A 72089-nucleotide genomic window follows, 5' to 3' on the forward strand; every position below is an offset into this window, starting at 1 on the left:
TTCCCTCTGCCAAATGAATGCTACTGCATTTAGTTCTGTGGTTTTTTCAAGGCACTGCTCTCCAGGCTTCTGTTGCCCAGGGTTGTCCCAACCCAGGTGCAGAATCTGGCACTTCCCCTTGTTGAACTTCATATGGTTGGTGATTGCCAAGTTCTCAAATTTGCCAAGGTCTCTCTGCAAGGTCACCCTGTCTTTGAGGGAGACAACAGCTCCTCCTTCCACTCTTGAGTTCAAGTAATTTATGAAGATGTTAAAGAACACAGGGCCAATGGAACCCTGTGGAGCCCCACTGGTGACAGGTCACCAGTTGGATGTCACCCCATTCACTATCACCCTTTATGCCTGACCTGTGAGTCAATTGTTCACCCACCCCATGATGTGTTTATCCAGCTGTGTGCTGCACATTTTTTCCAGAAAGATACTGGGAAAGACAGTATCCAAAAAGAGCGCATCCACTGGCTTCCCTTGATCAAGGGAACCCATAAGGTGGGTTACTTTGTCAAAAAAGGAAAGCAGTACTTCTCATTGGTCACAGAAGCTATGCTGGCTGTGAGTAATGACTGTATTGTCTTCTAGGTGTTTTCAATACTCCGAGATTAATCTTCTGTATAACCTTACCAGGCACTGAAGTGAGACTGACAGGCCTGTAGCTTCTGGGATCCTTCTTGCCGTCCTTGGAAATCAGGACAATGGTCACCAGCTTCCATCAGCTGGCACGTTTCTGGGTTCCCAAGACTGCTCTAAAATCATTGGGAGAGATTTTGTGATTACATCAGCTAAATCTTGGAGGATTTTTTGATGAGTCCCATGAGACCCTATAGATTAGTAGGCATCCAGGTGGAGCAGCAGATCCCACATTATATCAGTGTCTGCTGGGAGTTGATCATTCTTGCAGTCACTGTCCTCCAGCTCAGGGTACTGACACCTCCTTGGTTCATCAAGGTTGTGTTGAAGACAGAGGCAAAGAATGTATTATATGCCCCTGCCTTGTCCACATCCCTGTTTTCAGTTCTCAAACTACAGTTTAACGTTAAGGAAAAGATGTACATGACTGAAAAGACATACATGATTTGGTTTGGTAAAATTAATTTAAATATAAATTATTTTCTGTACAGCTACATATATTCATGTCAGCATAAAAAAGAAAATAAATTAGGGAAACATCAAAAAGGTGTTCAAATAAGAGTTTGAATGAGTTTGGTAGAGTTTGACAGTATAAGTTGTGCTCTGCATGAATATATTTCAGAAGTATTTACAGCTACATCTTTACTCTACATTACATCTTCCTAAACAGTGAATTGTTCTTGTGTACTATTTGAAGTCTTCAAGGCTTTTATACCATTAATAGTCACTTATTGATTCAAATTCTTCAGTACTGAAAGTGGAAACTCTTCATGTAACACAAGTACTCATTATTCTGCTTAGTGGCTAAGATAATGGTTAAATAATGTAGATTTTTCATGCATATTCAAGTATATCCTTTCCACAAAATTATTTACTATTCCAGCTAATCAATTCATCACCCCAAGCAGATATTTGAAGTCCTTACCAAAATTAGACTGGTGATTTTTTAAATCGACTGCCTTTGTGGCAAATTAATGACTATTTTCAATTTTTACTATAGTTCTATATGGAATGATAGCTCAGAATTTTTCTAGTATCTCCACAGGCATTTCCTTACCTCTTCTAACTGGAAGAGAGTGAAACACATGTAATAGATACTCATCTTTAATACCTTTTTCAGTACTACTAGCAGAAGGGCTCCGCAGGTAGCCAACTGAGAAAACAGCTCTCTCTGATCTCCTCTCAAGTTAAATGGCTTCTGGAAAATAACTTATAATAGCTCATGAGGCTTCTGCCATCATCTCCTAGGGCTGTCCAGTGACTGGTTTTCTTTCACAAGTTTGATTTTATTATAATTGTCTTTGTTATTATTATCATTATTTAGTGGAATAACAAGCTTGGGGAGGGAACAATAAATTTTGGTTTAGTCATTCTGAGCCATGTTTTCAGATTATTTCTAGCATTTTAGGTGCTTGAATGCGGTTTGCTTCTTGTATCATTTCACACCCTCCCACTTCCCAGACACATGCAAGTTTTATGCATTTTAATTGTGGGGTAAACTGACATTTCACAAGAAAATAGTAGGATAGGGAATTCTTTGAAGATAAAGCATTACAAGATTCCCTTCAGAGAGTCACCCTTAAATCTCACTGCTGTGTAATCTGTTCTATTTAGCCCATCTCTGATGAACAGTGTTATCATGAGAAGGCAGAAGAGTCAAATTAATGCTTGTCCTTCAAGTTTTATTCCATCTGAGCTGCTGTCAACATTTATAAGAACTACAGGATGTGGGCACTCTCCTTAAACCCCATATATAACTACATTACATTCTCTAATACAGTTGTCATTTATTCTGAACATTATTATCTCATTCCTGCTGGCAGCTCCACAAAATTGGCTGACATCTTTATTGTCATATAGATGGTTTAAAACCATGAACACCTCAAACCCCTAAGTAGAACATGCTGGGATCTGACATTGCATTTTTTTTTATTTGGGAACTAAAAATAGTTCATTTAATCAGAAAATTACTTGTGACTAATTCTGTGCATATGACTTTTCTCTTTCAAAACAACAGCATTATTTGCAGGAAGGAAGGAACTTGGAGAAGCCTCAGAATTTAGATTTACACTGGTTTTTAACATTGTTTTTGAAACCAGACAGGTAATGGAGAAACTGTCTCAAGACATCAGAAGCTAAAAGTTCCTGAGGAGGGAGGCAGTGATTTAACTCTTGCTAGGAGCAAAGCTGTAGTCACAGGAACTGAAATCTCAAAGCCGCAAGGTGTCTTGCAGTTTTCTATCTGTAACTGTGGTTTCTGATGGAGAGATCTGCAGAAAGATTTTAATATAATTGTCATCCTGTTTCAGTAAAGAAGTTTCCTATGATTCACCAGAGATGTTGAATACAGCTGGGACTCATCCGTATTAAGAAAATCTCATCAGAAAATCCACAAACTGGTTGCAATTAGTATAACCCCAAATAACAGGATAGAAATTTTAAAAATTGCATAGTATGCAGTCAAATTAAGCATGAGTCTTTCATTTTCGGAAAGCAAGAATGTTTGAATTGAAGGGGTTATTCTTGTTGGAGTTGGTGGGTTTTCTACCCTGCCAGTCCTTGTTTTTTCCATAGAGAAGTGTGTCAAAATGATGGAGCAGCTTTCACATCCCATGAGTTTTTCTTGATAGTTTTAATGGCAACACATTAGACCAAGAGGCAATCTTTCAAAGCGACATAGAGGGACTGCGTTATGCAACTCCCATTAAAATCACAGGCAACCTGGAGGCTAAACCTCTTCCTGGCTTTGAAAATATACCCTAAACTACCATAATTGTCATTTATCTCTGCTTGAATTAGCTGGATGATTAATCATATTTAATTTCTAAAGTGTTATGATTCCACTTCTGGTACCAATACAGTTGTGTTTCAATGGTATAACTGCATTGTAAAATCTCAAAGCAAGTTCTTTTTCATTTGTCATGTAGTAAGCTCACATATACAGCAATGTATAATTTTCATTCATTTTATCAACAAATTACCTTATTTCAAAATAAATAGAAGAGAAATTTTTGTGACAGAAGGGAGTATTGTTCATTTTTTATGCATGTTAATTTTTAAATATAATAGTCATAATGAGCTAATGTGAAACTTTGACAAATTAATTAAACTAATAGACATTATTTGTAATGTAATGTTATTATTAGTCATTCTGAAAGGTTAGTGCATATATATGTGCAAAAATCTCTCTACAATTAATTAAAAGGGGTATTGTAAGCAATATTAAAATTGAAAGATTAATGTGATGAGCTCAAAATTATAAACTGTGGGGCTGGTTAACTAATAATGGGCTGCAATATACCCCTTAAATGTATTACAAGTATGTCAGCCAATGTAGATATGAAGGCCTTGGAATATGAAGCTATTAGCAATCTATTTACTCACTTACAGATGTTTGACTTTTGATACCAGTGTATGACTCTCACTGATGGGTTACTTGAGCACAGTGTGAGAAAAGGCTGTTGCCTTTTCATATGTTTCTACATTCTCTAAACATACTACTTTAATAAATACAAGCCTTTGTAAAAGGCTTTCATGACTCTGAAATGTAAAGTGGAAACATACAATATAAGAGAAGGATTAGATTATTTGGATTTCATTATATGTACCCTATTGCTGCCTTACATGAACGATTCCTTAATAAGTATTAAAATAAGCTTTTGTTTAGCCTTACACTACATTCAGGAGGAAGACAGATGTCAAAAAGTTCAGTGAAACTAATTTGTAACTTCTGATCCAAGCAGAATTTAAAATCAAAGCCAGTGTTTTGACAGCCTTATAGTAACAGAAGTCTTGAATTCTAATCTGGGTACAAAATTTGTGACCTCTGATTTTGTTCGTTTTTTGTTTGTTTGATATATTTTCCAAAGTCTTTTATGATGTAATGATTAAAAATCACTATGTACTTTCCAAGAAACATACGTGTACAAAACAAAAATATTTTTATCAATGCATATTCAAAGGAATAGATTCACAAACAAGTAGAGCTATTTCTTATGTAGTCAGGGGTTTGTTTCTGATTATAACAATCCTTGAAAAATCTAAAACCCAACAATATGCTAAAAACTTTCTCAGAATCAAAGGGAGTGGAAGCCAGCAGTAAACCAGAAGCAGCATCTCAGTTTGTCACAGCTAGAGGCAAACATGAAGCGGGAAAAAAAAAAAAAGACAAAAAAAAGTGTCACAGCCAAATGCCAGAAAGGATAATTTTCAGGTTTCATTGCCTGACTTTTTGTAATTAACAAAAAAAAAGAAAGGGGAAAAAAGATAGCTGGTGCCAAAACTCACAGCAAATCCTGTAGTGCAGTCACATTTTATAAGGCCACAGAAACTAAGGGAATAAATCTGTGTCACATGCCTACAGTAAACATGATCTTAACTTAGACTGTAACACAAAGATTCAGCTGCAAATAATCACCCAGATCATGGAGATTATCTGAACATGAAACTTTTAGTTTCATGTAGTCCAACAGTAGTCCTACTTGTATGTTCTCTCTTCCAATTTCCTGCTCTCTGACCTTGTCCCACTGTAGTGCATTCTCAGTATAGTCAATAAAAAGGGAACATAGCCACAGCTCCATTCTCATTTTGACACCTGATAACATTATTTCATCTACATTACCTCCAAAAAACAGGGTAGTTTGCAGAGAAGATCACCTTTAGAATATGTTAAGAACTAATTTAAACAGAATCTGTGTACCTGACTACCTAAAAAAATCTATCCTTTCCTTCCCCATCTTCACAAGCCTGGAGAGTCACAAGCAATACAGTGCAGTGCCTGCTCCAGCACAGGTGTCCAGATTTGAAGATGCTGTTATCACAACAGGTCTCTCAGCAGCCTTGGTAGACTCCATAGCACAGCCACTGTACTAGGTTAAGGACTCTTCTTTAAGTGTGCTGTATATAGTGGAGACATCTGCTTACACAGATGACTACCAGAGTCATCCATCAGACCTTTTATTTCATGACCCTTGTGTCCACTATTTAGCCATTGCTCCCACACAGATATTTGTTAGGTGAGAGTCCATTACTCAAATGATATAATTATACTCTATGTATTAACTGCACTGCTGATTCAAGTTTATCTTGCTTGGGCAAGGTAAATTTAATTTAATTATTCACCTCAATTTTCTACTTGGAAGCCACTAAAAAACAGAAGTATGTTGATTTAAAATTAGTTCAATATTCTTCTCCAGGATACATTTTCCTTTACAAATCTATCTCTTTTCCCAGGTTTTATTTACCTAATGATGAATGGATTAAAAACACTTGTTGGTTGGTACCAGGTAGCTTGATGTTATCTGAAAATACTGTGTTCATACTATGAACTTCAAAAATGCAAGAGTTACATCTACAGCTTCTTTCCTTCACTCTGAAGACAAAAATGAGTAAAAATTGCTACTTTAAAACTTTATCTGCCCTCTAATAGGTTTCATTTTTACTCCTCTGATCACCACATGTAATGCTCCCTATTCTGGCTCCTTAGCCCATTTTTCCTACAGTGTGTAACCAGCCCTAGGTTGTGTTGTCAAAATCCTCCTCTCTTTTACATTATTTTTTTTTTATTTCTAATTCTTCTGACCTGTGTCCTCCATAGAATGAATGTTTGCTCATTCTAAAATAATTGCTTCTGTCTTAATTTCCTCCTACGTTCTCAACATTTTTCCATGCCAACTTCTTCCCTTCCATTGCCATTTCCTACCAGTCTAAACAAACCCCTGGTTGATGATATCATAAGTTCTTGCTCTTGTAATTTCCTTCTAAAAATCTATTCCAAACAGTGATGATTTTAATAAAACAGAATATATTAGTTATCACAGTGTAGCAAGTACTGGTTTTGTTCACAGTTGACAAAAGTGTGTGCTTGTAACTGAACAATGCAGTGGACTCAATGTATGCTTGAATCTTGACTATTTATAGCTGCCTATGTTCTTCCAAAAGAACACTTAATATCCTCAGGAAAAATTTATTTCCCCATCAGAAATTCATGTCACTACTGAGGAATGGATGGGATACTGCACAGCTAAAATTGTGTGAGCAAATGTTCCTCTGACATTAAAAAAAAAAAAACAAACTCAAAAACACCACCACCACTCCACCACTCCACCACAAACAAAACCAAATCAATCAAAGCTCCATCTGGCTCAATTCCAAATTATTTCAATTTATGGCCAGAGGTTTCATGCTAATCAGTTACAGTAATGACATTGAAATTAGAAAAATCTGTGTGTGTAACACCAGAATAACACAAGGCTGGTTTGGCAGATTCAAAAAGAGTTCTAAGTCAAAGTGTGTGATACAAAAAATCCTTGTCTGTAAACTGGAGAGACATTAATTTGACTGGTGGACCACTTAGTGGGTAAGGAATGGGCTGTATGGTCACACTCAAAGAAAGTGTGATCAATGGCTGGATGTCTGGGTGGAGACCACGGAAAAGCAGTGTCCCTCAGGGGTCAGTATTGGGTCTGATGCTGTTTAACATCTTTTTCAGAAATATGAACCATGGGACTGAGTGTATTCTCAACAAGTTTGATGGCAACACCAAGCTATGTGGTACAGTTGACATGTTGGAGGGAAAGGATGTCATTCAGAGGGACTTTGACAGTCTTGAGATGTGGGCTGATGCAAGTCTCATGGAGTTAAACAAATCCATGTGCAAGGTTCTGCACACGGGTCAGGGAAATTCCCCCAAAAATATTTCATGAGATTGAGATTTAATGGATTGAGAGTAGCCCTGGGGAGAAAGATGGGGGATGCTGGTAGACAAGAAGCGTCCACCATCTCCTGGAAATGTGCACTTACAGCACAGAAAACCTCAAAAGAAATGTGGGCAGCAAGTTGAGGAAGCTGATTCTCCACTGCTACTCGGTCTCCTGAGATCCCACCTGGAGTGCTGCATCCAGCTCTGGGGTTCTCAGCATGAGAAAACCTATTGGAGAGAGTCCAGAGGAGGCCATGGAAATAACCAGAGAGCTGGAGCATCTCATACAAAGACAGGATGAGTGAGGTCAGACTTCTCAGCCTGGAGATGAGAAGTCTCTGGGGAGTCCTTACAGCAGTTTTCTAGTACCTTCAAGGCGTTGGCCATGAGAGATTTAAGAGGGGTATATTCCAAGGACTTGTAGTGACAGACGAGATGCAACGTCTTCAAACTGAGAAAGAGTAGGTTTAGATTAGATATTGAGCAGAAATTATTTACTGTGAAGTTGGTGAGCACTGGCACAGGTTGTTCAGAGTTATTGTCCATGCTCCATCCCTGTAAGTGTTCAAGGCCATGTTGGATGGGGCTTTAAGCAGCCTGGTCCAGTGGAAAATTCCCCAGCCTATGGCAGGGGGCTGGAACTAGATAATCTCTAAGGTTGCTTCCACCACAAATCAGTCTGTGATTCCATGATTCCCAGATTTTGACTCTTATTTGTGTCTCAAACTGCTTTTTGTACACAAAAATTATGACTGAAAAGGTCAGAAAGTAGATTTCTAAAAGAGGTGATGGTTGTAGATTATGTAGTTCCTCTTACTGTAATTCACTCACATCCCTTTATGCAAGGCTTCCTCCACAGAATCATAATAAATGCAATTCAAAACAGCTTTTTTAACAATAGCATATACCTGATTTACCAAAATGGTATGATACTGTTGCCTTAGTAAGATGGAAACTTTTATCTTCCTCAGAGACGCGCTTACTGTAGTCATTTCAATGTAGATGAAACATCAAACTTCTCAGGAGTATCAGTTGTGATATATAGTAATTGCCATGGGAAGCTTTAAGGTAGTGAGTCAATACAGGAGACTGCACAGCTGACTAATGCAGATGCTTATGTATGGGGAGAAGAGAGAACACAGTCATAGCAGTTTCTGTGAGAAATAAAATAAAACAGTAGCTATTAAAAAGCTAAAATCCCTTCACATTTAATCAGAGAGCTAAGTCACACTCATTTGTATGAGATTGGTCCCGCCTGTAAATGTCTTATCAGTAGGTATGGATATGCTAGTCCTCATTCCTGCATACTTCTTTGACTAAGAGAACTCAGTTTTGTTATATATGACATGGACCAGCCTATTACACTTTCATAAAATGTGGTAAAAACAACATAAATTTAAAATTAAAATTACCCTAAAATAGTTAAACAAAAATAGTTTTGTGGAAATAAAATTTTTAACATGAATATTTAAAATGCAGAAGCTTGGCTGCAAGACGTAAATATATCAAAAATATTTTCCATACAGCGTGAAATAAGCTAAATCTTTATGTTAAATTTGGACTTATGCACTGCAAAACTATCCTATGTGTTATTAGATTGCTTTAACTTCTCCAATTTCGAGGCCTCATGCTAGACAACATGGTAGAAACCAATACAGTTTTTTTGTAAACTGCCCAGTTGATTAACTTTTCTTGACCCTGGACTAAAACGTCTGGCTTGGCTTTTTTCTTTTTCCTTTATAATGAATAGTCCTTAATACATGAGCACAACAAATGCTAGGATGCACATACAAAAGATCAATTGTTTCAAGATTCTCAGATCAGAAGAGCAATAAAGTGGCCTAAACTCTACGAAAAAGGGTTAATGACCTTTTTTTAACCTCTGACATGGTAGTGAAAAAATAAAATAAAAACAAAGCATACAGGGTTTTTTTTTGCATTCTAATTACATGGGAATTTTAACTGTGAGCACTAGACAGTGTTTCATCCTTCTGTTAGTATTTTGTTTGGAGCTTACTTCTCACTAAGAAACTTATGTAGATAAAATATAACTGTTACACTGATATAAACCTGTGAAATTAAGGGCTTCATAGTATAAAAGCTCCATATTCATATCTAATTTTATAATTTATGTTATGTATTTTTAGTGCTTGTAAACCAGTTCTAGACATGATCACAGCTAAGTTAAAATAATTTTCTTACATTCTTCAGCTTACTGCAATTACAGCTGAATTGGAAATCAGGTCTGAGGAGTACATTCTGAATATTATTCCAAATAAGCAATACAAGTTTATTATTAAAAGGAATTGCAAAAAACACATGTCTAAAGAGATTTTTTGAAAATTAATCTTTTTCAAATTCTCAGATTTGACACCCACAAAATACGACTTTACTAAACCTAATTATTTAATTCTGCAACACCTATTAAAGCCAAATCACACTATACCCCAGTTTTGCTTGCGGGTGCTGTGGAGGGAGGATCCTAGAGCTGTGTGAGGGTGGCTAGGTTGCTATTCTGTACCAAGCATTTCATCGCTGGGGGGCATGGCTTCGAGGGGAGTTAAAAAGTGAACACACCCTGGAAACAGCACCATCTTGTTCCATTTCTCTCTTGAGGAAGTCTGCAGGACCAACACTGTAGATTTTGTCTCTCTCCCTGCTGCCCATCCCTTCCTGTCCCTTGGGAAGAGCACAACTCCAGTGCCAAACTCAGCTGAACCCAGGGGAGTCCACTTGTGCCACGGTGTTGATACAGTGAGCAGCCGTGGGCACTGTGTGGTGGAGAAAGACCAAGCCCAGCTGAGCCTAAGTCAAGTGGAGAGGAGCCGAACCCAAGCTGAGTGGAGAAGAGCTGGAGTTCTGCTGGCCACAGCTGAGCCCAGTGATCTGAAAAGAGGATGATGTGATGTGGATAACTTCATCTTGTTTCTGTTGGCTCAGGCTCAGGGACAGCAAACACCGTCTGGAGAGAGCATCCGGCACCTTGTCCTTGTCTCGGTGGGCCATGTGGAACTGAGTTGAGGTATGAACACCTTTTGTGTGTAAAGCACATAGTTTTTTGCATATTTTTGTTATTAATATTACTGCTGTTACTGTGTATTTCTCTTTCCATTGCTGTTTATTTTCAGTAGATGGTTGTGTCAACCCATAATCTCTGTTTCTGTCCCTGTCTCACAGGGAGGGTGGAGGAAAGCAGAGATGCGTATTTACTTCTCAGCTGGCCACGCACTAACATGACAATCTTTTTCCATCCTCATTAATTTCCAATTTAGGATTTTGAAGAATTTTTGGAAACAGGAGGTATGAACATTCCTGCACTTTTATTAGTTTAGCTATATCAAATCTAAGTCCCGTTCACAGACAGCTTGGTAAAGTCCATAGAGTAAGATTTAGAAATATTTCAAACAATATTCTAAATTCAACTGCTGCAAATCAAATCAACCAGATCAGCTGAATCAATAATCAACTTATCTCTTGCATAGTACTGCTAAAGTAATTGTCAGCCAATCACAGTAAGGTTGCTATAGGTGTGCTTCAAACTGCAGTCATGAACTGAAGTTTCCTGAGGAAGACTATATGACAAAAATTTTCGTAAATTATTACTTGAGGGAAAAACCTGTTCCTCAAATATGCTTATTTAGTACCCAAATTATCTAACTGCATGGGGTGAAGTGAGTTTATTTGGGTTTTATTGTATTAAGAGTAGGTCTTCTATGCCATTTTCATGTTGGCAATGTCATTATTCTTCCATTAGTTCAGGGCTAAAAGTGGCCCAGTTCACAAGGACCTACTTCAAAATATTTGTGGAATGAGTCAAACCTCAGAAGTTTCTACTCAAAGTATTTTCCATAAGTTTATGCACATCTTGCTGCGCAACAGTGTAAACCAACAAATCAAAATATCAAAAGGCTTTATTGTGTATATTCTGAGGAGTGATGTCCAAATAGCTTTTTCTGTAAAAGGTAATATTTTTTACAATTTCCTTCTCTGAAACTTGCAAGTGGTACTCAGAGTCCAAGTATTTTTAGCTCAATTGCCAACATCTAATGACATTCAGAAACACCTGCAACACATTCAGAGTAAACATTTAAGTACTTGTTTACTTCATGATTGCTAATGTAGTCTCAACTAAAGCTCGGAAGTTAAAGAAAATGTTTTGTAAGGTTTTATTTACATGAGAATCATTCCATTATTTGTTTGGGAGATGGTCATGATCTTTTAAGAAGTCACTGCACTAGAAGGTCGAATGATTCACACATTGGAATATTTTTTCTTAAATTCTGATTACAGTATTACACAACAGACAGTATTACACAAGAGAATTGTTCCCTTACATGATAAAACCTTGGTCTTTAATTACCTGCAAAGTACGGTAGTCTGCTCTGAAAAAACAGGCTGCCCTAGCTCTACCCAGATCAATCACAGGACATAGCTTCTGGAAACCATAGTCAGCAATCAAAAACAGCTCTCTAGGTCACCTTTGGGACTGAGAAGAGTAGGGCACATGTTGCTGGATTCAGGGGGAAGTTCCTCCTGGGACCATACAAGGCTTCTTAGAGCTTCCCTGGCGGATACCGGGAGCTGGTGACTGCCATTGGACACATCCAAGTGTTTAAACCTCACTGCTGAAGGGCTCTGCACTGCACATCTATGCATAGACTTTTTTGTGAGAGGACCACTATCCCAGCAGCCCAGAGAGAGGAGCAGGATGATGCTGTTGTTGTTTGTGCTTGTGTGAGTGCACTGCATGTCTGTAATATGTATGCCTGGCCACATAGATACGTTCCTGTGGTGTCTTAGCCTTACTGCTGATTGTATGATGTGTCCTGGAGCAGTAGCATCCTTGTCTCTGGTGGGCTATCATGCTTAGGAGTCTTTAAAAAACACTAGATTTTGTTTAAATTCAGTTTAAATTGAAACTTTAAAGCCAGCTAATTTGAAATTTATCGAAAAGTTATGACACCTTTTTACAAAGAAGAGGTTTTACATTTCAATCAAAGAAATTAAGAGGGGAAAAAATCAGGGATTAAGCATAACTTTCATGTTATATATAACTTTCATATATATTATTATATAGAATTTGTTTTAGCATCCTCATGTGTTCTAACTCCTGGAATGGTGCTCTATTCTATCTTTCTTCCTTACATTTTCTGTATATTTTCTTTCCCTCCCACCTAAAAGAATAAAATGCCATTCATGAACTTTTTTCACTCACTAATTTTAGGGCAAAATTCAAGACTCTGATAACAAATATTAGTATATATTAAGACATATACAGCTTCAGTATGACTGAAGTCACCTTCCGAAGTGCCCTATAGCTCATGGGAGTTACAAGGAGTATAACGCCAATTTCCAGTACCTCTGCCCTTCCTAGAAGTGAATCTTTGTGGATGACTTTTTCCTCTAAGTGTACTTGTTTTAAAAGTGAAACATCATGCAACTATTTCTTCTTCTTTGTTTTGTGATGTTTCTTTAGTAAAACTTTGCTGTCATAATACTGCAGTTTACCAGAATTTGACCACTTATCTTCTTTTGGTGATAATTTGTGCTGCATCATACTAGTATCTTACCAGTGCCTTATAGGCTTCAGAGAGTTTGTACCTACCTTTTCAAACATGTGGTTCAGTAAGATGCAAACTCAGTTTTCTTAAGAAGCAGCTCATTATTCTAATTTCAAAATGTCTTCAAGGAGGTTATCTTAAGTATTTTTTGTTGGTGAATATGTCTGCTTCAAATGATAAAATAATAAAAAAACAATTTAGTAAATAGGATTAAAACAAGCCCATAGACAGAGATAGAGTAGTTTAGTTTCAATGGAGGTAATACAGATGGAAAATCCCCAATAAAAATATTTACTTAAACATTTATTGCATTTCAGTGCCTTAGATGTAAGAACTATGTTTAACATCCTGCAGTTAACTTCCAAAATGTAGTTTTGGAGGAAGCTAAAATCATTCCAAGGTCATATTAAAAGCAAAAAAGGAGAATATAAAGAGTCAAAGCTAATGAATTCTGTTGGCATTTCAGATTAAATTTCATCCACATTTCTACCAATAAAAGAAAGTAAAAATGAAGCATATAATCTCCAATCAAATATGATACATTATATTACAGATCCATAATATTAAAAAAGACATATTTTATTATTTAAACAAAACCATCTTGACATTATCTAGGTAAAACCATAATCAAAATGAAATTTCTGCTGAGTAAAATGGACACTTTATTAAAAAAATCGTGAGAAATCAAACATATCTTGTCACTTTGAGTAGACTTCAGTGAATACAATACAAAAAGGATAATTATTTATTATTTATTATATTATTTATTATATATTATTCTTATTTATGCCATTATTTTATTGTAACATTTTCTCTGTCAATAATATTCTTGGTACCTTGAAAAGGGAAGAGACATTGGACTAGATCATATCAGGATGTATATTCCAATCTAATTATTCTGTGATAAACAGGATAATGTAGGTAAGTGTAGGGAGAGACTTGTTCTCTGGGGAAAGGATATCACCTCTAGCGTGACAGAGCAGTGAGTCAGAGCAGACTTTGCATTCTTCTTTTGCAATTTTAATGTCTTCTGTGTGTCATATAATAAACCTTGTCAGAGTTAAGTTGCTATTTATCTTTGTTCAGTAATTCTACTGGTGAGGACAACCAGCTGCTAGTGTCTTATCTTCCACACTTTGCAGAGTGGAAAGTTTCCTGTGGAAATATTCCTGTCTCCAGACACGTGCACCTCCTTTTGCTCTTAGTGAGAAATAAATGTCAGTACTGTCTTGGTGAAATTTCTGGTGATCATCTCATGTATAAATTATCCAGAAATATGTCAGTGGTCTCCCACTATTTTTAAATGAGTGGGTTCTGTCCATGTCCTAGAAGGACTGTAAACCAAAAGCAGATTCACTTAGTGTTTACACTCTATTATAACACAATATGAATTAGTAGTCAGGGCAAATGCCATTTTTGAGGATGAAACCCTATACTGCATTGTGCAGGGTTTCACAGAATTCAAGATGAAAGTGGGAGAAGACAAATTTCCATTAGCTTAAACAAGTCACCTCCTCTCCATGAATTGTGCTTCTTACAAACATATTTTCCAGTGCAGCCTGGTTTTAAATGTGCCAGTGTGCTGGGATACCTCAGTTCTGCTAATTGGCCTACAAGAGACAACACTGTGGAGCTAAAAAGATTAAGGGAAAAGTTTGATTTCTGACCTTTAATTAAATTTTTGTAATTCACACTAACTTGACTGCAATAAGACTTGCTAATATTTTGCAGGTTTCATTCAATCTCTTCTGACTCTTGTCAACTCATAGCTATGTATGATGTAGAAGAGGTCTGCAAGCCTGCAAATATCAAATTCTATTTATTAAAAACTGTTATATATAGTTTAAAAATATATTAATGACAAATGGGCTGGCAAAAAAATGGAATGTTCTAAAACCAAAAAAAACAGTCGAAAGAAGAAATAATGCATGAGGATTGGGAACATGTGAGGAATCTCCTTTTCAATTCTCCAAAATTCATCTCTTGTTTGGTTTAATTTACCAATATTACATTTACACAAAATGCATTATTTTGAACAAGCATTCAGTGTCACTGAAGAATTGTTTTGAGCTTTCAGTAATACAATTTATCTTGCATGAAGTCAGAATTCTGTTTGCAATGTAGCTTCATCAGAAAAATATGTTGTACTAGCATCATAATTTGTAGTGATGTGGTATTTGTAATTATAAGATTATTAAGTAAGCGGTAGAAATTCTAATCAAACACAGCAACCACCTCTTGTCCATAGAACAGTTCCAGGGTTTCTTTGGGAACTGTGGTCAGAACATCAGGTCAGTTACCTACTCACCCAATTGGAGTAAGACTCTCTTCCACACCATGCCCAAAACGTCTTCTGTTAGGAGATTATTCCTCTTTTATGCAACAGCATACATTAAAGATGGAGCTGAGTATGTCTAGATGGAGCAGTGGAGTTCCATGAAAGCATACCAGTTTGACATAAGAAACTCCCTGATCATTAGTATGCAATGCTAGTAAACCCTATACATTTTGTATTGCTATATCTTTTTCTCTATTAAAGAACGCAATCAAACTAGCAAAAAAACCCAATCCCAAACCAAAAAAACGTAACACTGTAAAGTTCTTATTGTAGTGTTTTCTAACCTCTAGGGTTAAATGCAAGCATATATTTGTTGGTCTGTCTTTTCTCTCCAAAGCCTGCATATTTTACAGAATGGGAGACCCATTTCTTGCTCTGTCTATGGTTTGAAAGTTTCTTATCAGCCTGCTTCACTTATTTTTGCTTTGTTTCTTGCATCTCTGTCTGAGGAAATGAATTGCACCCCGAGTCTATGCACAAAAAAATACAGCGTTCTTTTGAAGGCAGAAATACTATATACCAATTGTTTACCTTATTTCTTAGGGACAATCAGTACCACTATTGCTGTCTTTGAATCACAGTATTTTTCTGTGGTGTACTTCCAAACACTTCAGACAGTTTTTTGAAGTGTAGGAACAGATGGACTTTTTGGACTCATCATGTCTAAGAAGTGCCCTTCATGTAAATGTCTGAGAGTCTTATTTTATTCCTGCCTGTGGAACAAACCACATTATACAACCCTCCACTAATATCGCTGATATAAGGAATATTACTTGCGAACAATAGTTTGGAAATATTCTCTCCTAAAAAAAACCTTTGCATATTTCTCAGTCTCAAGTCATCAGCTATTCTGAAGACAATCATCTGAGTTTGGAATATACTCACAACTTTAGCTTCTCTCTCCTCACCACCTCACTCCAGGTAAATGTTGTCTCAATTCAGCTGAAGAAGATGTGGATTGTGGTTTTTGGGTGTACAACAAACCTGCTCAACAAAGCTGTACGTGCACATATCCCATGGGAAAAGCTTCCTGTTCCCATGGACCAGTGTATCTAGCCCACCAAGAAATCTAGAACCTTTTATCTGTTTTAAAACATGGAATTTGACACTTACAGAGTGCACTTGCATTCATACACATACATACATGCCAAAAGGGAATTTGTCTTCTATACACTAAATAGAGTTGAATACTTGTTAATGCACACTCTTTAAAGAAATTCTTAGAAGAAGATAGCATTAGGTTTAAAAGAAAATCCTAAAGTGATCACTGATGCTAGAGAAGGTCTGAGTTTGCCAATACAATCCCTATTTAGGGGACAAAAGCCTCTGAGTGAATAATTACTTTGGGAAAAGTTGTGCATAGTCGGTTCTGGATTTTAGAATGAAAGCAAAAGGGATTTTTTTATGGTTTTTGCACAAATAATTTCCCTCTTTTAAGTCATAGATTGTTGTAAACCCTTATTAAAATTTATTACTGAGCAGTAAAGGAACTGCTGGGAAAAAACTTGGTATTAACTACATAAAAGTTAATTAACATAAATATTGTAATTTTTTAAAAATAAGGAAAGTAAACATAAATATTTTAATTAGTCATATGCTAGAAGAAAAGTAGATTGGTGTTTCATGTGGGTGTTTCACAGATCCCATATGACTTAGTGGTGGAATAGTTACCTATGACACAAGTATTCCTTTCTCTCTGTTGTCTCACCCACCAAAAAGAGCATTTTCTATTGCATATGTGTTTGCACAGTCACATATCTTCATCTGTTTGACCAGCCCTGCAGTGATTTAAAATATCACAGCCGCAGTAGAATGCTAACATTGCAGTTAATCTTTCAGCTACTCACTTCAGACTGTAAATACATGTCAGAAGCGCGAGACAAAACACATTAGGATATAAGTTCACAGAAGACGGAGAAAAAAGTATTATATTATGTATACTCTAAGTCCTAGTCAGTGTTAAAAATTGCTAGTTTCAAAGAAGAGATTATATATTTGCCCACTATTCCTGCACCAAATTCAGCTATTATAAAAGTATGTGGCATGCATGTCCTCATAAGGCATGTGGAACTATTAAAAAAAAGATTTTCTATCTATCTGAAAATATTGCTTACAACTCAGGAAGCACTAGACAGGCCTTTTGTATTGTAGGTTGGTTTGCTCCTATATCTATTCCCAGAACAGTCTGGAGTGTGAATGTTCCAGCGGTACATGTGGATCCAATCATGATATCAAAACTGAAGGAAACAAAATCTGGTTCTGATTCATGATTGAAAGGATGACACTGATATTTATTCCCTCAACCACTTTCTGGCACATGAAGACCACAGAGACCAGTCATTTTCAGAGAGAAAATTGAATCAAAGCACTGAATATGCCAGAGTGACTGTTTGTTACACTCTGTTCTTTTATAGTCATCTACAACATCAGTATTACTGGTGCGGTTTTTAGTGTCATCAACAAATAGAGGTGTAAAAACCATGTGTCTCTAATTCACAATTAATTTCTTAGTGACTTCCTTCCCTTTGAGAATGCTGTGAACAAGCTGCTCCTTACTTGAACCTTGACCTTGTAGCAGCTTTAGGTTTCTTGCCTTTCTATCTGTAATGGTTCACTTAGTTACAAGTTTAGAAAGACAGGCGAGGAAGGATATAGATTTGATCACCTGTTACAGGGAATTCCAGCAAGTTAGTACTAAGTGAAGGTAGTATCTCAGTCCCACAAAGCTAGATTTCATTATTAGGGAAGCATCTATACTTCCAGCACTCATAAGATACATCCTGTTGGATGTTTGTAGAAGGAACTCTTCATCTCTAAAAGACTGATCAGGCTCCAAACCCTTAACCAGTATTTTGCTAAAGCAAAGTATCTTCATTGACCCAAAGATTAAAACAAAAAGCCCAAATAATCCAATAAACCAACAAAAAAAAAATCAACAAGAAATGTTTTATAAAGATATTTCTGATGAAGGTATGAGCTAGAAACAGAGCAAACAGTGCCTGATCGCATCCTTGGAGTGGAAAACCTTCAATTGCTATGTGGCTCTTGCTTAGACCACAGAGAATGCATTTTTGTGCTTATATGATAATAATTATTAAAATCATTGAACTCCAGCATAAGTAATGTCAGACATTGGTCATATGCACTAATATTTCTTAAGAAATGCACAAAATACTGATTTTTATTAATATATGGTCTGATAGCCAAGCATCACATTAGCTCTGGAGGCTAGCGTGTTTTGACCACGCTGATAAATTACCACTGCCATTTTTCCAGTGGATATTTCAGACATAGTATAGACAGGAGGCAGTGCTGTGAATGCTTGTATTTACATATGCAGCTTTTTTATATATAGTACAAAGTGGATTTTCCAGGAACAGTGAAGAAGGTAAAGTGTAACCACAACAAGCAGCCTCTGTAGTAAATCTCAGAGGATAAATATGCATTTTGCTATTCAGAAAGATGAGAGCTAAAAATTACTATATTCTAAGTGATATACAAATTCAAACTTATTCTCCTCATGCAGACTGAAGTGCCAGCTCTTGTCAATATTTAGAAATAACCAGTTTCAATTAGATTCTCAGTTTCTTCCTATTGGGTAATTGTAGATTGAGCATCAATGACCTCAGGACTTTAATTAATAAAAAACTAAACACCTTTGTTCTTTTTTTTTTTTTTTTTTTTTTTTTTTTTTTTTTACCTATGTGCTCATCTCTCTTTAAGTGAGGATTTCTGGAAGAGTGTAAAAAATTTTAGGAGGTGAAAAACAATCCATGACATCAATTCCAGGACTTCCATGAGGTTTTGCAGCATGTAAGTTAATGGTATTACAGAGAAAAAAGGGAGTAACTTACTGATTGCAAGTAACATAGTGGTTGTGTTTATGCCAGGATGGAGTCATATATAGCTGCAGTTGTTCTTGGAGTCATAACAGGGACAAATAATTAACAGAGTTAATGAAACATGACTTTTTTCTCCAGTAGGCCTTGTGGTGACACTATGGTCAACCAGTAGTTATTGCTGGTGTGGATTACATAAGCTTCAAGAAAGACAGCTAAGGAATCCTTTTGTGTACATACCACTGTTTGATTTTAGTGTTCTGTTTATTTCATAGTTTAGGAATGGTACAGTTAGTGCTCCCACTGAGACTCTTCAAACCACACATTGCTTGCTTGTTCCCCCTCTCTCCCTGTGTTGAGATGCAGAGGACAATCAGCGGCACAACAGGTAAAGATTGTGGGTTGAGGTAAGACCACACCTGGATCACAAGTCCATCTGAAATGTTGCATCTCTTCCCTGATAACCTGAGGTGTCACAGGCCGACCAAGTCAGAAATAATTTACTCTTATGTTGCCAGTCCAGATCTACCTGAGACACTTTAATCTTGGCAGCCCAATCCACCTGTCTGTCGTTATGATATTCTTCTGTAGCCCGTTCTTCTTCCCTGTCACTTGATAAAGAGGGTTACAGTCTGACTGTAATCTGGAGTGTGTATCCTCCAAAAAGATACAGCACGTAGGAAAGCAACACTAGGAAAAATGTCCTTCTTGCTATTTGGTGGCGACAACTATTTTGTTGACCACATGCATTGGAACCTGACTATGTCCATCTTGCCATTTTACTCCTAAAAACTGAATTACCTTGACACATCCTTTGGCCTTACTTTGCTTTGTGGCAATGCTGGCTTCCATTAAAACTTCCCAAACCATGCTGACTCTTGCTTGGTTCCTACCCCTTCCCTGAAGTGAGATGGAGAGAATTGGAGACACAAAAAATAAAGGTCATGGCTTGAGATAAGAACTATCTTATAGGGATAGGAAAATTAACAGTAACAACAATATTAATAACAGAAGACTACAAAGTAGATAGAGTGATTCACATGCAAAATGCTCACTGCAGAGACTCTACCCCAAGATGACCACCACTATGTTACCGTGACTGTAAGAGATTCCTTTCCTTCCACCTCTGACAATGATGTGAGGTGATATAGAATAACCTCCATGTCCTATCCTACTGACCTATCCTCCTGACCCCTCCTGGCTGCTGTAACCAGGACATTATCCCAGTGAAGAATGGTGAGGATGGCAGCAGGATAAGTAGAACAAATTACTCTGTATAATTAAGATGATATGGCTGAAATATCAGAGATGACAAAACATCACAGATAGTAATTCAGATCCTAGTCCAGCCTCAGACTTCCTACATTCTTCAAATCAGGCTTGATGTTCTCTTTCTGTCCTCAGTGTAAAGAGGCAGTGCAATACTCCCTTAGGACTCTCTCTATTTCTTCCTCTCTTATTCAAAGAAATTATGTTTGTGGGATTTCTGAGCTCAGGGGAGCTCTGCCTCTGAGGAGGGAACAATGATCCCATAGGGAATTTTTGTCTCCTGCAAGTGCAGTTTTAAGCAATATTCAAAAAGATACAGGAAGGGAAATTGCTGCAGCTTGCTTCTTTTAGAGCTCATTAAGCAGCTTTTTATTCTACTGTTAATTTTCCTCTATAACTTCTGATTTTTTACTCAAGTCACTAATTTGATATTGTCAATTTCAGATTTGGGCAAAAAGCATCATACAGAGGAGAACTCTCTTCTAAATTTAACATGATAGGTGAGATGATGTTGCATTCTGTTTCCCAGGTGCTATACAACAGCAGACCTCAGTAAACAAGTATGGTGTCTCTGCATCAGACCTACTTTTAAGAAACTTTAGCTTTAACAACAATAGACACCTTCAGGCAAATTGTCACTCAAAATGTATGGGTTTGGACCAGACAAAATAAATTTAAAAAAGGATGAAATTAAAAGCACTCCAAAAAACTCTGAGAAAAACTTATTTAAAGCCTTTTTCAGTTAAAATATTGTTGCACCAAGCTGGTATACAAAAGCAATGCTGAGTTCCATGTCTCTATTGTACTGAGGAGCCCAGAACTGGACGCCACACTCCAGAGGTACCTCACCAGGGGCAGGATTCCTTGCCCTGCTGTCAGTGCTCTTCCTAATGCACCCCAGGATACCACTGACCTTCTTGACCACTGGGCCATGTTGCTGGATTATGGACAAATCCAGCAAGAGAGGGTCCTCTGTTGTCCTCGAGGACCCTCAGGTCCTTCATTGCAGAGCTCCTCTCCAGCAGGTCAGCCCCCAGCCCTTGCTGTTGCATGGACTTAATCTGTTGTGAAGATCACCCTCTTCCCTTCCTCGCTTCACACAAAGACAAACACCCCATGTTTTAATTATTTGTCAGAAATGGACTGCCTCTGAGTGCTTGTCAGTGATATTTGGTATCTTTGAATTTGTGCTGGTTATTTTTTTTCAATATTTTTCAATCTTTTTTCTATTTCAAGTACAATATTAATCTATAAGAGCATTAGTGTGACACTCATATTTTTTGCACATATGTTATAGCTCAAAAACATCACAGCTTTGTTTTAGGACAGCTGCAGTAGAGAAATGCACTTAATGAAATCCTATATGTTCTTGAAGGTGTTTCTAGTTATTTTATTCTCAGTTAGGTAAGGTCCTGAAAAACTAGATCTCAGCTGGCCTTGATCCAGGTGGGATGATATACAAATTGATCTTCTGATATCCCTGCCCACCTAACTTTCTTATCTGCTTTTGGGGAACAAGCTAATTATTAGGAGGATAAAAATTTTTTAAAAAATTAAAACCATTATCTGGTGTTTAGTTTACTCTAAAGTGTCCAAGATCACTCCCATTTTCTGAAAGATGTACCAGAACTTTCTTTAATAACTGAAGTGCCTTAGAAGACTTAACACTCAGGTTGAGGTAAAAATTTCGTTCTAGAGATGCTCCCTTCATAGATTGACAGCTTTTTCAGAAAGAATATGAAGTTTCTAAATATAAAGACTGATATATGACAAATAGATTTAAATTAATGTTGGTGCTCATCATTCAGTACTTTTATTAATGAACTAGCTTTATTTATTTGAACACGGACATAAGAGCATAACTTGTGGCCTTTTCTTTTAGGGTAGAAAAGAAAAGGCAGGTGGAAGGTTTATTCAGGAAACCATGGGGAAATAACGAAGTGAGACACTAGTGAGACACTGGAGATTCACAAAGGAGTTTCCTCTTTCCTATTAGTTCAGCAGTGTCTAACAACTAGATTTGAAAGTGTATTTTAATTATACCTTGCAATCCAAGAATGACTTCTGCAAGACATGCAAGAAATTGCAAAATTCTTCTTCGCTGCAGGGAAGACACATTTCCTATATGCTACCATTTTATTTTTATTCTTAGTGGTAGAGGAAAGGAAATGTTACTATGTCCAACTAAAAATATCTGTTACAATAATAGGTATTTGATAATAAATATGGTATTGGCTTAAGAAACAGAAAATGTAACCTGAACTTGTGTTGAAGCCACACAACAATGAAAAAAAGAGGTAATTGAAAGACTAAGGAAAATATCATAGTTTATGTCATAGTTTTATGAACATAGTTTTATGATTCCCTTTTGACTTAAGCATTTGCCTCCTGAGATTTGTGTTTCAGTTTGTATCATTGACAGTCACAGTACAGTTTTATTTTTAAAAAGTTAAAATATGAGAATGAAAGTGAATTTAGTTTTATATACTGAAGCATTTATAGCCCAGAGAAGTTTAATCATGTTCAATGTTCAATCTACCTTAAGGATGACTATCTTGGTCCAGCTACTTTTAGAGCAAGGAAGCAAGATTACATGAAACTCATTAGGGAGACATAATCCTCAAGCATTTTGGAAGTACAGAAATGGCTTCCACACTCCCAGGTAACTTTGCTGAACATAAGAGGGTGAAAATACTGAGTCTAATCAGTTCTTTTTCATCCTTACCCAGGAAATATCAGAAGCAAAAAATAATTTCAGTCTACTTTCTCAAACCATAATCAACAAGAAAAGAAGGGCAACATTTTTTTTCATCTGTCTAGCCTGAGAAATTTAGCATCAGCACTGGCAAGGCAATACAAGCAGGAGTATGAACCATCCTGACAGAGAAATCAATGTTTCTAATAGATTAACCTATGATCGATAATCAGGCTTTGCTTGTTCTTAGACCTGTATAAACTCAGGAGGGAGGCAGGCAGGAAGGTATGTGTAGGTACTGAAGTTCACTTCATGCCAGTCAGAAGTCCTTTAGGTTGTGTAATTTGAGACAGAATAAGAAAAGAAATACCAGATTTTTGCTAAGTCAAAAAATCTGATTCTGTTTCGGTTTTTGCTTAATCCAAAATCCTCTTTTTCTAGCATATCTTACCTATATGACATATGATTATTTCTTAATTAAAAAAAAAAGGACTGGAAAGTGAGCATTTTCTGTGTCTGTCTCAAAATTATAAATTTTTTCATACCTCCATTATTTAAATACAAAAGTAAAATTCTTCTTTCTTTGTTGTTGTTGTTGTTGTTGTTGTTGTTGTTTTTATTTTTAAACAGTACAACCATCCCTTTATTTAACACTGAAAAATTTGTTATATTGCTAATTCAGATGTTACAGAAGAGCTGCCCTTCTGTTGCCAGGTAGATAGGAAGGGACTCTGTTAGTGCAAATGCATTTTGCATCAGCATGTCATCAGAGAGTTCAACAGAGGGAAGAAGCAATCTATTTTAAGTGTCTATGAATACCTATGGTGAAGCATATGGCACTTCTGAATACCAAATGAAATCATTATGATCAGTGATACTTTAATGAATGCCAAATGAATGTGCAATGAGAGGACCCTAAGCATTGTTTTGATCAATTATGACGCAATGCTGTGGGCGTATAACTACAGTATTCCTAGGCTGGAAGCTCTATCCTGCCTTTTAACTATATAATTAACATGCACATCATTTTTTTGCAATATAAAACAGTTGCAGAAACTACTATGTGTTTGACAGCTTTTCATACCAGAGTGCAACTTCTAAAATCTTATCACTTGCTTGGGAAATGTAATCCTTCAAAATAATGTAAGAAATGGCATGAGTTTATTAATAATATATGTTTTTTTTTCCATGAGAAGGTGCAAAATTTTCTATGGGATATGAGATACTAGGAATGAAAGAAGAGATCTGGGGAGACATAGTGATTTATATGAATGAAATAATAAATGCTCTGTTAGTACATGTCTGTGTCACCTCCCAAGTCCAAGAGCAGTTGCTGATCCTTCTTTAAGTCATCAGAATGCTCTTCCTTTTTAATTCTTCAGCACAATATCCATTAACATTCCTTTTTCTCATTCTAGACTATGCTTGTGCCAGATCAAAATCATAATTTTTCTAAATATCTTTTCATATTAACTCACATTAAATAAATTTTCTATCATACCACTAAAAGAGAAAGACGCAATTGAGGAAAACAAATGCATAAATTAATGAAATAATGTGCATAAAAGTGAATATCTCATGCCCAAATTGTCTGATCAAACTTCTCATCTTGCCTTAAACTTCCCTTATTTTTTATAGCCTGGTTCTCTAAACACATACACAGTGAAGAAGTCACTAAGGACCACTAAACTACTCTGCAATTTATCAAAGTCAGTCAGTCAAAATTTAACAACTCCCAATTATACATTGCTTCAGTAACTAACTTTGTTCTTCACAAATTAGACATGTATTTCAACTACTTTCTCTTAATTAAGCTTTTAAAGGAATGTCTCTATTTTTATTCACTAATTCTTTGGCAATGTTGATCTTCAGCCCTTCCTTCCATGTACATAAGCTTCCAAGTTTGAGGAGGTAAATTAATAGCCAGTTGCACTGAAGAATTTACTTCCCCCAATTTCTTACTGTTATTTGTAAATTTGAATATTCTACAATGGAAATCCAAAAATTCTTCTTTCATGTTCACGACAACTAAGTATCGAAAAAAATCAAAATGAAACAAAAACCCCAACCTAAATGCATCAAAAAATTTTTTGAAAAATGGTATTTTGAATCATGTGAGTTTTGGAATTTGTTTCTTGCTTTTGGAAATCATAAAATAGAAGTTTTCCTGAAATTACATACCAGATAGAATTTTTTAGTTCTTACCTGTTTTTTAGTACCTTACCTGCTTTAAGGACACAAACATGCATGTAAACAAACGTGCATGTAAAGAAATAGCTTTTCAGTACTGCACATTTGCATGTGCGTTTGCTAAGACATTGGCATTTAAGATTAAAACCCTTGGCTTTTAATGTACAATGCCACCTGAAGTTCTTTAGAGAGGTTGCTTTTAAAATGAAAGAAGATGAAAGAAAGAAGAAGCAGGGAAAGGCTGAACTGACAGATTCCCTCATGTCCAGGAGCAATAAAACTTGCTTTCACAGGAAGACACTGATCAGCTACTGTTTTCCACCAGTTCTGCCATCAGGCAGCCACTCCACTTTTGCAGTCATTGCATTCCCATCTATGAGATTTGCAGGACATGGGTCAGGCCATAAGCACTCGAATCACCTTCCTATCTTTTCCCCGAGTTGTAGGCAGCTATGATGAGTCGAAAGCACTCGCTTGCTACTCACAAAGCCTGTAATGTCCCTGCATTAGCAATTGCCTCCTTTAGTTTACTCAATCCCTCTATACACCAGGTGCATCAAAAAGTCACTCCCTCACTGGGTCAGTGCAAAAAATATAGATTAATTATGCTAATCATGCACTTGAGGCAGCAAATGCAGAAAACATCTGCCTCTTCTGTTTCTCCAGTCAATTCCATTCCGTCTACACTTCTTACCTCTGAGTCTTGCTAGTGTGCCTGATGTAATGCAGAGCCAGGATTTGGAGACTGATTCCAATATTTTCTCTGATTGTTCAGTGCTGTCAAACCATGTTAAGAAGTGTCATTTCTTCTAAATACTATGGCTGTATATAAAACTGTTAATTTTTCCACTTTAGAAACTTCTTTTCAAAGCATTTCCTCACCATATTTCTTTTGTATATCATCTCTTGTATGAAAGCTCAAGATTTAGATATTTTGTACAGTCTCCTTTTGTTTCTCAGGTAGCTTATGTTTCCTTCCTAGTAATCTACAAAGCTTCTGGTTTTTTTTCTTCTGCAAGGTTCACATGTAACAATCTCTGTGCGACTACACTTTCCTTTTTTTTTTTCTTAATTCAGTCAGGTTGCCATATGCTACTCAGTTCACAAAATACAGCATTTCTTCAAAATTAAAGGTGTAGAAAAAAGTATTATACTTATAAGAACACATTCTAATGATTTTTTTCCTTGTGTCATTCTTAATTTGTTTAGCATTTTCAACACAGTTCCACAGCAGAAGATGCTTTCCAGAAATCTTCTTTCTTGTTGCAAAGTTTTGTGTCCAAAAAACAACATCTGTTAGAAACAATGAGGTTTTTCCCTTTCAGTATTAAAAGGAAATACATAGTATATTCAACAAATATAAGATTTGCTGTGCTCTGAAATGTGCACTGATTTTCTAATCACTGCAATTTAAAGGTCAATATTGTAGACTCTCTGCTGTAATGTGGCTGTAAACTAGCAAAAGGATTCAAATTCTCTTTTCTGGGTGGATTTCCCAGTTCTGTGAAGTCTCACTAAAAACCTACACAATGAACAGTGTGTTTCTTCCTCTTTCAGTATTTGCATGTTGTAAATGTTCTCTGGATACTAAAGTCTGGGAAACATATATTAACTTGAAATCAAGCCCAGCAAAATAAAAACATGTATATTCTACAGATGTTATCTTTCATTTCTGTTTTACTCAAAACCTATTCCTTTTTTTAGATATAAATAATACTGACAGAGAAACATCAGTCTGTCACACCACAGCAACACAAAAACTAGGCATCTTGCCATTACTACTATGTCTTTTTTTGCCAGAACATTGTCCATAATAGATATTTGAAAATATATAATGTTATATGGGCTTAAAAAAAAAATGCCAAAAATATGTTAAAAAAGAAGACCTAATACTTTTAACATTGGACTATGAATTCCCTCAATTAATTAACTGGTAAACAATATGACAGTTAAAGTATTGCAGTCATTTTATTGGTGTTTGTTGGGATAAAATATTTGCAGGTTTTTAATCAAGTGACCTTCTTTAACTCTGGTACCCTGCTAAGCCAGGGACAAAGTGACAACTCAAGGTCATTTTTCAGCCTATGTTAACTAGAATGTCAATTACTCTTTTGCTCTGCCACAAAGCAATCACAGAGAGTTAGTGCACAGGCTCAGATGTGGATGCATAAAGAGGGACAGCCTCAAGATATATTCAATCTGCTGCCTTTTTAACCTGCTTGGTACTCAATATGCTATTCAAGTTTTGATTCACTTTTGAGGTTTTCAATAGTTAATTTAAACACATTCCTTTGTATTTCCTTTTTGATTGGATTATTTCCTAAATATCATTTGAGGAATTTTGTGTAGTCAAAATACAGTTCTTTGCTTTTTTCAGACTCACAGAGCTACAGAATGGTTGAAGCTGTAAGGGTCCCTCTGGAAATCATCTTGTCCTACTACCTGCTGCTTAAAGAGGATCACCTGAAGTAAATTGAAGGATCATGTGTAGACAGCTTTTGAATATACCCAGGGATGAAGATTCCACAATTTCTGTGAGTAACTTGTGCCAGTATTCATGTACCCCACAGTGAAAAAGTGTTTCTTTCATCTTTTCCTCACATGGGAAATATTCCCACCCCTTTAACATCATAGTGGTCCTTCACTGGGCTCTCTCTAGTAGCTGCATAGCCTCCTTGCACTGAGAAACCCAGAACTGAATACAGTAGGCCAAGTGGGCTCTCACTTCTCCATTCAATTGTTATCATTAACTGTTTTAATTACACAAAATTTAATTACACAGGACCCTCCCCCTTCAAGTTCTGTATACTGCTATCTACTATCTACTCACTGTGTAACTATGGTAAAATCAAAACTGTCAACATTTCTATTGCAAAATTATTTGGATTTTAATACGTAACATTCTGAAAAGAGTTATGTCACCAGGTTAATGTGCACAATGCAAAACAGACAGAATATCAGAAAGAGAATGATTACAGTGATCTAGGCCACAGGGGCACTATGTGAACAAGTGGCAACAGGCAGGAACAGTCTTGCATGTAGCTGCAGAGAGAAAATCAGTGGGAATAATCTGGAAGTAGACCATGTGCAAGAACCATAGAGCTTTTTATCCTGTAGACTAATTGTACATGAGATATAAAAAGCACTGTGGCAATGATGAATATGCAAAATATCTTCTTCTGAGCATCTTTTTTTGAGCAAGTTTGAGAAATACTGTCATTGACTTCAGTTACCATGACATTACTCTGACATTTTCCACCCCTCAAGGGGGTCAGATCAGTAGCATTGTGAGGTCAGTGGCAAGATAAAGAAACATGTTGTCATAGTTTAGGAATGGTATTCTCTAATTTAGTGTTCCCACTGAAAACACTCCAGACCTCATGCCACTCACCCGCTCTCCACCTGACTACCCCTATGTCGGGATAGAGATGAGAACTGGGAGCAGAAAGTGTAAAGACCACAAATGAAGATAAGAACAATTTGCTGGAAGCAGCAATGAAATCAGAAAAGTTAAGAGCAGCAGCAATATTACTAATGAGTGTACAAGACAGACAAGTGATTCACAGCTGAGTGGTCTTCATGCAGAATCCAGCACTATCCACCCGCTCACTGGAACTAACGGGGAAAAGAAGTGACCCCTGTGTGTGTGATGTGGTGCTACAGAAAAACCCCTGGATCCTGGACATGCTGCTCCTGCCTGCTGCAGAAGCTAGCCCTGTCCTGGCTGGAACAAGGACAAATCCATGTTAGAGCTCATGACTGACGCCTCCAATCAATTCCAACCATTTATACTCTGTGTTTGGTTCACAGTAAAGAGATTTTTTTTTTTTTTCCTGAAATACCCTTCTAGAACATTCTAAATAGTTTGCAGCATCAAATATGAAATCAATTCCCTCTTATTTTATTTAAAGTTGCAGTCACATAAAGATAGACCCAGTTATTACCCCAGGCTAGAAAACTGAATTGTGAGTTCAAGTTGCTCTGTGACTGTCAAGATAATTAGCTAAAAACTGACCTATTGACAAACAATTTTTTTTTTTTAGATTAATTCAATTTTTAAACTTTGCCAGGAGTTGATGAAGGATTTATTCTAGAGGAGCTGAGATGTTACAATTTATTTCTCACACTGCCTTGTAAGACTCTGATTTTTTACCTCCAATCCCAAACAGCTACTGACTTGCTAGACAACCACACCTACATCTATAATCTTTAATGGAAACCAAGAGAGTCAGAAAGATGATTTGTGTATGTTACTACCTTGCTCCAAAACATATCACTTTACAATAAAACCTGTTGCCTATGTATAAAGTTCTTCAACAGAGAACTGGAGACTTTTTCTATTACTTTGCAAACTTTCTATTCTAAGCCAGGCTAATGGAAACACACTCCTTTAGTTGTAGTAGTGACAGGTAAAGACGTGCACTTGTTGAAACAACTGACACTTCTGACCAGGAACCCTTGGCTACTATAGTACTGGAGTTATATAAAATGTGTGACTTGAGGCATAGCACAGAAAGACAGAGAAAGTCTGTTGTGGGTAGCTTCCACCCACATCTAGTCACCAAGAATGTATTATTACAGCTAGTTTTACATCTGTATGTATTAAGGTAATCAGTTAATAGATTTCATGGGTCTATTTTCTCTGTCTAAGTACCCACTTCATCCTGAAGGACCAAGTAGTTGCTAAATTAGAATATGTGAAGTGTCTCCCAGGAAATTTAAATTGTTTTTGCTACCCAGACATAATCACCCCATTTTAGCCCTCCCTTCAGTGTTCACTGACCTCAATAAAGAGTACACAGCCATTTATGGACTCCCGCAGGCTCTGTTTAAACTTTACAGTGCTACTCAGATACTTGGTCCAAGTTTATGCTCCAGGTCAATCTCATCACTGTGTCTGGATAAAATCTAGGTTTTGTATAGCCTAGGTCTCTTGAGAGGCTTGATTTTCTTGAAGGGGAAAAAAAATCCCAAAAACTTGACAGATGAGCTGGTAGAATGATATTCTGAATTATGGGCTCGTCTCCAATTTGGACTATTAGGAATACAGACAGCTGAGACCTAACTCAGAATCTGACCATGAAGTATGAGTTATATTGGGAAGACTATGGGTGAAGTCCAGTTTAATCAAAACCAAAATTTTTGAAGAAGAGCAGAATATGGCTAAAGAAAGAATTTAAATTCGTCTGATACATTTGCAAAAGTAGCTTCAAAATTTTAATATTACAGTGCATTTTGAAATACCTGAAATAAGAAACAGATAATAAGGTCATTTGTTTGCACCTGTGACACCTTCAGGGAATACTCACTAGGTTTTTTTAGAAATGTTGTTTTCACTTGATGTTTTTTCTGCATGTTTTAAAATGATACTTAATTTCTCATTACATTCTCTAACTGTAATATGTACAAATGTATCAGCACTAAAATTCTGTGAAATGGCATTGAAATAATGTATATGCTCTATAAATATAAGATAAAAATAATATTTAACAGAGTTTTTTTTATTTTTCTTCAATCTGAATAAGAATTAGTTTTTATTAAATTACTTGATATTAATAACATGCTATCTATAAAAAAATTAGCTGAAATGACCAAGGACTCTCTGGAAGTGCTAAATAAAGCAAATACTAGATAAAAACCCATGACAAACTAACCTTTGAATTAGTTTTTATTGCATTGTACTCTCTGGATGACATATTTTCATCTTAGTTTCTCACCAGTATCTCTTCATTTGCATTCTTTGTGCTGAAACACATAAATTTTAAGAGAAGGTACAAGGACGCATATGTACCATCTCTTTTACCCTTATAATTGCAAATGTATCCCAGATGTAATTCTTCAATATGATAATTTTAAATGATTAGTGATGTCTTTAACAGCAGGAAAAAATATCAGTCTTCCGCATTCTATGTAGGCTGCCTAATATTTTGAAGGAAAACGAGACCTCTAGGTAGTGATACTCCAAAAGAAAAGAATTAGTTTCTCATTTTTTTGGGAGAAAAAGACTTGAATCTGTCTTCAGAATTATCTTCCTGCTCTGTGGACAGTGAATACCTGGGCTTGTCTCCTGGAGTCAGGAGTCAGAAGCCTGATGTGCATGTCAAGGTGTACGACAACCACATTCTCACCACTTTGTCGGCCTCAAGAGGTGGCCTTCTCTGACAGGGCCAAATTTTTCTGGGTCACTGGTTTTTATGCTGGTTTGGAGCTGACTTTAAAGCACCTAGCTTTCCCCAGCCAAAAAAAAAGATTTTTAGGGATTTTTAGACTGCAATCTAGGAAATCCAGTGCCCCAAAGTAATGCATTTCAACTCCTATCATCCTTACTGCTGTTCTGGATTTTGCCATGAGATCTTTTCTTCTCTGGAAATCTGTGAACTGACTCCTGATTTAACATGTTTTCAAATATTTCATGGGTACAAATCATTTTCCTAGTCAGTAGCAGGAGTTCCTTAAAGTACACAGGATAGCTGCTGGAAGGAGCAGGCAACTGAATTCTGCATACATACATGTCTTTGGTCTCACGAAGACCTGGCGTAAACTTTAAAGACTGAAGTATCTCACTAGGCATCTTGAAAATTTCCATCATATATTTGCCCCACCAATGATCATAGGTTGCATCTTAAAAGTAATTTTTAAAGCATCTCCTAGCAGTAGCATTCTTATTCCTCAACTTACACAGTAATTATTAATTATAGTTTTGTCAGAATATTGCATCTCCCTTAAATCTTAGATGAAATTGGTTATAGGAATCTGTTTTCAAAATCAATGCATTTCAGTTATGATGATTGTATGATTTTTTCTTTATTTCTTTATAATTTCTTACTATATCCCATAAGGTAACAATTAAAACTTGAAAGCTTTAAAAGAGAAAATAGCTTCCTTAAAAGATACAGATCAGTTCAGCCAAGCACTTTGGGCTCTGCCTGCCTCATTCTTCCCCACCCTGTTCTTCCCTCAAGCATTCCTTCTGAAAGCCTGTTCTTCCTCAAGACCAGCTATTCTTATCAGCCAGTCTAAAAAGAAAATGCTCATCTGAAATGGGGAATGGAGTGGTCTAATTCAGTTGTGCAAATAAAATTTGCATTTATACTGCCAGAATTTTTACTCTGTATTGGATACTCTTCTAATTTTAATTTAACGTTACAACAACACTGTAAGAAATTGCTATGACATTGGTCAGACTATTAGGATACGCTTTTTTTTGGTTTCCACTGGTGTAGATATTTAGTCAATGATTCCAATATTCAAACTCTCTGATACCTGAATAGTTCTACTGAGTTTAGTTATGCTGTGGACATGTGAGAAACCATTCTCATACATAAATGTCTACAAGATGGGGGGGCCTGGTTTTTAAATGCAGAAGATCAAAGAAAATATAATTAACAAAGAAGACATTCCCATGAGCTGCCTAACAATTCCTATGAAGTACTGAGTATCCTCTACAATCATTAGCTTCATTAAAATCTGAAGATAAGTGACATGAAGCAAGATTAATTCCAGCTAACCTACATTTCTTTTTGACAGCAACAAAAAGGAGGTCTAGTGAGGCTGGATCTGGAATACTGTGTCCAATTTTGGACTCCCAAGACAGAAACATGGAGTTCCTGGAGCAGGTCCAGCGAAGGGCAATTGCCCAGTGCAGGGCAGTTGCCCAGTGAAGGGCAACCAAGATGGTGAGGGGACTGGAGCATCTCTCTTAGGAGGAAAGGCAGGGAGAGTTCAGCCTTCAAGGGAGGATGTTGAGAGGATGGGCCAGGCTCTGCTCAGTGGTGCCAAGCAATAGGACAAGAGGCAACGGGCAGAAACTGATGCATGGGGAGCTCTACATGAACACAAGGAAGAACTTCTGTACTCTGTGTGTGACTGTGAACTGTAACAGGTCACCCAGAGAGGCTGTGGAAACTCCTTCAGTGGAGATATTCAAGGACCATCTGGATGCCATCATGCATGGTGTGCACAAGGAAGATCCTTCTTGAGCAGGGGTGCAATTAGCCCACCAGAAATCCCTTCCAACATTAACCATTCAGCGATTTTGTGACACAGGCTGTTCAGCTCAAGATTTTTGTGAAGACCAAATCTGATTTTATTGCTTTATGACTAGTCATGTCATTGATTCCAAAGGTCAGTTAAAATATAATTATTTAATAATTATGTGTAGTGTATATCATTCTGAAGTTAGATGGTCTTCATATAGAGAGATTCTAAAGGCAGTTTCAGAAGACTAATAATTTTTAAAATCTAAAGAAAAAGAAACATGCTTGCATATATATTTGAGGAAGTCTGTACATATGTGCATATATGTTCATGTATGTGTGTAATTTATTAAAGACATACTATTTTCTTTCACCTCACCCTCTCTTCATCTATAATTAAATATGTGCAAGGAGTCTGCACTTATATAGTAGTGATAGTTTCATTAATCTAATATTTGTCCATGTCTTAGTTCTCTTCAAAATGAAAGGGCTACCTAGGCTAAAATCAGATTCCTAAAGTCTATCTACTTCAGTTTCTGGTCACCTACAATGTCAGAATGGGTCTATTTACCTGTTTTGCATGCAAACAAAATCCTATAGGAGCAGGTTAACTCAGAAAATTCTGCTTCCAAAATACAGAAATTATCTGTATCTTCTGTTATTGCTGTTACTTAGACAGATGTTAATGGAGGTCTTTAAATGGTTGAAGATATGAGAAGCTGACATTTAATAACTGACATAATTGAATAGTTAACTTTACAATCCCCACAATCCTGCCATTTGCTCTTCCCCCATATTCACACAGATTCTGAATGTAAGAAAATAAAAAAGGGAATATTATGAATAATATTAAATTTCAAAAACTGTGGCTAGTGAAAATCTAGGAGCAAGAGATGTACATGGTGCTGCTGGTTTAAAAAATGACCAATCTGTCTCTTCTATAGATATCAGGTAGGAGATCATTACAAAGTTGAAAGGTGCATATAAAGAGAAAGGAAACCAACTCTCCTCACAACTGAAGAAATACAATTTAAACGAAGCATGGATCTAAACTCTTCAACTCAAATTCTATGCATCTGTGCTTCATAGATTGTAGCAGGAATTATGAATTATACAAGAAGAAATAGGTACTGTACAGTGCTGTCACATCTTCACCTCAGCAACAATATTTTGATTGCTTGACTTATCAGAAGATCTTAATACCATTTAAGTCTTGCTCTATAATAATATAAGTATTTTGGAGAAGTCCCACAGGGATGTAACCAAGTTAAGATAATGACCTTTCTACTTCTCAGAAAAATGTGGGTGATTTTTGACCATCACATATCTTAACAGTAAGATATATCACACAGTAAGATATATTATACAATCTAAATATCTAGGGTGTAATATGAGTTCAAATGAGTTCAAATTCCCTGCTATGTTTACTGTCACTCAGCCTTATGTATGTTAGGTTCATGATTTACAGATATCTGAAGGAACTTGCCTTATTATCTGGAGAAATAAATTTTCTAAGTTTATAGTGAGCTCAAAGACAACATATGAGACATGACAAAAGAGATAGGTGGTGTATGGCACTATGCCAGTAGTAAAGAGTTGCATCTCATTAGTTTGTAGGTAGCTTTAATCAAATCATATACACAGTGCAGAATAGTCTGGAACACTCTCAAAGAGGGACAGCTCTGAAAAAATACATCAGATAGAGTACAGGTCTTTTGAGGAGTGCTTTCCTTTCTTTGATTAAATGTTCTTATGCATTTCTCAAAATACTCTACAACAACATTTTTATTTTTAGTAAAACAAATAATGAAAATAATTGTGCAAACATAATGCAGGAAAATACATCAGGCAGTAAGTCTAGGGTTGTGGAAGAGATCCCCTCAGCACAGTATTCTTCTGCACAGGAAGTGTATTCCAGAGCCTTTTCATTCAGAGTCATCAGCCAGGACTCTTGTGGGTAGGTGGCTTATCTCATCTTGTGAGTGGCCTGGCATTTCTTGTACTCTGCACAATAAAAAGTACTTGCATATTTGGTGGGTTTATGAAGGTAGAAGAAGTGATAACTCTAGTTAAAAGGTCATTGTACAATGTTTAGAAATCTTTATCTTTGGAATTCAGGTATCTTTATTGCCCTTGCTAACAATCTAAAGGCATGTTTTCATCCTGGCTGTAAAACAGCCTGCCAGAGAGACCATGAGTTGTTCACACACATTTGCTGATCTGACATTGATATCTAAGACATAATCCCACTCTTGATTATTTAAACTGTGCTGTAACTACATGCAAGGAAACTATTCACTCTGTCTCTCCATTGTGTTTTTGTTTTTAAAGTCAAAATGGCACAATCCCTAAATGTAGTCTTAGAATGGAACACTTTGACTTTACTTGCAGGAAATGTTACATTTTATTTAAATTAATAGTTAAGATTTATGAAACTGACAGTCTAAATACAGCAGCCTGGAGCCTGTTTGTGGATCTTGAGATTTGACAGCTGAATCATACTGAAAAATTCCCACCATGATTACATATTTTGTACAGAGTGAATTTTATTACAAACCAGGAAATAATTTATTTTTGGCAGAGTTTAGTAAACTGGAGTCATTGTAACAAAATGCCTAGCTGTCTAGTGTATTCCCCATTCATGACTAATGATGGCTAAGTTGATTGCTTATGAATTTCTTTTTTTTTTTTTTTTTTGGCTCAGAGGGGTTTGAGTGAGAAAGGAACCCTTGGAAAAAAACCCCACATTTCCCCTTTCACTTGCAGCAGCACCCCTGGAGATCTTGTGTGTTACAGTAACTTGATCTAGAAGGGAAAGAGTTGGAGAAATGCTCCTTCAGCTTTGCAGACAGAGACAGACCCCTAAGGATATAATTTGATTTATAATTAGTATCTGCAATGTTCAGGCACCCTTACCCAGTGCAATTCCATCCTACTTAGAGTCTACTCTGACTTTTAGATTCACTTCCAGTCAACCATCTTATTTCTTCTACACATTTTGCTTTAGTGAAAATGCTTTAATTTTTGTGCACAATACACAAATGCCACTAAGCAACGGTCTTGGATTAAACAATAAATTCAATCCACTTGGGAAAAGAAAAAAAAAAAAGAAAAAGGTACAAATATCACACTAATTCCAGATCTGACACAGTGTTAAATGAGAACTTTAGAGATAATGTTGACATTCACGGGCAAATTCAAACTTTATTAAATGGGAGCATTTGAGGTCATAGTTTTGTCCTTAGGACTATACTGTCTCTGAAACTCACAGGGATTTTAATAACGTTATAGACATAAATTGAGCAAATTTGCACAAAGCAAATACATCTTAAAGGAAAACCTTGTGGTTTAAGTTCTGTTCTTTCTGTAAAATAAAGATCTAAAAGTTTTGTCTCTGTTTATTTAGTCCAACTTGCTAAATTTATTTACTTGTTGTTCTTCTTTCTTTTTATTCTAATGCTATGTGTATTGGAGTAAAATATTCATCTTTGTAAATTAATCAGGGAAAAAAGTTAGCAAGGAAAGGAAAACATGGGAAATATTCCTGAGCTGCAACTCTGTATCATGAAGATTAAGCAGAGTTAAAGGGAGAAACACATTCTTTTCTTTGAATGACATCAGTACTAACAATCACTTTCCAAGCTCTTTAAGAACATTCTACTTGAAGATTTTTTTTTTTGTTTTATGAGAAAAATTTTATGCAATTAAAATTGGTTTTTTGCTTTTCTGTGAAATTATATTTAATCTCTGTGGCACTGTGCTGACCTGATATCTTGCAAAATACTTTTACTAGCCAAAATAGGAAAGAAGAAAGGACATTCCTTCAGTCAATTCCTCACCATAGACATTCTGAGTCATGCTAGTGCCTCATTAGTGGAAAAAAGAACTTAAAGAAGAAAATATATACAAAATATCAATTTATTTTCCAAACGGAAATATTATCTTAGCTTATATCATTGCTGACGTTTTCCCATAAATAACAGTCCTCTGCATCAAATACATTTTAATGAATATTTTCACTGAAGTTAATGTTGAAATAATTTCAGGAAGCTCAGAATTGTAATGGCTATCTAATAATCTCTATTTGAGAAACTTTGGCCTAATTCATTTATATTGAAAACAGTGGCCACTCTGAAATTATTTTACAGGACTCAGAACAGGAAAGATCCTTCTGGGCCACTCATCCATGTCTCCTACTATTGCAAACAGAGTATTCTGAGTCTCACTGTTCTGACATTTTGTGGTGCAATGTTTCTTCTACAGTTCACAGGCAACCACCTTGTCTTCAGTCCTGTCACCAAATTTTCAGTGATACTATTATTTGATGGTAAAACAATGTGACTGTAACTACTACTACTATTATTATTATTATTATTATTATTATTATTATTATTATTATTTCCATGATATTTTATATGGGGCTCACCAACTACTTGTGCTGTGATGTTAAAAAATTTCATAATTTCACAGAGAGTATGTCACCGAGATCATTCTAAGATCACATCTACACTCTTCAAGTCAACGTACTGACGGTTCACGCTAATTCTGCAATTGATTACAGGTTGGGTTTTTTTAAAAATCTGATTGCATTAAAATTTATTGCATTAATACTGGTAGCTAGAAACACTATTTTGCACTTTCTTTTACAGATGTTAATTCTGTTTATCCTTTTGGCTCCAGTTTTCTAAGTAATCCAAGCTTTCTTTTATTTTAGTAAAAGTGTTGTCTCCAGATTTAACCCTGAGAACTGTCACTAAGAAACTTTGAGCAAATATCTGCTATTTCAGCATCATTGCTAAGGTAAGTTCTTTCCAGGTCATCTACTAAAGCCTATTTTTCCAATTTCATTGACAATTTTGCTTGTCCTGCTATTTCAAATGCTTGATCCAACCTAAGTAGCTTATATTCAGTGAAATCCTATTGTCTACAAGACATCAAAGCAAAATATCAAGTTATTATAACACAATTCTGCTACAGAGTTCATGAACCAGGTTTCTTCCCTCCTTCAAGGTCTTTAATCAACTTTCCTTCAAGATTTGCATAAAAATTCTGAATATTTTTGAGATCAGGCTAGTGGGCTTGTATCTTTCTGTATCTTGTCTTTCTCTTATCTTAACTATGGGCATTTCATGGCCTTTTCCATGTACATTATTCTGACTGCTTAACTTAGTCAAAAGAATTTGCTACTTTACAGTCATATGTTATTTATTTACGATCCAGGGCTGTAACTTCAAACTTACTCACAACTGAATGCATTAAATCCATTGAGATTTGTAATCCACTCATAGTATCTCCCATCTTTAGAACACCAGTTTCATTTGCCATGCTGTCATGCTTACTAAAAGCTAATTTTAATGTATTTTATATAAATACTTTTAAATTAATTTTTTATTTTATATTTAACTGAGGAATTTTAAATAAATTTCCTAGATTATTGAGAATACATTTTTAAAATTGACCACATCAGTTTCATATAACACATCAGTTTGAAGAACATGTTACTTTTGCATGAATGTAGTTTTCAAAATATATATCAGTTCCACTTTTGCAATTCTTTCCCATAATTCTTAAATTTTGAGACATGACCTTCTCTTTTGCTCTGTAGGTATGAAGTGCGGTTGTATAGGGATGAAATGAGGAAGATCAAAGCAAAGCTGGACCTGAACTTAGCAAGGGATACAAAAGTAATGGGAGGGGCTTTTTACAGGTATATTTACCTGGAAAGAAAGAAAAGGAAGGTTAAAGAAGGTGAACACCCCTGTTAAACTGTTAAATGCTGGAAAACTGGTAACAATGGACAAGGGGAAGGCTGGAGTACTCAGCTCCTTTTTTTTTTTTGTCTCAGGCACCCTTTCTTCTTACATCTTTTGAGTAGATGGACAGCAGGATGGGAGCTGAGGGAACAAAGAGTTTGCCAGTGTAAGTAAACAGTCCATGACCATCTGAGGAACCTGAATGTGAAGAAGTCTATGGGACCCAATGAGATGCATCCCAGAGTCCTGAGGGAATTGGCTGGTGTAGCTATCAAACACTCTCCATGACTGTTAAAAAGTCATGGTGCTCAGGTGAAATCCCAGGTGACTGGAAAAAGGGAAACACTATACCCATCCTTAAAAAGGGTAGAGAAAGAAGGACCCTGGGAACCACCAACTGGTCAGCTTCACCTCTCTGCCGGGGAGGATCATGAAACAAGTCCTCCTAGAAGTTCTGCTATGGCACATGTAGGACAAGGGATGTGATTTGGGATAGCAAGCACAACCTCACCAAGGGCAATTCCTGCTTGACCGACCTATTGGGCTTCTGTGATGGAGTGACTGTGTCAGTGGACAAGGGTAGGGCTACAGATGTCGTTTATCTGGAATTCTGTAAAGCCTTTGACAATTCCCCATGACAGCCTTCTCTCTAAATTGTAGAGAGATAGATTAGATGGGTGGCCATTAGGTGGATAAGAAATTGGCTGGACAGCTGCATCCAACCGGTCAAAGGCTCTCTGTCCTGATGGACATAAGTGGTGCACCTCAGGGATCCTTATGGGAACCAGCCCTAGTTAATATCTTCATTAACAGCATAGACAAAGGGATTGAGCACACCCTCAGCAAGTTTGCTGATGATACCAAGCTGAGTGGTGCAGTTGACACTTCTGAAGAATGGGCTGCCATCCAGAGGGACCTGGATAAGCTCAAGAAGTGGGAAATCTCAAGAAGTTTAACAAGAACAAGTGCAAAGTGCTGATATGGGGTTGGGGCAATCCCCAGTTAAAAAACGGGAGGAGGGATGAACATGACGAGGGGAAATAGTTTCAAATTGAAAGACAGTAGGTTTAGACTAGGAAGGAATTATTATTAGGAAGGAATTATTTACAGGGAGTGTTGATGCACTAGCACATATTGCCCAGACAAGTTGTGAGTGGAGCACTTCCATCTCTGGAAGTGTTGTCCCGGTCTAAAGGCCAGGTTGGATGGAGCTCTGATAGTTTGTCCTTGTAGAAAGTGTCTCTTTTTGTGTCAGGGGGATTGGAACTAGATGATTTTTTAAGATTCGTTCCACTCCAAACCATTCCGTGGTACTATGATTCTATGTTTCTATGATTCTATGAACTTAAACTAGTATTGAATTCATGATAATTTATCTCATTCCCCTCAGCTCATAACACTGTATTTAAAAATACTGATCAGCTTGTGTTATCCTTCCTGATCAAAAAACCTTACTTGAGGAAGTGATTTCTGGAAATCAGCAGTGAACAGACTAAAAGACAAAACAAAAAGATTTAAAAGACAAAGCATTCAGATTTCAGTGACAGGGTAAAGCCAAAGAACAGATCATAAGTGAGATGGATGTTGGTCTCTAGCAGTCAGGAAGTCTTCCAAATCAATAGATTCTCTCTTAAACAATCAGTTTTAACGGGAAATGTCATTTTAAGCGACACTAACTTATAATCAAAAAAGGCTGAAAATATTAATTGCAATGTGGAGTCTGACTGGTCAGATTTTATTGACAAGAACAAAACTCAGCAACGCTCTACACGCCTTCTTGAGAAAGCAAGAGCATTATGGCATCCTATAATTTTAAAATAGTGATTTGATTCTAAGCAGTCTCAAGGAGATATAAAGCACAAATGGAAAAAAGCACATTCCTGCAGAGCTCATAGCTATGTGGGACTATGCCAGCTGACACGCTAAAAGTATGAATAAAGTAGGCATCAGTTTGGAAAACATAAAAATCAGGAACCAAGTAGGAAAAAATAAGAGAAATATAAACTAATTATCGATTACATTTTCACCTAAAATCTGTGTAAATAAAAAGTTTTTAAAATTTGTAAGAGGGAGGTTGAATATGATAATCTAAATTTCAAAATATATAACTTCAAAACTTTTGAGAATGTGGGGAACAGAATGTAATAGGGGAGAGGAGTCTAAAATTACTCTTTTGAGGTCTGTAGGTTGGACATGATCCTTTGGTTCTTCAAGAGCACAAGGTAGACAAAACCCAGAAATTTTGAATTTACTTCAGATATAGCAGGATGAGCTGCATCAGGAAACACAACATCTATTACGAACCCAATTAATGGGAGATAAACTTCTTAACGACATGCTATATGTTTATATTAAAATAAATGCATGCATTCTGCATAAGTGATTTATAAAAGCAAAATAACTGCACTATCCCTGCATTTTCACGGTACTGCTATCCCTGTACCAACCTACACCTGCAGGCAGATGAACTAAATAAATTAATAGGGTTTTAAAATACTAATTTCATGGTCATAGTCACTCCTGGTGTGAAGAGTAGTAAGTCATTCATTAAACATAAAGAAATTGTGATAAACAGTAAGGGAATATATAGTCCTTACAAGTTTGTATTCTTTTGGCATTTAGTGGCTACAACAAGCATATCATAAAGTAACATGAGTCAAGGGAAAGAGATGAACTGGTAGCAAGGAAATTGATTAACACAATCAGAAAATAAGCACTCTGTCTCTATGGATTGAGCTTATTCCCATATAGTTCACACATTTTAGGTTGTCTGCCATATTGAAAAAACTATAAAAAAAATTGATAGGTGAATGGATACAAGACTAAATGTGGGGCTTTTTTTTCCCAAATATGAATTCAAGTCTTATTTTGTTTTTGCATGGCCACTGAATGCAAAGCTGGTGTATTTTTAACTGAATTCACATGATAAGCACCAAACAAAGAAAATGGATTAATTTGGTTAGCTGAATTTTACAATCTTGTTATTTTCCACGGCCCATTATACCTTCATACGTTCCCAGAATTACCACTCCTGTTTTCCTGTTCAAAGGAAATGTAGTCTGATAGGCATCTAGGAAACAGTGTCTCTTAATAGACATGCAGTGGTTAAAACTGATAGATTTTTTAGAGCAAGTTACATTGCTCATACTTTTGCTAGCACATAGTATTTGTAGCCTACACTATCCTGTACAATATCAAATGTATAACAGATGAGATTTACACCTTACAACGTGAAAGAAACAGTAAACGTACCACTGAGTGAAAGAACTGACCATGTTTTAAAGTTGAATGAAAAATCTATCTCAAGTTGGTTTGGTTTTGTGGGTTTTTTTCTGATTGAATGAAGAGTTTAACTTTTCAGATCTGTTTTTCTTAAACTGATTCTTGTTTGCCTTCATGGAAAAAAAAATACATAATAGATATTAGAGCTGGGTATTTTGGTACCCAGGTACCAAAATATTTAGCAACTCCTCCCACCAAAACCTCAAACCTCCTAGGAGAAGATTCAATGAAAATTGAAAGGGAAACTATTTCCATTAAGCATTTGTCTTAAGAAAACATTTTTTTACAACACATGTAAATGTATTTTACGGCACTTTTTATAATGAATCCAAATGAGACTATTTTCCTGGTCCCCATTACCATGCTTGATGGCAATTCTTTATGTCCCACAGATTAAATCCTAAAAATGCAGGAGAACTTTAATTACCAGGAAAGGAGAGTCTTTCTAGTCCAAACCACCTTAATTTTTAAAATTTTCTCACATATGATTAATGACACATTCATATTGTTGAAGCCTGGAGATAAACTGCACATCAGAATGTCTTGGGAAAATCAATATGTAAGCCACTTCAATTTTTACGAGGACATCCAGTATGTATTCCTGCTAGCCCACATTCAGAAAAATCTAACCATTATCTATCAGTAGATAAAGGGAAAAAAAGGAAGGATAAATGCATGGAAAGTGCATCTAAGTGAAAATGCCTAAATTTTGCAGCTTTATAAATATTGAAAAAAAAAAGTTACAATGGGAAAATATTGGGCACTTTGCTAAACCAGTTTATCTAGTTAATATTTTAGCACATACATTTAACTAACAGAAAGACATTGGGACATCTTAGGTATCAACAATAGTCCCAAAGAAGAAAGTGGTTGGTAATGGCCATGAGCCTTTTGCATAATTTTTTATTTACTACTAAAGGATATCTTAAATACATCTCTATGGGAAATCAGCAAATTAATTGACTTAGCTCATAGCCACCTATGGGTATGAATACCTATGGGTATGAACTCTACAGAATAACAGCTGCATACACATCCAAAATATACAGAACACTGAAAGTTTCTTAACATGTTTTTAGCACCATGAATCTCCACATCTTCATTCTCCAAACTGTAGAAGGGTTCTGTAAAAGTAAGTTTGTGCATGTCTTCAGAGCTTCAGCTATTCCCATTAATTGACACATTAATATTTCAGACCTAAGGTTTAATACGTCAGTTCCCAGAGAGGCTTCTGTCAGCATATTCCAGGTGAACAGCCATTCACAGGAGGGGAACAAATGAAGGACAACAAAGAAGCAAATGAAAAGTCCACTCTTTTTTGTCAGTCTGTCTCTGCAATCATTGACCTTAATGGAGAATCATGCCTCTAATTATTTTGATAAATCTACATTACCTTTACAGAATCATAATCATAGCTACGTTATCTCTCTACAGTGGCTAAAAATTTCCATTTCCATGCCTATAAAATAAGGGATGGTGAGGACATAGTGAGAGGGGCTAGTTTTGCCTAGCTTTGATATTGTACAATCTAGCAAACAAATAGGAATTTAAATAGTGATGCATTATCATCAGAGCTATTTTCAGAATTAAAATTGCTGGTGATTTTAACTGTGGACTATACTTAGGATAACTACAGTAGCAATTAGACTACACAATAAAGTAAGTGGGAATGGTAGGTTTTTGCTGGCCCTTTATTATTGGGATGCTTGTTTTTTTTTTCTAGAGCAATATTACTAATGCCAGAACTTTTTGAAGAACTAAGTCTGTTCTCCTTTTCAAGCAGCATTCACTTCATTAAAGACAATAAACTCAGATATCACTGAAGCCAATTACATTGGCTGGTAACTTCAGTATAATTTAAATATCAACCAGTATCACTAATAGACTAACATTAGATTTTTCTACTCTGAAAAGTGTTGCATTGGTATGGATGTCATCTATTTTTTGCTATTACTAAGAGTGAATTTTCTTCTGCAAAGGATCATTGAAGATAACTTCCCAGGAACAACAAGGAAGGAAAGGAGAAAATTACTTTAATATCGTGGGGTTGCTACTGGAAATCCAAACACAGCTGGTGACTGCCATGTGCCATTCTATTTCAGAAGTGGGTTTAAAGTGATCATGTATTTCACATCTGGTAGATAGATCTGCAAGGGACATCTAGGTATTTCACCAAAAATCTACATGAATGGCATTATTTAGGAAGAAAGCTAAACTTATCAAAGAAGATAACAAACTGATCTGCCACATTCTATTTCTGGAATACAATGGTAGATTTTATTACATTGTCCCTGTTTTGTATGTACAAAACCACAGACAGAAAAACATTTCAAAAAAGAGCTGTAGGCTCTATTCTACCCATTAAGCAGGTGGGATTTCTTGATGAAAATAAATATTTATCAGGTTCAGGGATGTGGATCATGACGCCAGCACAGCTGCATAGTAATGGAAAACAGGTAATCAATGAATCTATATCTATATCTATATCTATATCTATATCTTAACAGGAATTTCAGTTATTCCATCATGCAGTGAAAACAGTGATTTGTGTGTTGCTATTATGGGGCCTGGGAAAAATAAGTGGTCATTCCATAAAATATTTATTTTAAATTATTGTCTCAAGTTCTAGGTCATATCTCTTCATATTTATATTTACCCAAGCCAGGAAATTTTACCTTCTGGTTAGACAAGAATCAATTTTTAAATAAACATGCTGTGTTGCATTTCCTTATAGATGTTTAGAAGGTTTCTTTATGTTGTGCTTTTATGTTATTGTGTTAAGGGTATTTGGTGAAAGACAGTTCCACGGGGTTTTAATCTAGTGGTGACAAAGGACAGCATATAGCTATGAGAAATAGTCAGGAAAAAAAGGTAAATGAAAAATTAAGGAGTGGTGGGTAGATTCAAGGAGGCCATATAGGCATGTCAACACAGTTCCTATGAAACTATTATCAGCTTAGACTCATAAACACAGCTACACAGCGTACTAAAATGCTTGCATACTTCTGATTTTTACAGGTGGCAAACTCATCTTGCATTTAAGCATTATTTGATTATGTACTTTGTAAGACAATATATTTCTATGAAGACAGAATAACTTCAGGTATAAAAGGAGCTTTAAGGTTTCTAATGCAATGTTCTTCCAGGTAATTATTTCTACAGTATCCAGCTTCAGAACTGTAAATCAGAAATTGCTTGGAGGTCTCAAAATCAATTTATATTTTGTAATTTAATAAAAATAAGGCTGGGGGAGGGGGGATGGTTAAAATCAGTATCAAATAGAACAACACAGTGACTAAAATCTCTTATATGCAGGGTCTTGTCTTTCCTTGTCTTTAGACAATACTCTAGATAACTAGAGTAATAGCTGCCTTTAGCAAAGTGATAATAACTATTTCAGTACTAGAATTCCCAACAGCAGGACTTTTGCCTCAGCAAATGAATATGATCAGGACACAACCTTACTCAGGTCTTAAAAAGAACATTGTAGCATAGTGAGAACATGGCTGCCAGGTTTGTCGGGATTTTGGTGGGTTTTGTTTCTTGGTTTTGGGTTTTGTTTGCTTGTTTGTTTGGGGGCTTTTGTTTCTTTGTTTTGTTTTTTGGTGTTCAGGGGTTTTCCCCAATTTTTTTCTATTTTTTCCCCATGCTATTCTCCCTCTTCCAGCTTCCTTCCCCCCACCCAAATCTGAAAGTGAATAACTGTGCTCTAGTAATGAAGTAATGAAGTCAGGACTGCCTCTGGGCTATATCCAGATTTCTGTTGCTCAGACTCCACAATCTCAGTGTGGAAAATAGTAATAATTCCTGATTTTACTATTCTTCATTTCTTCCTTCACTGATTAAAATTGTCATCCTTTTGGTTTCTTATATGCCGTCCGTGCTGGTAAAACCTGCCTCAAAGTAATAATTTCTTTTTAATTTATGTATTTTACAGGTCCAAAAATTTTTGACAGTTTTACTATTAAATTCTAAATAAATGGACACCAATATAAAATACTAAACATATGTAATAAGGTTTTCATTCCAGTTTGACCTGTTTGCTGCCTGAGGAAGTTTAAGTTATTAACACACACTATGTTAAAGTTTGCATTCCTAGGTGATCAAAGGGATAATGTAGCAATTATTGATTAAGCCACAAGTGTTGAAAAATATTTTAAATATTGAGGTAAAATTGAGAATATGAAAAGAAACCTACAAGAACTGAACATAGGATGACCTGTAAAGCACTGATACTGTGATAATCACGAGGATTACAGATTGTATATTACTATCCAATTCTAGAGAAAACCAAAAAAATCACCCCACTTTTCTTTGTTTTTGTGAGCAGATTACCTGAAGTCTGAGCTCTCAGATAAATTTAAATTGAAGGGATATTGCGACCTTTGCAAATTTTGAACCTGCCTTCCTCCCTGCTGCTTTGTGTTGAGATAAATAGAAAGAGCAAGGAAAAAAATGCTGTAGAAGATTAGCTGAAATAATATACTTCTATTTCTTTCACAAGGTGGCAATAGGCTGCTTGCTTTATTCTGCTACTTCATTTCACTTTGGTCACGTTTTATAAGAAAGGTGAAATTTTGCTACCTTGCAGCCTCATCCATTTAACCTAGTTTAAGTGAAACCACCACTTCATGGGGCACTTATCCTGCAATAGGCTAAATATAAAACAGACATAAATGATTAATTAAAAAGTCATCGATATAGAAATAAACAGCAACAATAATCAGGCCTCTCTAATAGCCATTAAATAAATTTTCAAGAGAAAGGGGTATATGTAAACATCACTACAGATCTGGTTCTCCCTAAGAGCTACCAGCTAGTGAAACTGAAGATCCTGTTCTTTTCCTTCTATTTAGAGCGAATTTTATCTTAGAGCCTCACAAATTGAAGCAATAAATTCTAGGTTCCTTTTACAATATAAGGTTCATTTTAAAAAGACCCTCCTCCTTTCAGGGAAGTAAGGCTAAGCTTTTCAGTTTGCTGATGGCTTTCTGCTCCACATACAGCTGGCTGAGTGTACACAGATGGGATATATCACCATACTAACTGGGGCTGTAGCTGGGGCAGAAAGGCAGACAGCTGTAACTCTAGCCAGTGAAAAAGAACATCCCCTCTCTCTCTACTCTTTCAAGATGAGGAAAGATGAGAATTTTTACCATCTCAAACTTTTGGCTTTTATTATCAATCTGTAATTATAAAAACTGTGAAGCAGAGTATCCACTGTATGCTGCTTGGCTTGGAGTGCAATTGGAAAGTTGCTGCAGCACTAATGTTGACACTCAAGAGTAATCTGTGTATACACAGTGTTTGGAAAAAATAACAAATTCATGGCATGTTGTGTCAACAGTAGTATCAAGAAAGAATCAAAAGCATGGGATCTTCCTTGTGGCAGAACCAGATGGAGGGGCATCAGGTAAACAGAACTTCAGGAAAGAGAGGAAATATAGGATTGAGTCACAGGCAGGTGACTTCTGGGAGAAAGAGCTCCTCAAGTTGATTTCCTTTCCTATTACTTGTACTCTACACAGGAGGAAAGGGCCACAAAGACATGTTGGATTTGTTTCATTTTTTGTCAAAGATAACCCCCAGCTTATACATCTGAAAATGTAGTGTAGTAGAAAAAAAAATTGCCTTTAGAAGTTTTATATTTAATTTTTTTCTATGCAGTACGTACAATCAAGAGTCATCAAAAAATAAATCCTTTCACCAGTTGTCTTTCAGCAGAAACTCAAACATGGCATTTCAGTTTTGGGAATATCTGCTATTCAGGAACACATAATCTAGGGTTCTGATTAGTTACACCTCCACTATGATTATTCTCAAGGAGTACAGTGCTGCTGTTCATTTAAAAATATGTGGCACATTTTTAAATTCTATAGTGACATATATAGATTATAATTTATCATCAGAATATTTTAGTTCTGTGAACTGATTTCTGATGAAAATGAATTATTAAAATACATAAAAACATTAGAAAATTATGCGAATTCAATTATCAATTTTAAAAAAGAAGTAATTTACAGAAGTAACAGAAATTGCATTTGTCACTGTAAAAATGAAATTTTTTGCATTATTTTATTTGAGAAAAAGTAAGTGATCCATCAAAAAGGCAATATGTTGCAAAGCACAGACAGCTGCATAGTTCTGTAGGATGCATCAATTGTACTGGTTGTGAGACCCTTATCTGCTTGCCCCATGGAGGGACCCTGCAGTTCCAATGGACCCCATAGCCCCGAAATACAGTTGTGGCACAGACAGTCAACTTCAAATTAGGATGCAGCCCTAGGGCCATTGAGCAGAGTGAGTCAGGACACCCCAAAATTACTGCATCCCACTCATTACTGCAGTATGAGTATCCCACTCATTACTGCAGTGCTTTTCATATCTTACAGCTCAAATATACACTCAGTTAGCATCTCGTGACCATTTCACTTTCTTTCTTTCATGTCCCTTCAGTCCCATCTTACCCATCCCTGTCATAGTAAGATATAATATTTTTGTACATATATGAACAAAACAGGTATATCACATAAAACATCAAAATGCACAACATTTCTAGTGACATCATTGTGAAAATGAATTTTTGGTCACTATTTTATTTCTGCTCATTGAGCCAACTCTGTCAACATGCTGATGCTTGCAAAATGCTTTCTGTGAGATACCAAACAGTAATGCAAATACACTCTTGATCTCCTGGCATTCAAGTAGCTGTTTGATGATGAGAGTGGTCACCCTTCTTTTTCAATAATAGGTATTGCTTTTGGCTTTTATTAATAAGTTTGATTTGTATGAATTCGGGTGCTGAAATAGAGCCATATTTTATGTTAAAAACCTATTATTACATGAGAAGAAAGGTATGAGTCCTTGGGATAGAATTCTATTCTGAATAAAAGAAAACTTTGTCACAGTGAATGAATCAAGAACATGAGTCATATGATGAGACAAAGATGTCTGAAATGCCACCTTCAGCATCAGTTCAGCAAGAAACTTACTCCACAGGGCAAGGCTTCAGACCTCCATGGAAAGTAATTGCAGTCCTTAGTGTAATAAACAGGCTGCAAGATTAAGAAGCTAAATCCTGAAGGCAGTTTATGAAAAATTAATTTCATTCATCTTTAATTTTCATGTTCTAGGAAATCTGCTGACATAAGAACTTTTTCTGTTTCTCCTTTTCCTCTCCCTTTTCTCCCTTTTCCTCCCCATCTCACCCTTTATTTTTTGGATTTTGGTATTTTTGGGGTACTTTTTTTGTTGGTTTTTTTTTTTTTTTTTGAGGGTATTTTTTTATGTGTGTTTTTTGTTTTGGGTTTTTTTGCTATTTTTTTGCTAGGAATTTAGTCAGAGCTGCCAGGTCCCAGGGGAAAAAAACAAACCAGAGAACTAACATTTTCCTGTCTTATCTCATAGTCACAGCGTAAGAACTGACTGACAGGGGAGCAGCCACAATGACTTCAGTGTGAGAATAGATATAATTTAGGAGTTTTTTGCTGCCAGTTGTACTGCCAGACAGGATTATTATATCCTAAAAGAAAGGCATAAAATACAATTAGATGCTCAGTCCATTTTAAGGCAGGGAAAGTTGGTTGCCTATTGGAATACCATTCATTTGAAAATTTCCCTCAAGCTCTCCAGGAGAAGGATATTGTCTTTGATTTGTGCTTGTAAAATGAGTCACAATACAGCAGAACAATAAGTGGTGAAGCTGATTGAGCAGATGTAGAAGCCAGAAATACCTGCTGTTTGCTAGGAAAAAAAAAAAAAAAGCATAATGTTTCTATCAAAACTACACAAGTTTTCAAAAATAGTGATAAGTTATTTCAAAGGAATGCAAAAACCCAACCAAACAAAAAAAATCAGCTATAACATTTCTTTTGGAGGGTACCAATAATGTTTAGTCTTAAATAATCAATATTATTAATACTATGCATGAGTATGATTATAGCCAAACATATTTTTTTTTCATACACAACAAACAGCTGCAACTGCAGTCATGAAGGCTGACAGGATATAGATCAGATTCTGGTTGTGTTGCCTCCATGTAAGGATGAGGAAATACTTGCACCACCTGTTTTGCAAACATTTAAATATAGCTAAAATTTTAAGCTGGGTGGGAAAGGGGAGAAAGGGAGAGCATGGAAGGGGTAAAAAAGGAGCTAGAATGTAATTAAGGATTACAATATGATGCTTACTTTTTTTACAGTAATTATTGTTGCTTACTAGCCACAGAAAGAAATGTATATTAGAACCGGGCAGATTAAAACACTACATAAGTCCTTTATTGCAAAGTGGCCACTGAAATAATTTTTTGACTCCCAGGAGCATGGTTGTGATGGAAATCAGCCAGCCAAGGAAAGCATGTTTGAAGAGAAATTAGTCCTAATTTTGTGCCACAAAAAGGAGGGGTTTTTTGTTGTTTTTCACACTTACCAAAACTATCCATGTGGTGGTACAGCCTCAATAAACTGCATGTTCCCCACCAATTTTCCTTGGTTTTCACTCAAGGGGTTTGTATTCTAATATTTAGGCCTGAAATCTGTTCTAGAAAATGCAGAACACAGATTAAGAAATTTTCTTCATTCTTGTATAAGGTTTGCAGGAATACATTTTCTAGGAATATGAGGTAGAACTGCCTACAGCACTAAGGTCCAGATTTGCTAGGTTGCATACAAAGGTAGCAGCCAGATGCTTAAAATCTGATCATAGCAGAGGGAAGATTTCTTCATCAATTGAAAATTTCAACTGTTGTGTTTCAATTGAAAATTTCAGTCCTGTACGTTTCTTGCAGAGGTATACCTGAACACTGGGAAAAGAGAAGAAGTCCATAATCTTTAATGAAGCACTCTGTAGTTTCATATAAGCTGAAAATTGCTCAACTTTACCCTAAGGTGGTTAATTCCCTCAGTTCTAAGAAAATGTGTTTGTTAGTATCCTAGGAGAGATTCTCATAGCTGTTGCACAGAAATGTAGGATTTTGTGCTATGATATATATGTTAAATATCAACTCCTTTATGAAAATAAAATTATTTTCTTTGCACATTCCTCCATTTTCCTGGAAAACAAACAAACAACAGCAAAAACAACAATATAATTGTGCCCAAAGCTACATGTCACTCTATTTTCCTTGCTTTTATTAACTCTTCAAGCATTTTTTGTCTTTCTTTCATAATAAATCTGTTAATTTTTTGAATATAATGATTGAGACAGAGGCTAAAACTATAAAGAAGTGTCATATATTACTGCTAAGAAGCAGTAAAAGAAAATACAGTAAACACAATCAAAAGTAAGACCACAAGCCTCACAATGAAATGTTAAAGGCATTTATGAAATAGTGCCCATGAGGGGTACACTGCTTTTGTTTAAAAGGACAGAGTTTCCTGGACAAAGTTGAACACCTGTCTGTTTATGTTTTACCGTAACCAAACCATAATAATATTCATTTTTGAAGAGCGTTTTATGATATACTTTTATATTTACTTTTATATTTATACTTATATATTTACATTTATTTTCCCAGTAGGTAACATCTTCTCAGTGAAGAACATTGTGCACCTATATTTTCATGACTTTTTGAAAGTAGACTGTAGTTAAATACAAAATGAGGAAAAAAAAAGCAAATGGAATATCTTTGGATTGGACTGCTGTCAAACATTCCAAAATTACTAAAAAAACCTCAGTTACATCACTGCATTTAAGAGATAAATGGATGTATGTTCCATTTAACTGGTTGCACAGTCAGCCAGTAGTGGAGAAACAGTCACAAAAGCTGCTTCTAAGAAGTGCTAGGTAGAAACAGATGCAATCATAAATACAGCATAGGTAGTATTCTACTGGTCTGTGTCTTTATTGAAAATTCACTAGGTCTCTGGTCATTCATGGTTAACCATTCCCTGTTTTCATTGTGCTTGAAATAAGGAATAGCTTGTTCATATGTCATACTAAAAAGGTTAAAAGTTGTTGCATTCTGACACTTAAACTTTTAAAATATTTTTCTTTTCTGTTGATTTTCATATATTTTCATATATTTGCAAATGTCTATGTATTTTTTCTTTTGTATTTTTCTGTTGTTTTTTTCTCTGGTAGGAACATGTGACACTTGTTGGTTCTTGAGCTAAAAGAGATTAACAAGTATATATTCTATTGAAACAAGTTCACCCACACCTTCATGGAGGCTTTACAAATGCTCATGGAAAAAATTCTGAATTAGGCACAAAGATAGGCTTCGGTTTCCACACGTGCAAGTGGCCTTGCTTCATGCAACATGCACAAATCCTTTTGTCAGACAAATTATATCTACTTGGAAATTGCCTGTTTCTGTGGTCTTCTGACTACTCTCACATCTTGAAATTGCGCTTTTCATTTTCACCCCCAAGCTTATCCTGCTCAGAAATTCCGCTGTTTAAGCCCTACAGTTCCATTAACTACTCTGTTGTCCTAAATGACCATATCTCATGGTTGTTATGGATGTGGGTTTGATACAATCTTAGTTTAATGAAAATGCCAGTCAAGGCCCATGCCAATAGTGTGACATGAAGAATCAGATAGGGCCACATCCTTACAATTACTGCAGAAAGTGACTATGATGAATTCAGATATTAAACCAGATGAGTTGTTAATGTTGATTGTGTCTTTCCTGTAGTTTCTACCACTTCCTTCAAAATAAGTCTGAAGGATCAGGGATTTAATTTTCAACGGCATTCAGTGGCTTAGACTACACAGCCCATTTTTGCTGTTATGTAAGTGACATGTAAATAAAGAGCTCTCATCAGTTTGACCTCCAGAACCAAGAGCACTGGAAATAATATCTTATGCTGTAGGCAGAAGTGGTGGGACCTCAATTAATTTTTCCTGTAACTATTGTACATTGTTTACTCACAAGAGCTCATGTTTCTTTCATCCACACTTCAGCCTACATATATTGAAATTATAAATTTCCACCTCACTGGAAAAATGTCACTGCTATTGTTTTCAGCATATTTCTTCAACTTTCATTAAAGTTTGCTGTCCTTAGTCAAATGTCAAATGTGGTATTGTAATAGCAAGCCTACATTCATGTGGTGTTTGTATACTTGAAGGCCTGTAGATTCCTCTGTACATACAAACCCATTACCAATGTATTTAAGTATCTTAAAATTTACCCAGCTGTCTTGCTTGCATCTGAGTTAAAAATACATTGAAACCTTTCTGATATTAATATTATTACTCAGTTTATGCTTGAACCTGAAAATGTTGTCAGTAGAGAATAACATACATTTACTGATCAATCACCACAGTAATGGAGTTTATAACGTAGCCAGGGCAATAAGTCATACTGTTTTATTATATATTTACAGTGGGACCTAATGCCTCTGCTTATATGGTAGAAAATTATATTTATTGTTTGTGGTTTTGGCTGAAGCACTCTGCTTCTCTGCTTATTGATGTAGTGAACTGCAAACCTGAATTATTCTCAAGGTACTCCATAAAACATAAATATCCCTCAGGCACCTTTGCATTTATAGGGAAAAGTTTTAGTTTGTAGTTGATGGTGAATTGTATAACTCCTGAATAAATATGGTGACAGGTGTTTCTATTTATTTATTTTTCCTGGATGTTTTGCTCTTGGACTATGATGAGACCTTTCTAACTTTATCTTACTTCTGGATAGGAACGTTTACCAAGATTTTGTCCATCTATTGTGGTTACACAGACTCATGTCTATTATATAGACTCACACGAAAGACTTGACAGGAAGTACTGACACAAAATTTCTATTCTCAGTCCATGTAGAGTAATCTAAAACTATTTATCATTCTTAAGTATTTGATTTTAGGAGCAGATAATTCCTACACTCATCACTGGTGCTGGGAAAGTGTGCTAAAGTTAATTTAGTTTTTGGTGCGCTTCAAAGATGAATCTTTGATGACGTAAAAAGAGGAAAGGCTTAACTGAAGTGTTTTTCAAGTCTCCAATTAAACGCTGTTGGAGATTGTCATCTCTGGGTGTACACATGTGAGAAATAAAAGATTTGACATCATTCTTCCATGAAACGTCACCACTATGAATCCAAAGAGCAGCCTTGCAACCTTCTCTTAATACAGCAATGTAAATGACATTTGAAATACTAGCAAAAATCCACACTCCACATATTCAAGCCCAAAAGTATTTGGCTGTATTAAATTTTTTTTAGTCTTGACTCCTAACAAGAATATATCTCTCCTGTTAGAGTGTACTATAAAAATTGCATAAGATGAGATCTGAAAATAGAGTAGGTGTTTCCTGCTGTGAAAAATCGCCATGCAGTACAGCCCTCTGCTGTTCTTCTGTTTGGAGACGCATGGTGGTGACTCTCCAAAGGAAAACTCTGAGAGATGGGTTTTGGTGTCTCAAGAGATGTTGCATGGCACAAAGAAAGAGATGCTCTAACATCTGTGAGCATCTGAAGCACACTGTGAGACTAATGAAGTTAGATGCATTAATCCTTCAATGTCTTAGAAAAACAAGAGACTATAGGAAAAATGAAAAAGGCACGAAAGCCCATTTTATTCTTTAGTGTGTATTAACATATAAAAGACACAGTTAACATTATTACAAGAGCTTGGAAATGGAAAAGTCAAACATGGCACAAGGTTTTACCCTTATTGCCGAACGTCTATATTTCATGGAATAGAGCAATTCATGTGGAAAAGTGTCGCATCTAACCGTTATTTCAGAAAAAGTGGAATTAGATTTGTACCTGCTTATGCACATTTAAAAAAAGTAATTTCTCTGGAAAAGAGAACACTATTCTACAGTGTTTCAAAAACAAAAAGTCCAAACAATATAGCACGTTCTCTTAGAATCACAGAATCACAGAATATTCTGAGTTGTCAAGAATCATTGAGTTCAGCTTTTAAGTGAATGTCCTATACTGTAATGTCACATAATTTTAGCTTGTGGCTTATAATAAATTAAGTATTTTAAAACAAACTACTGATTTGAAAAGAAAAATAAAATTTACAAACATCATTTTAGAATTTTCTCACTTTGACTGATTTTATGTCATTGAAAGTCTCCGTAAGGAAATAAAAATTTAAAGAAAGAATAAAAGCTACTTTATTCTCACAGTTAACTGTGAAAAAATAATGCTCTTGCAGAACACTCACAGGGGCAGGGGTCATTTGTGTAAAGAATAACACAGTACAATGTAAACCAAAAATAAATACAAAGGAGTCCATTTCAGACTCCAATTTCATTTCATACTTATTGGAGATCATCAGTACTGAAAAGACTAAAAAATTAAATCTGAATTGTGCAAATTTCTGTTACCCTTGCACATCTGAGAGATTGCAGTGAACAGATATATACATGCAGGGGACAAACCTGGTAACTTGGCCTATGTAAAATGTACATTTTCACTAAAGTTTTGCAGATCTAAATTTAATGTAAGCATTGTCCTCCTTAATATTCCTTTAAGTCTTTAAAATTTACAATGTGCTTATATGGAAGCAGTTGCAAGAATTTCTACTTTTGCTTCATTTCTTGTAGTTAGCTTGTAATATCATTTTATATGAAAGACATTTTCTCTCTGCCTCATATAAGTGTGTGATAAAACCTATCACATTTTATTTATAAAGATAGAGAATTGTCTTCTCTTAGGTTTTAGCTATCAAACATAGTTTTCTCTTGTGTCTCATTTGCAGTACCTTCAGAATTTAACAACACAAACCTTCAGACCTTTCAAAGTGTATTCATTTTCCCAAAAAAGATACTTTCCCACAGTGTCTTAACTGATTTCATCAAAGTGTCTCTGATGAGTTACTTCTCCTGAATGAATGTCATGGTGGAGAGGACCTCAATGGACAGCTCAGTCGCTTCATTGAATCCATTTTGATTACCATATGAAATGTCAACTAATTTCAAGACTTTGGTTTGCAATCACTGATCATCCATGTCAGAAAGCCTTAATTTAGCTTTTATTTCAGCTATTTTACTTAAAACTAGACCAGCCAGATTCCTCTCATTACCAGGATGAGACATCTGCACAACTCTCCAACTTAGCTGTTTTCCTTCAAGAGTTACAGAACTGAGACACAGAGATCCAATTAAACTGTGTCACCACTGTAGCACAAGAGTAACCTGCAGTTCAGGCTCTTTCTGAATTCAGGGAACTTTGCTCATGTATCTGCAAGACATTACACCTCTCAAAAACAATCTACATAGTACTGAAGTCTTCAGGAAATGCTGCACTCTTTGATCCACATGTGAAAGGTAGAGAAAAGTGTCCTTTCCCCTTTGAGGAGACTAACACTTGATCTTTACATGAACATTTCCACTTGAATGGTGGTAGTCCTGTAAATGAGGCACTAAACATTCTTATTACTTTGGGCAGTATGTTCCCATTGTATCTAAGAGCCACCATGGTATATTGAGGATCAAGCACACTGTAAGTGCTATTAATGCCTCACCCTTCAATAAATAGAAAACCTCTATTCACAAATGCTCTGTAGTTTCATATGGCTCAGAGGCACTTAGTGCATTAGTTCATTTACTCATTCCTGTTCTTTATTCTGATGTAATCCATATTTGCTAGAACATAGTTTAAAACCCTTCTGACCAGTTGTATTTTAAAATGAAATAAATGGGGGAGCAACACATGATTCCATACATTGTACTGGAAAGTATGTGCTGCAAATTCATAGAATTATAGAATGGATTGGGCTGGAAGGGATCTTGAAGATCGTCAATTAACAACACCTTTTGCCATGGGCACTTGACTAAGTTGCTCAAAGCCCCATCCAGCCCCATCCAGTCTGGCCTTGAACTCTTCCATGGATGAAGCATCCAGCACCATCACCAACCTCACAGCAAAGAACTTCCTCCTAATATCTAACCTAAACCTACTGTCTTTCAGTTTGAATCAATTCTCCCTTTTTGTGTCACTACATTTTCTTGCAATATTTCACTCCCATATAAATATTCTGAATGATAAAAACAAGTTTAAATTTTAAAGATAGCTGAATATTATGGATATTTCCCCTAAGTTCATCTTTCAATCTTTTATTCACAGAAATAAAAAAGATTGGCTACATTTCTGAGGCTCATACTCTCACTTAGAATAAATCATAAATTCTGTTGCTTTAAATTTGGCTATACAGTTTACACTATACGAAGAGCTGTGGACACATTAAAAAGCTCCAAACAAAACAGCTGAATAATAGCAGCTAACTATACCTGTGGTTGTGACATGAGAAAATCAAATATAAATTTAGGTAAACTGGGTCCAAATGACTATCTGTTGAGCTGTTTGGAGACCATCAGCTGTGATGACCTAATCAGAAAGTGGTTTTTATACTTTGGTGTTATAAAATTCCATATTCATTTTGCTGTTCTGATTTCAATATGGAATACAATTAATTTAACTAAAAGTAATTACCTTCCCCCTTATCACTGGTTTATAACATTTCTAGCTTTTAACAATTAGTATCTTGCTTGCCACGTGTAATAATAGAGATTCTGCAGGATGATTTTGGAATCTAGCTATACCTTTAAAGCCAAATATCTTTAATTACGATTACTCTGGGCTTAAGCAAATTTAAGCAGAACTTCTGAAGGTCAACTTTGGCCACCAAATTCTTTTCAGCTTACAATAATATAGACTTTGGGGTCCGCAGTGGCTAGAGTAACTGGCACTGAGAACAAAATTAAAATTGCATTTAGATTTACAAATTCTTAAAGCTATCTGTAAAACAACAAGTAATAGGTATATCAAATTTAAACTGTCCTTTCTCTCAATAGAAGAACATATAAATAGTCTTTCCATATTTGCTAGGCTCTAAAACTATTTTTCTTTGCAGTTGCAAATTATTGCATTCTCAAAAGGTATCCTGAAAATAAGTTCATGGCTGTTTAGTTTCCTGTTCCATCTTTAGTATTTTTTTTTGCCATTCTATCAATTTTTGTCTATATACCATTTGAGAATTAAAGTGTTGTGTAACTTAGTTCTCCGAAGGCACCTATTCTATTACATACAGAAATGGATTTTAAAAAAATGTTTCATGAGATGTCTGGGAAGTTTTTATTATTTCCCTTTTGTAGCATGCATTTTCCATTTCATTAAATCACAGGTGTAAGCTTAATTAATAGCTATTCTACACTGAATTTTAGCAGTCATTTCTTGAATCATGATACAAATATAAAATAAGAAATCATACAAACAGATCCATTTTTTTAATGTTAAGATCACTAGTGGTAATGATTATATATTCACTATGACTCCAAATACTTAAGTGTTATAGAAAGGATGTTTTGTCTGTGAAACCATAGGTGTGGGAAAAGTATGACACTCATTTACTAGATGGCTGTCTTGTTGTCTTTGGGGATTGGACTAGATGATCTCCAGAGGAACCTTCCAACCCTAACTATTCTGTGATTCTCCTACTTTTCTGGGTTAGTTCATTATTAAGAGACACCAATTGAAAGCATTTAAACAAGTCAACATGAAGCCACATACCTTCTAAGAACATAACATTCATGGGCCCACCACGGTGTAATGGTTCCATAAGTGACTCATTGAGTGAAGACACTGGGAATCACACTCTGAAGCCAGCATATTTTTCATTCCATATTTATATGGATACATATAGAAAAACTGTCCCATTATTTAGTTCTGTTTAAGAAGTTAGACTTCTTTTACAAAATTGATTAAGAGTTTTAAATCATCCAGTAACTTACCAACTCAATGGGCTCTATGTAAGTAGTGGTAGTGTCTAAATACTTTGAGAATGAGAAAATGGCAAGTGATTATACTTAATTGTTCTTTACTATAACATTCACCCTGTGACATTAAACATAAGCTCTTTTTGAAAATAGTCATTAACCTTTTGCATGATGTATAACTAGCTTTATCACTCTGGAAAAAAATTCCACTTTGAGTTCTGAAAAGAAGATCCACTGGGAGACACACAAATGGTAAACCACACTGAAGGACACAAAAAGGCCCATAAAACATCAGTAGGGTTATAAAGGTCTATGGATTTTAATTGCTGTGTGCCATTGGGCCTTTACAAAGCAATCAAGCAGGCAATCTCCGAAGACAACCCTGCCATAATACATTTAACAATAGAGTTCTCGCCCCATCAGCAGACTAGGGTTTATGAAGGTCCCAATTGCAATTAATGACCTTGTATATTGAGAGAAAAAGACAAAATTACTTAAATTAACTACCCTTTTTGGATACATATTTCAGGTATCAGAAAGCGTAATTTCAAGACAAGGACTGACAAAGTTTTGATTGACCATAGACAAAAAAATTCTTATAAGGGTGATATTCTTGTCTATGTGGATTTTTAAAGGTACAGAAATCTGGCTTTCTGCTGCTACATAAGAATGTTCTGAAAAATAGAGTGTAATGCTAGCACATGGTGGATTTTGGTTTTGGTGGCATGTTACAGAATTCTAACTGTTCTAACAACTTCATTCTTCTCAAGAAGCTCAGAAATTCTGTATTTCTTATATTGAGGTTGAATTAAAATTGTAAATGTACAATAGTATAAATAAATAAGGGTGGATTTTCTATAGCTTCTAATAACGTAGCTAGTTGCCTGTCCTAATGACTATAATTTGTTTTTTTTTTTCCTAGGACATCCAATTTTTTCCTAGGTTTTAGCAGAACGACACGTTCTTTAGCAGTTTTATCAGCTAAGTGATTCACTGCATTAACTGAGGAATTTCCAAACTGATAGGTTTTACAGTGCACCACAGCCACTTTTGGCTTTTGCATACTCCAGTAGGTGACTGATTTCTTCTTTGTATGTAACAGGAGACACCTATGCCTAAAACAATCCCCTTTCCTTTCATATGGCTCCATGGACGTGTAATATTCCAAAAGCATATTTTGAATCAGTCCACATATTTACTCTTTTTCCTCAGCAATTTCTAGCAGTCAGTGAAAAGTCATTGATTCTGTTTTTTGTGCTGATGGGTTAAAAAGGTAAAACCTGGGCTTGAGATTTGCAGCTGACCATCTTCCATTTGGTACCTGCTGCTCTTATGAGTGTATAGCTCCTGTTTTGGGTTCTGGATGGGATTGCTTTTGAGATCTGATCTGCCAGAACACACTTGTTCAGTGTTACCAGACAGTCATGGTGCAAAGGTCTCTGGGCTTCTGAAGCCTGGAGAAACATAGCAGGATTCATAGAAGTAAATTCGACATTGTCTTGCTCCAATAGCACAACTTGATATTTCAGTATTCTCCTTCTTGATTCCAAAACAGCTTTTACCTTGTGGGGTACATATACTGTAATTTCATGTTTCCTGGATTAAAGCAGTGAGCTGCCACCACTCTCAAGCATCAGAGTCATGCTTTGTTCATGTTGTCCAATTGTCTGGAAAAGTAGGCTGCTTCCATGACCCCAAATACTGAGCCAATACCCCTAGCGCCAAGTGCATCCTTTCATGCAAAATAGCTCAAATGGTTTGCTCCAGTCCGGGAGTCTCAAAGCAGAGGCTGTCATTAAGGCTCTTTTTAGAGCTCTAAAGACCCTCTTACTCTCAGGAGCCCATACCATGTTATTTTTGGTGGAGGATCATTCAAGGGTTTTTCCAGTACGCCATAACTGCCAGTCTATAACCCACACCACCCAGCCATACCAAAGAAGGCTCATAGATCTTTTAAAGTCCTGGGCTCCAGAGTCTAGCAAATGTCTTTTAATTTTTTCCCAAAGTTCTTTATCCCTGCAAGCTCTCAAAACCAAGATACATTACTGCTTCTATGGCTAGCTGTGCATTTTTTTTGACATCTTGTGTCCAGCTTGTCCCAAAAAATTTAACAGACTTTTACTGTAGCATCAAGATGGTCCCTTTCAATCTTGGTTACTAGCAGAATACAATCTATACTTTAGTTTCTGTCCAGAATTTCTTTTTTTCCAGTTTTCTAATTCTTTTGCCAAAAGATTGCTAAATATAATGGGGCTATTTTTGAAGTTCTGGGGTAACAATGTTCATGTTAGCTGCACCTTCCACCCAGTGTTTAAATTCCCCCACTATAAAGCAAACAATTTCTATCTCTCTGGGTGAAGAGGCATACAGGAAAAGGCATCCTTAAGATACATCTTTAAGGAGCGCTGTTAGCCATTTTCCCTCCTCTATAAGGGAAGTTAAAAGAGTGTTTTACTGCACTTAAATCTTATAGTAACCTCCAGTATTTAGTTTCTTTACTGGTAAAATTGGAGCATTATAATGTCCCATTCTACCAATAAACCACATTACAGGAATTTGCTAATTAACTTAGTCAATCCTTGTGCCATGTCTAATTTTTTTTTTTTTACTTACTATTTTAGAGCTGGGCTTCAATGGCATTTTTACCAGCATCACCACTTTGGATTTTCCAGGTGCATCCATTGCATCCACACCAAAGGAGTTATTGAATTCTCCACCTCCTCAGGTATTTCTTCTTGTTCTACCTGCTCCTGCAATATAAAAGTTCTTGCTCACACAATTTTACATTTTTGAATTTTAAATTTTATTTCTCCATTTTCAAAGTTAGTTTTTGCATCCAAGTTACTCAACAAGTAACTTGGACATTCCAGGATATACAAAAATTGGTGTGTCCCCCACTGTTTTCCTAATTTAAATGGTAAGGTTTGTAAAAAAGGCCTACTACATTTTCTCCTTGTCACATCCACAGTCCTTACAGGTTCCAATAATACTCAGCGAGTTGCTCTTGGATCAATTGAAAAAAAGCTATCTTTTCCTTCCCCAGCAATAATGTAACCAGGGACACAGATAAGGATGATTCCCCTGGTCTGCTTCAGGGGGATTCTTCATCTTTATTTAAGGTCATGCACTTGATGGTTTGAATAGCAAGGTTTAGGTTTCCTGTCTGATTTCACCCAGCCTGGGACATTCCTTTTACCAATGCCACTTTCTTGAGAGATTACATACTGATCTTATAATTTAAGGTGTGACACATGGGCCAGTTTTTGTGATTGTTCAAAATGTACTTCAGACACCAATTCATACAATACTTGACCCAGTCTTTCCAAGTGATTCCTCAGATTCATTGAAATTCTGGAGTAGTGTACCATCTGCATCACCAGAAACTGTTGCCAAATAAGCATTGTATTAAAATCAGCTGAGCAAAGAGTTTGTCTGGCAACAGATGTTTTAGTTTTTAAATTTAGTTATTATTTATTTAGACAACAACTCTGAGAAATATTTGCATGTATTTCATGTTATTAAAGGTCGTTTAACTATTCCCAGTGGACAAATGACTGATAATCTGATGATTACTGAGTTCATGCAGACCTTCAGACACTACATATATGTTTCAAATCACAGGATTCTTTTTGACAGAGCTATGGTTTTCTAAGAAGAATGGTCATTCATGGTTTGTTTGTGATATATATACAAATATATTTATTGCTCCATTACAACAGATAAATGAAAACATTATCAACCTTGTATGTAAAATGTATCTTTTTGGAAGTCTTTTTGCAGAGGAAAAAAAAAATGAAAAGTATAACTTATTTTCCTGCCGAGAAAAATCTTTATTTCCTACATATGTGCTTTACAGGGGTAAAGCTGTGATACCCACTGATCTGCTATGCCTAGAGACTGTGGTTTTTAAGATGGAGCTTCAAATGCCCTTTCTGGTCTGGAGACATCAAGCATTTTGAAATTACAGACTGATTAACTTTCACAATATACTATAGGTTACTGATGAGGCAAGTAGAGTAGACAATAAGATGAGCACCATAAGATGAACACAAGTAATTCCTTCAGTGTTACATTTTTATTAAAAAGGGATTGTATGAGTTTCTTAGCTGTTTCGGGGAAGAGTGCATAATATTGCTGTGTCCACACAGGCATATGATCAGGTTATTGTTGATAATTGTTAACCAATGTTACAAGACACCTCTCACAGGTTTTATAAGCAAGAAACAATTGTTAAGCTTTGAAAAGCTGTTTAGTTCCAATCTTCCATGCTACTGGTTTAAGTAGATTTTAGTCTGAACACTTTCTTATTCATGACACTGCATTGCAGTATTAAAGGCTGGAGTGTATATTTTAATCATACTGCCTTTGTTTTCTCTTTTCTTCTCTTTTTCAATTCTGTATGAATTTATTAATAGTAATTTATTCAGTCTCTAAATTATGTACATGCTTTTCCATCTTGCTGAAACAGACACTAGGACTGAAATTTCTTTCAAGACAGGAACAATGCTTAAATTACCTCTCTGGTTTAACTAAAAGCAACACAATAATTAATTTAGAATAGAAATAAATAAGGCATGAACTAAAACACTCCTGCTAATGCTTCTGTTACTGCAGTACCAAAGTGTGTGGCCATACCTAAAACGAGAATAGTCCAAGAGAGGCAAAGCACCAGAACTACTGACAATGAAGAGAGAACTGAACCATTGACCTGTTATTGTTTTAGCTTTTGTATAGGAGACATGCAGTGTATTTGATGATTAGAGCTTCACAGAAACACAGCAGAATTACAGAGTTAGACAGATGAAGAGGGATCATGCAAGTCAGCACAACATAGACATTGTTTTAATAAATAACCTATGGACGAAAGAAGCTCTGCAGGGAGAAGCTGAGTAAAAAATGGGTTAAATAATTGGCACGATAAATATTTACCAAAATTCAAATACTTTTTTTTTTTTCCCCCTAAGGGTGAATATAGTGCAGAAAAATCCAGACTTTAGAGAAAGTTCATACTCCTAATCAACAATTGTAGAGAGTTAAAGAAAATCTATTCAGTAAATAGCATTGAAGCATTTGGGTGATATCTGTGAACATACATTTTTATTCATCTACCAGGGCAAGTTAATAACAGCAGCAGACAGTTTCTGTAAAATAGTTATAGGAATTTGACCCCTCTGATTTGATGATTTGTATTATGGAAGAGTATTGCTATAATAGGATTATTATTTTTGATGTTTGTTTTAGCCATTTTTATCATGTAATTGAGCTTCAGAATCCAAAATGCTAATGTTGAAGTGCTCCCCTAATTCAAAAATAAAAAATAAATAAGCTGTTTCTAGCTCTCTGTTTTCTCAAATACATTTATCTATTTCTCCACATGGCAGATAGAGTCCAGCAAGGACTGATGTGCTGTGGCTTGTAAACTTTTAGTTTTCTACCTTGTTGACCTTAATTGACTGAGATTTTAGTTCTGCAATGTAATTATTTATCTGTTCTATAATTCCAGTTAAAGTCACAACTATTTTTCCTTTTGAAAATGTGGCTTACAGAGTAGACACTAAGTTATAAATAGTTTTGATTACAAAACTAGAAAGTTATAATTCTAATGAGCAGTATAGACAGAAAAACTCTTACCATTCCCCTCCATGGCCCACCAAAATACAACGTTATATTTGGCAGAGTCCTCTAAGCTGCAAGTGCAACTCTTGGGTTTTTTACATGGTGTAAAAATCGAGTTTGATATTGTCACTACACTTGGAATTTAAGAAAGAAAACTGCTCTTTTAGGGAAAGTAATTGCTTGCAAATACCCTAAATATTGCTTGCAATAGAAAGTAATAAAACATTGTATTTTAAAATGTAGAAGGATGTTAAAGATTCAAATTCCTTTTTTGTGACTTAGTGAGAGAGAACGGAGGTCCCAACACATCCAGCTAGGTTAGCCTCAAATATCTTGTTCCCACGAGTTAACCATCTTTTAGAATTGCCCTTTTCAATTTGCCTCTGTACTTGCTACTGTTTCCTAACTGTCTTTCAAATATCTTTGTAAAGTGCCTTTCCCTTCCTCTCTTACCACATTTCTTGCTGTATATAAGAAATTTATCTAGAGCAGCTCTTTAACCTCCCAGTCTTTGATAAAAGGTATTTTGACACAGTTTTATCTTTATTTGTTTTTCTAAAATATTGCTTGTAATATTTACACGCTTGTGGTGGTTAGGAAACCCCATGTGTATACATAATTTTGAAGACTAGCACATTCCTTTTTTGATGCTGTTGATCCATTGCCTGTAGACATTAAACATAATCCTTCCTACTGCCAAGCGTTTCTTTTTAAGCACAGATGCTTAAAAAGCATCTTCTTCTATTCACATAATTAATTCCATAGACTCTTCTCTGAGTATTTATGCTCTAATTTCTTCCTGTAACAACTTTTTTTACTTCCACAGGTTCTTTGTTCTTTAAGAAAGGATGCTGTGCCTCAGCAACTGTAAATGTACTGATCTGAAAACTCAGTTTTCAAGCAAAGGACTATTGATGTATTTACTGAATTTTAAAATTGCAATAGCAAAGTTTTAACAGACATGTAATTAGATTAGCTATATTAAAATATTTCAAGCAATATTGTGAGCCTCTGTGAAATATCTCCCCAGTACAATTTTGTGAATTACAGTAATTTAGTAATACAGAATCTATTCGAGTTCTTTGGTCATAGCAATGACAAACTGTATTTCCTTGATGAAATGAGTGATTTCAATTGTTTACTGCTTTAAAATAAAAACTTTTTTTTTCTTGTTAGGAATTTCCAAGACAAAATAAAGATAAAGTAGTCTGGACAGAAGACCTGGGCCTTTATGAGGAATATATGATGAAGTTTGTTCACAAGCAAAAGGTGTACTGATATTTCACTAAACGTGTTTTGTATCCTTCTATTTTGTTCCTACATACTCAAATTTAGCTTCAATATTAAATACATTTGTATGTTTAATTATACATTCAAAGGCAATTATATATTCCATGGCATTTTTCTTGTGAAAAAAGTAATAACTTAACTAGAGGCCCTATATAACACAAAATGCTTTTAAAATAGTTCTTGATGTGCTAGTGATGCGTATCTAGTTTTTCAGTCAGTAAAAATATTTAAGTTACTACATATGTATCAATGTGCATTCTTCATATACAATATCAGAATTAAAGAACTCTGCAATATTAATAGAAAAATTATATCTCTATTTAATCTTCAAACTTTCATAAGTAATCCAAAAGAAGCAACTAGCAATCAGCTTCTCACCTTGTACTGAGCTCTAAAGTCACCTCCCTGTGCAAGTGCTCTCACAACATCCCCCAAACACCTTTAACTGTGCAAAGGGAAGAATACCAGCTAGGGAAAATTAATGAGATATGTGCACTTGATAAAAACCTGGGAGAAATTAATAAGCAGGTATTTGTTCAAGGCTTTAGCAAGGTTGAGGGAATGAGATTCTTCACTGAATAAACAGTGAGACATGGTAAAAGACTTCAGAGATTGGTGCAGATAAAAACTGATATAGATATTCAGTGGGAAGATCAACAGAGAAATCTATTCTGTTAGGAGCTTAAGTCTGGAAACCATTGCCTTCTAATTTATCTGAGCCATCTTTTAAATGTCATATTACAAAACAATTGTATTCCTTTTTTTTTTTTTTTGGTTTTTTTTGTTTTGTTTTGTTTTGTTTTGTTTTGTTTTTTTGTTTGTTTGGGTTTTTTTGTTTGTTTGGTTTTTTTGTTTGGTTTTTTTTTTTGTTTTTTGGTTTTTTTTTTTGTAACTGAAGGGAACAACTTATATAGCTGTTTGGGGTTTTTAGTATTTTTTTATTTTTAATTTCTATGAAATCTGTCTGGGAAAACAGTCTTAGAAACCTGGTGTATATCCATTTCCTCTACATGGGAAACTGACAAAATACCATGTTTTTCAAGGTAGCAGTCTTCTATGTATCTTTTTAATCAGAGGAGATGGAATGACTTGTGATGACCAAAATGGCTTATGATGGAGATTAGTGAGATTGGAAACAACCAAATCTATTATGATACTTGCAATTATATTGTTCCAGTATCATCAAATATCATGTTATTATTAAAACTTTGGGACAAAGATAAATTATATTTCTAGACATGCCATGTAAAAACTAGATTCTCGTTGTCTTTATTCACATCTCTTGACATTTAGTTTTTCTGATGTCCCAAGTGTAGCACTTCATGCTGAAATTACTACTAAAAATATGGTCCTGGGAATCTTCTGGTTTTCCTTACATCCTGGATTGACTTCCTAGGTATAACCTCATCTCAGGATATACAAAGACACTTGACAACTAGAGCAAAGGAAAATGAGGCAGAATATTTCCTTCCATTCACCTTCTTAGTTGTAGGAAACAGTAGTAAGTACAGCTGACCGGAGATGGCATGAGGGATTGACAGCAGAGGTAAAGGTACAGTGGGGCCAGGAATCTCATAGCAGAGTTGGGATAGAGGACCCTATGAAATGCAAAATATGACAAAGCTGAGAGACAAGCAACAAACTTGTCTACACACTCTGAATTTCTCAGGACAATCAGCCTGCAGGATTATTAAAATGTCAAATGGAAACCTTCATCACTTTTATGTAATCAGGGTCTCATGCTTTTGTTTGGGTTTCTCTCGATGTAATTGATCAAGTCAAATATCTTTGAATTGGAAAGGGCATATTTATATTCACTTTCCTGTAATTCCACTCCAGATTTGAAATGGTTTCTTTTCTTGACTTCCAACAAAATCAATCCTGCTTTTACCAGGAGAGATCCTTAATTTGCAAAACAGAATAATTCAAATAAGAAGTAAATAGAAACTTTATAAGAAGTGAATAGAATCTTTTTTAAGGTCATATGTAAACAAGCTAAAGAATATTAAAGTCATATATTATATATTATTTATAAATATTTTGAAAAATGTGTCCTTGTGATAAATTCTGAGATATATATCTGTACACATTAAGATTATGCCGATATATTTGAGTAAATATGTTGAAAATTTATTGCTATTGTGACCACTATATCTGATCATCCAAAATTATCTTTTTTTTTTTTTTTTCCTTTTTTATGAGGAGCATGTAGGGTGGGAAGGATAATATAAACAAAGGAATAAAAAGAAGTCATTATTCTAATGAGACTACATGAGATAAAACTTCTTCTTTTGTAGGAGATATTGACCACATACAAAAGGCCACAGTGGCCTTTCATTAATTCACTTCTGAATACTTACTTCATTTGAAGAGATCTATCATAAGGCTACAGACCAGATAAAACATGTCTTGCACAGCCTGTCTACAGCCCCTTTCCATGTATAATCAACACATCAACCCTTTTGAAGGCAGGTTTTACAAACACCAAATATGGACTAAGGCTCACAAAGGAAATTAAAAAGATTCCTTAATGTTGACTACATAGTCGTCAGAAAAATTCTTCCTAATAAATCCTACAAACTTGCAATATTAAATACTTGAAAATATTGTAAAACACTGATTTCTGAGAAGTAAATATGAAACTGCCAACCATTTAACAACATTGTACTGTGAAGTGTTTTTTTGCTTATTTTCTGCTTCTATGGAGACTCAGTCTTCTTCATCTGTAATTTTGGCAGTTGCTGAAAGATTTCTTTTGCTTCCTAGGATTAAGCGAAAAATAAGAAATATTTGTGCAGGCTTTTTATTCATTATAATTTTAAAATATATCTTCAATGAAAGAGTCTCTGCACACATAATGTGGCAATTAAATTTTTTCCTTCACCTATTCTTATTTTCATGATTTCTGTATGAAGAAAGAACTTTCCAAGGAAGTGCTCTACAAGGCAGTTTTTTTTTTCCTCCAGAATAAAACAAAACAAAACGTTTTACTGAATGTAAAGTTGTTGTAATCCATTTGTTTTACCATCACAAATATAGCAATATAGATACAGAGAAGAAACATTTCTCTCCCCTGTTGGAAAGGATTTATACATTATTAAATGTATAAATAATGTAATGTATAAATGTATTATTTCAATAAGAAAATAGAAGAAGAATATATGTGTAATGCTATGGAAGTATTACGCATTTTCTTTTGACTGTTTTCTTCCAAAATGTAACTGAAGGAATCTTCATCCATCACAGGTCTCCAGTTTCCAGATCAACTCTTAGAATGTAGAAAATTCAATTTTATAAGCATTTTTTACTAGGAATAAAACAAACCTTTAAACTAAACATGATGCATCATGTTGACATAACAAATGTGGACACTAATTAAAGAGCAGCAGAATCCAACAGAGAAGTTTGCCCTCCATCTGCTTGACCTGAGGTAATAACAATGTTCATTTAACTAGAGCTGACAGATTTTCTTGTGTTGGTCTTGAATCACTGAAGTTGCCACCCTCAGTATGAATAACAATAACCATATGTGTGACATCATACAAAATAGGCAAGCCACAGTTAACTACCCCTTGAGTTTGCTGTCTTCTCCTTACTTGTTTTTCTTCCTTGATACTAAGATTCATGCATGCAGATCAGGTGCAGGCTTGGACTCTGAATATTTTCAATACACGCAAAAGCCTTTAGAATGCTCCTATGTCTTCAGATTTGGAGTGGTGCTGTATCATAACCTAGGTACTTTTTCAGTGGCAGTTAAAAGCAAGATGCTCAAACTGTGTTATAAATTCTTCAGCCAATGAATAGATAACAATTCTGTCCTCATCACCCTTTTAGTTCTAGAAGCAAATAAAAATAACTCACTAATAAAAACAGTTCTATTGGGTGAAAAAGTTCCGGTAGATTTCAGCTTTAGTAAATCATAAGCCATGGAAACCTTTAGTATAAAATACTTTCATTAGAGTTTCCCTTGGGAATACATGTCTCTTTTTTCCCTTAGCATGTTAGATGTTACGTTCTTCATATTCTTGTTGGATTTTTTTTTTTCAGTGACTCAATGATCACTGCAAGAACCTGATGAACTGCCTATCTGCTTGAAAAAAAAAAAAAGCTTTGAGATAGTTTAAATGTATCCTCTACTCATCTCTAGGGTATCTTATGGTCACACAATTATGTAGGCCTAAAAAATAAATGAAAAACAGTGACCAAATATTGAAATGCTTATGGTCAAAGGCAATTCATAACATTTAATGACAAAGCTGTAATTTCAGCTAATGCACACCCTAATGTTTTACCATTGATTTTTAAGCCTCGACAAATACACAGTAGGCATAAGACAAAAATGAGAGCCAATTATAATTGAACCAAATCATATAAGAATTATCAGGAGTCATTTCTCTGGTTAAACCTAGCCTGCAAAGCAAAGTGTAGTATCAGCCATGTATTATCAGCCATGTTGCAACATTTGATGGTATGACAAGACCAAGAGGTCTCTAAAAAATGACACATCAGTTAACAATTGATACTGCAATGAAATAAATTAAACTCAACCATCCAGTTTATTCATCAAGCTATCAAACAACCAGAGATTAGTTTGTCCTCTGCCTCATTCTAGACCCAGTGTCATGTGATTTTCACCAGAAACACACACTTAAAGGTTTTTTAATTTGTTATGCAATGCACAAAATTCCTTCAATAAAAGAGGAATGTAGGTAGTTTAAAAGTAGAAAGAAAAAGAAGAGGAAAAAACATTTCATGGTTATTTGTTTGGAGGGGGTTTGTGCATTTTTTTTCAACTTGGAATTGTTTGTTCACAGCAATAAATAACATTCCTTTAAATTATCTAGGTTGCTCAAATCCTTTTTTTGACCCACAGGACGAGAGAGCAGCCTCACAAGTTCAAAATCATAAATCCAAAGACTATAAACATAGAGCAAAATTTGTGAGAAAGGCTTTAACTCAAAAGAAACCCTTTTACAAATGTAGATTGGATGTCAGTGCCCTTTTGATAAGGGTAAATGGGCATAATGGAAGGTTTCTTGAAATACACTTTTAAAATTCCACCTCCTCTTCTGTCCATTCTAAAGTAGCAATTATATTCAAACCAGAGAAATGCATAGACCTCAACCTCAACAGGTAGGAACAACAAATTACATAGTTAAAAAATTGGAGTTGTGATTCCTGGACCACTTATGACTCCAAACTGAACTGAAGTATTGTATGAAAGCATCACAAAGAGTCTTTATTGTTATACTTAAGAAGGAAACAACATCAGTTTCATCTGGTTTGGGTGTTCTGTTATAAAAACATATTCCTTTTTTATAATAATAGAGAAATTCTTCTTTTTGTCTAATTTTTTAAGATTTTAATGTTGCCCTTATACAGTTGTATTTTTCAATATTTCAATTTCCTTTCCCTAATCTTTTTGCTTCAGATTTTTGTTTTGAGACAATAAAACAAGAACAAAATGTGTAAACGGATTATTTTAGTCCTTTTTGTTAAAAAACATCATTCAGTATTCTTAACTCTTCCTGAGACCTTATTCACATTCCAAGCCCTTAATTATATTTTTAAATAGTCTAAACTATTAAGTCTTCAGAGACTTCCTTGGAAGCAAAAATGAAATAATATCCCATATCAGCACGTTTTGGTACAACATTGCATATGAAATTAAAACATTCTTTTTGTTGCTGGAATTGACTCACAAACAGAGTGCATTTTGCTTGGTCTGGAACTCTGATGTCAGTATGAGTTAAAATATTCTCTCCGTCTCCCTGATCACTGCAGCTTCTGCCTATCTCCTTATAAAGATTATGCTTATGCTTAGTAAATGAAGAAAGGAATTAGTGATGCTCCTCTCATTTCCTGTCTTCCCACAGATGGTGATAAATTCAAATTCAGACTCCATTAAACCTGAGTAGAGAAACCCAGCAGGTGGCTACACTAATGGAAAATCCTGGCCTTGGAATAATGGGAATTGCAACCGACAGCTCTTCTATACCACAAAAAAAGATGATGTATTCCTATTGACAGTGTTGCATTTGAGTCCAGAAGGCTGATCTGATAGTTCAGGCTGGGCACAAGGGAAGCAGAAAGCCCCATGGGTATTTTTCTTGGCTACAGCACTGTAATTTTTGTCATCTGAACCTCCTATTACAATTCATTGTAAAAATTTCATACAAGTTGGAGGGAGAGGAGAAAAAAAATCCCAAGCTTCTGCATTTTGCCTACAGGCATACATTTGTTCTTTTTTCTTGGTTTAAAGGACAAATAAAGGTTGGCACA

The sequence above is a fragment of the Vidua chalybeata genome, chromosome Z, assembly GCF_026979565.1.
Source record: "Vidua chalybeata isolate OUT-0048 chromosome Z, bVidCha1 merged haplotype, whole genome shotgun sequence".
Classification (NCBI taxonomy): domain Eukaryota; kingdom Metazoa; phylum Chordata; class Aves; order Passeriformes; family Viduidae; genus Vidua; species Vidua chalybeata.